We start from the raw sequence: 72,089 nt of genomic DNA on the forward strand, positions 1-72,089 counted from the left end.
TGACAATATACAGCCTTGAAGTACTCCTTTTCCTATTTGGAACCAGTCTGTTGTTCCATGTCCAGTTCTAACTGTTGCTTCCTGACCTGCATACAGATTTCTCAAGAGGCAGGTCAGGTGGTCTGGTATTCCCATCTCTTTCAGAATTTTCCACAGTTTATTGTGATCCACACAGTCAAAGGCTCTGGCATAGTCAATACAATTCCATTTCTGAGTATATATACAAAATAATTGAAAGCACAGTCTCAGTGAGATATTTGTACACCCATGTTCATATCAGCATTATTCACAATAGTGAAAAATGTGGAAGCAACACAAATATCCACTGATAGGTGAACAGATAAGCATATATGGTATATACATATGAGGGAATATTAATAAGCCTTAAAAGGCTTATTACATTTAATACCACTGAGCTATGTCCTTAAAAATGGTTAAGATGAGAAATTTTATGTTTGTGTATTTTGACATAGTAAAAAAGTAGACAAATACACAATCACTTAGGTTTTTTTTTTTTTTTTTTTTAGTATTTCTCTTCCAAAACAGGACCTGAGTTTTCTCTACTCACCACCCACTAACACATTAGGGGAAGTTCTTCTGTCTACTTTTCAATTCACCTGCTTTTTTTTTTTTTTCATACATGACATTTCACATGTTTCAATGCCATTCTCCCAAATCATCCCACCCTCTCCCTCTCCCACAGAGTCCATAAGCCTGTTCTATACATCAGTGTCTCTTTTGCTGTCTCGTATACAGGGTTATCATGACCATCTTTCTAAATTCCATATATATGCGTTAGTATACTGTATTGGTGTTTTTCCTTCTGGCTTACTTCACTCTGTATAATAGGCTCCAGTTTCATCCACCTCATTAGAACTGATTCAAATGTATTCTTTTTAATGGCTGAGTAATACTCCATTGTGTATATGTACCACAGCTTTCTTATCCATTCATCTGCTGATGGACATCTAGGTTGCTTCCATGTCCTGGCTATTATAAACAGTGCTGCGATGAACATTGGGGTACACGTGTCTCTTTCCCTTCTGGTTTCCTCAGTGTGTATGCCCAGCAGTGGGATTGCTGGATCATAAGGCAGTTCTATTTCCAGTTTTTTAAGGAATCTCCACACTGTTCTCCATATTTAAAAGTACTACAATTAAAAAGAAACCAAAAAATTGAACGAAGCTCTATGCAGTCTCATTTTATAGCTGTTTGTAATTAAACATAGGACTTATATTCTTTTCCACACTTTGAGACATTGTCTCACTTCCTCTTTCTTTCTTTCATACAAACACATGCACAACACTCTCTCACACACACACACATCCTATATACTACAAAGAAAGTCTGGATGGAAAAAAAAATGAATATATGAGTAGTGACAATTTATTCTCTTGGTAGATGTGGAGTGGGCATAAGCCAATTCACTTTAAATGGCCAAATTAGAAGCTGCTATGTGAATAGGGTCCATTTCAGGGTAAGATACGGTTATCTTATAAGATACAGTTATACCTATGAAAGGTTGTTGTTGAATCACGCGAATACACCGGGATTCTTGGCCCCCGGAGGAGAAGAATTCAATCCGGGGCCAGAGACGAGGCTTGATCGCTCAGAGCTTTTGTGTAGTAAAGTTTTATTAAAGTATAAAGGAGATAGAGAAAGCTTCTGACATAGGCATCAGAAGGGGGTAGAAAGAGTACCCGCCTGCTAGTCTTCAGCTGGATGTTATATAGTCACTAGCAGTCTGTTAATGAAAGAAAGGAATGTCTTAAAATTCAGAATGGCACCAGGCCCCTCACCCATAAGATGCATTTTGGGATAGTCTTGGCGCCAAATGGTTTATCCTGGGCCATAAAATGATTAACTTGAATCTTGAAGAAGGACAGATCACCATACAAATAGTTTCATTTACATAGATTAGGGGAACAATATCCATACTGGTTTGTCAAGTAGGTTCTGGGCCAAGAGGCAGAACCAACTTGGAGACAGAGTTTGGGGTAAAGGCATAGTACATTAGCATAGCTTAAGACAAACATTTCCATAAGAAAAAGGCATTGGTTATCTCTAGACTCGAGAATAGCTAACTTCAGGCGAAGCCGGGTATCATTATGGCAACACAATATTTTAAGAGAAACCTCCCTTTAAATTTGTATAGAGAAGGAAAAAATATTGCTAGTTTGTTTCCTCCTGCCGCTTAAGAAAGATAAAAATGTCTGACACTTGCCGGCTATTTCCTCTATTTGGAGACCCCTGGCCTTCCTGCCTGTTACCCTCTCACCTAACTGTATCTAACTTATAAGATACAGTTATACCTAACTGTATCTAACTTATAAGATACAGTTATACCTAACTGTATCTAACTTATAAGATACAGTTATACCTAACTGTATCTAACTTATAAGATACAGTTATACCTAACTGTATCTAACTTATAAGATACAGTTATATTTTAGGCAGGCTGAAGATAATACAGTCCATTTTCCTTATAAGGTATTGTGAGTTTTCCTGTATGGTTGTGGAATCTCTGATAATATACTTCATAATGGGAAATTCACACGCAGAAATTTGGAGCTCTCCTTAAGTGTTGGTATTTTTACCTCTGCAAAAACACATGACAGCTGATGAAAGGGACTTGATTCAAATGAGGCTTATTAATAAAGGAGTAAGCAACCATGCTGCTGCTGCTGCTAAATCGCTTCAGTCGTGTCCGACTCTGTGCGATCACACAGACAACAGCCCACTAGGCTCCCCCGCCTCTGGGATTCTCCAGGCAAGAACACTGGAGTGGGTTGCCATTTCCTTCTCCAATGCGTGAAAGTAAAAGATGAAAGTGAAGTCGCTAAGTCATGGCCAATGCTTAGCGACCCCATGGACTGCAGCCTACCAGGCTCCCCCATCCATGGGATTTTCCAGGCAAGAGTACTGGAGTGGGTTGCCATTGCTTTCTCTGTAGTTTCATTAATAAAATCAAGATGTACAAATAATTACTTTGCTTGACTTTGATCACAGTTGAGCATTAGTCTCATTCTGACTCCTGCATTTTAAGAATATTGAAAAACTCAAGTTTTGTTAGAGGACAGTGATTTGGAAAATGAAACATCTAGAATCTAAATTTGGCTTCCCTGGTGCCTCAGATGGTAAAGAATTCACCTGCAATGCAGGAGACCTGGGTTCAATCCCTGGGTTAGGAAGATCCCCTGGAGGAGGGCATGGCAACCCACTCTGGTATTCCTGCCTGGAGAATCCCCATGGGCAGAGGAGCCTGGCAGGCTCCAGTCCATGGGGTCACAAAGAGTGGGATTCGACTGAGCAACTAAGTATACACAGAATCCAAACTAGGAATGAGGAAGTATTATTAGTATGGTAACTATTTAGCTAGGATACATAGGAAAGTCACTATGTATCCTATAAAAATATAGTTTTATACATCTGAGGTACTACCATAAGTGAGAGAAAGAACAGTCTCTTGTGTAGCTTTAGAAAATAAAATTAGGTCAAAAGGGGTAGAGTTGCAATATGTGAGGTTTTATCCCATTTTAAAGAAAAGTTTTGCAACAATTATTGCTGTCCAACCACATGATGTGACCCTTTTGAAGTACTGTTCACCTTGTCACTGGGAGAATTCAAGTAAATGTTCATCTGTGAGGAATCAAAGGGAATTCTGCATTGATAGAAGTTGGAAAGTGAGACCATGGATCTATTTCTATTCCCAAGATTAAAAATTCAGGAAATCAGACAATTTGAAAACTTAAAATTATCCCTTTGAAAAACTCTCAGTCTTAGAAATATATCTGGATGAGCCAATCTACTCATTCACTTAATATTAAAGAATAAAGAAGGTGATTTAAAGGACATTCAAAGTTGTGATGATCATTAGAATGAGTCCATGCCATTTCATGAAGGAACTAAATCTAATCTTTAAGTAAGGGAAACAGGGCAGGCCTGTTATTATGTTTTTCATGATGTTGAGTGCTAAAGTTAATGCAAAAGTAATAATGACCTGGCTAGCTATCACATTAAAAGTAAGAACAAAAAAGAAAAGAATAGACAAATTGGACCTCATTAAAATAAAATACAATTCTTGTGCTCCTAAGAACTTCCAGAGAGTGAAAGGATAATTTAAAGAATTGGAGAAAATATTGTCAAATCATATCTGATTAAGGTCCAGTATCCAGAATATATAAAGAACTGTTATATCTCAACAACAAAAATTTTATTAAATTTAAAATGGGTTAAGGACTAAAATTGATATTGGTACATAGAAAATATTCAGAGGCTCAAAAAGCACATGAAAAGATGTCAACATCATGAATTATTATGCAGCGAAAATCAGAACTATAAAACAGATAAACTATATATAAACTATAAAACAGATAACACTTCATACCAACTAGGATGGCTAGAATAAAAGAAAAGGAAAATAATGAGCCCTGGTGAAGAAAGGTAGAAACTGGACCCCTTTTACATTGCTCACAGGAAAACAAAATGGTTCAGTGGTGGCAGAAATTTGTTGGTTCCTTGGAAAGTTAAAGATAGAATTACCACATGACCCCACAAGTCTACTTCTAGGTATATGCTCAAAAGAATTGAAAACAGACATTCAAAAAATTACATACATATGCATAGTTAGCCCCAATGTCCACCAGTGGAGGAATAGACAGGATAAATTACACACATATAATGGAATATTATTCAGCCATAAAAATGAAGGAAGTACTGATACGTGCTACTAAATAGATGAGACCGCCACCATTATATAACGTGAAATATCCATTATAGATAAATTCACAGAGATGGAACAAAGATTATTACTTGCCAGATGCTGGATAAAGAGGGAACTATATACAGAGTTTTACTCTGGAGTGAAGGAAATGTGTTGGAGTTAAATAGCGATTATGATTACATGACGCTGTAACCTTTAATAGAACATTGTACCAAATGCTACTTAGTTGTTCATTTTTAAACAGTTTTATGTTATGTGAATTTCACAAGAATAAATTATTTTAAAATTATTGTACTCTGGAGGGGATGTCCAACCTTTAAGTAACTAAAAGATTCAAGCATGGAGAGCCTCCTCACATTTGTATTGAGTTCAAAGATGCGGCACCTTGAGAAACTGGATGAAACCGGATGGATCTTGGAGAATGGCTGTATTCTGTGACAGACATAATCAAGTGGTAGGCCCATTTGTAGCTGCAGTGCTCAATGTGGTATTTTAATCAAATCAATTAATAAGGTCTCAGGTACAAAATGTACAGCCACTGATTTGCCAAATGTGTTCTTTTTCTATTCAAATTAGGGAACAAGATCAGAAACAGTTTGCATTCATGTGGGACAGACAACAATATTTATTTACAATTATGCCTCAGGACTATGTTAAGCCTCCTGCCTTCTGTCATAATACAGCCCTAAGAGATCTGGACCACCTGGACATCTCAGCATCACACTGCTCCATTACACCAGTGACATCATGCTGAGCTGGCAAGATAAGGAAGAAGTGACTTGTGCTCTCTAGGCCTTGGTTAGATGCCCATTCCAGAGAAGGGAGGATAAATCTTACCAAGATTCAGAGAGACTGGACACATAACTGCAATTTGGGGGGATCTAGTATCAGAAGAGTGCCATCATGTTCCTTTCCAGGTAAAAAACAAATTGTTGCACCTTGCATCTTCCACCATAGAGAAGGAAACACAGTACCTTGATAGACCCCCTTGGGTCCACAGGTAACCACATCACACCTAGGAATAGCTACTGGGAAGCATGAAAGGCTGTAAGGTTCCCTGGAGTAGAAAAAGACAGTGGAGCAGGTCCGAGCCAGAGTGCCATCAGAACCACCACTTGGGGCATGCAATCTTGCATTAGAGGAGCCATTGGTGGGAAAGGATGCACTGTGGTAGCGCTGGTGGGAGAGTCCCAGTGCAGGTGCCTGGCATTCTGGGGCCATGTGATCGATCATGGAGAATTACCAGTCCTTTAAGAAACAAACATGTTTTGACATAATACTGAGTCCTGTTAGAGTTGGAGCATTTGAATGTGGGACACAAAGTGACAATGGCTTTGGAATTTCCCATTAGGAGCCAGGTTCTGTCACCAGGTCCAGAGGTTAGAGAGAAAGGCTTAGCGGCTCCTGTCTACAATATAATAGATATGTACATCTGGAGATGAACCTGAGCAGGATCAGAGAGCAGAAGTTATATCTATGATACAAAGACCAGACCCTGAACCACCTGTGGGCTTGCACCAGTGCTCTCCTTCAGTTTGTACCTATTGCCCCGTGTAGGTTTTCTCCAGCTGAAGAAGGAGGGAAGCCAGCCTAGGTTTATGACTAGTTCAGCTTGGTTTGTGGGTGCCAACAAGATGTGGGCAGCAACTGCAGACCCACATTCCTCATGGCCCTGAAAGATGGTTGAGAGTGATAATTTTCCAAATGAGCTAAAATTATGAGCAGTTGCCTATTGTGCTGCAAGAGGTTATAAATGGGCCCAGCAGTGTAGGCTCTCACTTACCTAGACAGCTCTCTTGCTATCTCTGAATGTCTAAATCGTCAGTAACAGAGACCAGCATGGAATACATGGTATGGCACTGTCCCTTGAGGAGACCAATTGGCTACTTGGTGGCAAGTTAATTATACCAAATCCTTTTTATCTGAAAAGACCATCTGTTCAACCTCATATGGACAATAAATATATTCTAGGTATGGGTTCTCTTTTGTGCCCACACAGCCAAGCCAGCACCACTGTCTACGGACTTACAACAACCTGATCCACAGATGTGACTTCACTTACATCATCAGATCAGGGACTGACACGAAGCAAAGGAAGTGTAGGATGAGAAGGTACTGAAGTGGCCACTGCCTATGAGAGTCATGGGCTGTATCATACATCACACCATCAACAGGCTTCTAGCCTCATTGAACACTGTACCCCTGTGCTATGCTCAGTGGGGTCTGACTCTTTGTGGTCCCACGGACGGTAGCTTGTCAGGCTTCTCTGTCCATGGAATTTTCCAGGCAAGAATACTAGAATGAGGTGCCATTCCCTACTCCAAAGGATCTTCCCAACCAGGGACTGAAAGCATGTCTCTTGTGTCAGAGCATTGACAGGCGAACTCTTTACTACTAGTACCACCTGGGAAGCCCCACAGAGGATCATGTACTGTGTTGTGCTGTTCTTAGTAGCTCAGTCCTATCTGACTCTTTGTAACCCCATGGACTGTAGCCAGCCAGGCTTCTCTGTCCATGGGGATTCTCCAGGCAAGAATACTTGAGTGGGTTGCCATGCCCTCCTCCAGGGGATATTCCCAACCCAGGAATTGAACCCAGGTCTCCCACATTGCAGGTGGATTCTTTACCATTTGAGCCACAAGGGAAGTCCAAGAACACTATCCCTTCTCCAGAGGAACTTCCTGACCAGGAATCAAATCATGGTCCGTGCATTGCAGGTGGATTCTTTACCAGCAGAGTGACTAGGGAAGCCTCTATAGAACACCATAGTTAATCTCTAAAAGCACAGTTGAAATGCCAACTCAGAGAAAACACCTGGAAAGGAATAAGTGCCACTCTTCCTAACACAGTGCATTTATTTAAACAAGGATCTCTCTATAAGTTGCTCTGTCCCCAATAGGAAGTATGTGTGTGTTCAGAAACCAAGGGGTTGGAGACCTGAGTGACCCTGTATACCATCGTTCCCAATGTTTCACTGGGGAATCTTATAGTTTTGTCCTCATGCTTCGAGGTTCTTCAGGGTTGAAGGTCCTTGTCCCTAAAGGGCTACAGTCTTGCTAAGGGACACTGCTAGGAATCCTACCAAAGTAAAAAGTTAGCCTGGACATATTGGACTCCTTGTTCCTAGGGGGAAAAAACTGGCAAAGAGGGAGTCACTATATTAGCAGGGGTAATTGACCTTCATCTATAGGATGAGCTAAGTCTCTTTTTCTGTGATATAGGGGCGAGGAGAAATACCTGTGAATCCAGAAGAAGTACCCATGGGCTTGGGCACCTCCCCATACTTGCTTGCTCTGCTGAGCTGTGCATGGTTATGTGCAGTCACTCAGAACTGAAAAGAGGACTGTCAGAACTTCCAACCCTTCAGGAAGGAAGGTTTGGATCCCACCCCTAGGTGGGCCACCCATGCCCTTTGAGAGGGTAGCTGAGGGCGAGGGGACTTAGAATGGATCATGGAGGATCAGTTAAGAGTCGGAGATCCTCTGGAGCAATGGGGTCTCTAGTTCATCCCATTAACCATCCTCTTCTGAGTTTCCCCTCAGAAACGAAGGCCACAGAAGGTGTGGAGGAACTGTTCCCAAGTCTGAAGAGAGAAGCAGCTCTTTCCAAGAGCTCGGGGAGGAAGGATGTTTCTCACTGGCCTTTTCTCATAGAGCATAAATGACAAAGGCCTCATCTGCTGAACTCCAGAATCATCACTGAGTTATCCTGAGATCACACTCCCTTGGGCCACTTCCAGCCAGTGAGCAGCGCAGCAGGGACATACTAAGAACTTCTGTATATTGATGTAGAATTTGTAAACAAATCAATAGCACCAGAGATTAGAGAAATCATCAGACATTTATCAGAAAAGGGAAGCAACTAGCAAACATGAAAAAGTCTCAGGTAGCAAAAAATCAGGACACTCAAGTAGAGACAGCAGTTTGCTATTTTACACTGACCAGATTGATAGATAATAATGAGGTTCATGAGCAGGAGGAGGAGAGAGAGAAGCTGTAATGATGTGACAAACCTGAAAGCCGTTGAGTTGGTAAGGAAATGGGACTCATATATGTGCTTCTGTAAACTGATCTAGTTATTTGGAAGAGCAGTAGGGCAAAATTTTGTAAAAAATTAAGATATCTAATTCCTAACACCAAGTGCATCAGCCATGCTTCAGTTGAATATAGCAAAAAACAAAAATAGAGGTCGGAAGCATGAAGCAATTCAAGACAGGAGGGTAGGTGCATGACATGTTGTCAGAAAGGCTGAGGGAACAAGCCCCATGCAGGGACTTTGAGAAGAACTTCCATGGCAGCCCCTCTCTCTGGCCCACCTGAGATGCTGCTGACCCTGCCACAAAGAGAACACTGGGGCATCAGGATGGAGTACCACCATATCGCCATTATCTCAGGGTCAGAAGATGTCACCCCTGTTGTCAGCTCCAAGGCTACAGCACAACAACAGTTCACAGGCCAAAGTGTGCCCTGTACCTGGGATCTGGACTGCACTGCTGGAAAAAAGTAAAGAAATAAAAAGCCTCTGTGCCTGCTTGTCAGCAGAACAGCTCAGCCTTCACCTCACTTTTTCCTTCCAAGTTTTCCTGTGAGAATCTGACTGGAAATCTAAATAAGTCTGCTAGGACAGATTGAAGGGATTTCCTAACTTTCTGGGTTTTGTGATTTGGTCAGGCAAAGAAGGAGACATGTAAAATGGAAGCTGAGCACCAATCTGCTAGATCCACCACATCTAGCAATTTCCCTTCTAAACACACACACAGAACGCTCTTTCTCCAATTATCTGGCTAATTCTTTATTGTTAACCACCCCTGGCCCCCTGGTATCAATTGCCAGTTGTCCTCCAGACATTGATATGACCAAACTGCATGGACACATTTCCAAACACACCCCAGGCAGAAAATACACCCATTACACATGAACCATTTCCTTGAGATGTTTTCAGCGTATTTGCCTATGGCTATTCACAGGAGCCATGGCAACTATCGTAGAAAAAAATACCAGCCTATATGATCAACAATAGCAGAACAAAATGGAGAGACACCCTCATCTGTGTAACTTGCATCAGTTAAAATGCATGAGTCACCTCCATGGTATTAAGAAGAACAATACTCAAGCAGATCATCTTTGATGGGGACAAACAAATCAAAACGAGTTGTAAAAGGGCTGCTACTATTGGGTCCAAAAGTATAGATGGAGCTTCAGGATGTGTAGACAAAATCTGCCTCTTGAGTGAGTATGAGTCCTGTCTTCTGGGAATACAAAGGGCTCCCACTACTTAGTTCATTCTTTTGCATGTCTGTTGACATCAAATGATAAGAGATTACAAGGTGGCAGAGGCCATGATGACATCAGTCCACACAGAGGATGCTAATATTTGCATAGCAGACTGTGGTGATTTGATAAGGCTGTTTGAGGCCAAAGGTGACAAGCCCAGGGACTGTGGCTGCCTGGAGTTTTAACCCAGCCTCCACAGGGGCTGAAAGGATCAATACTACATGCAACTTTAACCCACTTGATGAGTTAGCCTTCAGGAAGATCTGTATTAATAAGGATCAACAAACAATGTTCACATTGGCCTCACTGTTTATTCTGCCAAATCAGACTTTTCCTTAAAGGAGTTAGATTTTTGAGAATCATGTCATCAATACACTCAAATTAAATATAATGAAATGAAATGTACCCAGAAGATGTAGCCTACAAGAGCAAACACCATGTCAAATCCATTTTGGCATTTCCATCTACTCCCTGAGTGCTAACCCCAGCACTTGGTACACCTAAATGCTTGTTAACTTAAGGGCTTCTGTTTTCATTGACATAGGTCCCAAGCTGACTGCCATTTAATCCCTTGATGGCAACCCTAGCCTTCATTATGCGATGAGGAAAAGGACAGAGAATTAAAAGTCTCTGATTACAGAGTATTCCCATAGAATGATTTTGTCCTAAAAAGACTGTCTAGGACCATCTGGTGAGCAAATACAAACTATCAGGCTGTCCTCAACTCTATGAAATTCTCTCCACATCCTGAAAACCACTCCAGCCTTAGCAATCACTAGAAACTAAATCAGTTAGAGAGGAGGACACAAAGGAAGATTTACTTTTATAGTATGCTCAAAATCTTGGTTACACATTCTGCCAAGCCTGTTTCAGAACAACAAAAAGATGTTTTTAAAAGTAAAAAAGGAAGAAGATGAAAAAGAGAAGAGAGGGGAGAGGATAGCGAGGAAGGGGAGGAGGAAGATGGGGGGAATAAATAGTATGGGGATGGGAAGAGTGCATCTGCAACACCAAGATCAACAACAGTTCCTTTTACAACTCTTCAAGGAAATCAGACATTCCCATGTGGACCTAATGTCTCTCGCCCTTTCAGCCAATCCCAAGATCTCAGAAATCTTTGGGGGAGCAAGTCCCCTTCTCTCTTTCTTGGAAGAAGGAATACCTCTTCCCTCTCCAGGATGTTTCGGAGTGGGTTTGCTTCCTATCACACCCTCTGCCTCACTTGTTCCCTCTGATCTTTTCTGATCCTTAAAGTGATGGAGAGATGACAGGTGAGGCAGTGCACGTGTTGGCAGTCACACGCAGTTATCTCGTCCATCACGGCTTGATCCCTCCTTTTTTCCCCAAGCTCTATTTTAGCACCTCCTGCTCATGAATCAAATGTTTTCTGCCTCTGAACCACATCATGCACCTGGCTGAAGCACTGCTTAGATTTCCTCTCTGGGGTATAGTTTGTGTGAAGCCCACTGAGTTGAAAGTCCTCCTGCATTTGCTCTTTCCGACACCTGGGAGGCAGAGCTGCCGCAGAGCGTTTTGTATTCTAGCCGCTAAACGTTGCAAAGTCAGATGGAGACAGAAAGTTCAAGGTCTAGCCACATTAAGCTTTGGTATCACAGGGCTGCACACTCTGACTATCGTGTGTGAGGCAGGAACGCCTGCTTCAGAAACCTTTTACATTTGAGACATAAGAACACCAAAATCCTCTAAGTCTTCCATTGTATTCATTTACCAGCCCCAAATCATAAATGCTGTCACAAAAACCACTTGCTCTGAGGCACTGTCCAAATGAAAGGGCAGAGTTTTCTTATGTTTTCTGGGAGCCTGAGCATGGATTCATCTCACTTACTGGCACAGAAAAGTGAGAGAGGTAGGGCCTGGGTTAGCATGTCCAGTTCATTGTTTTCCGAAGAGGCTACAGGGAATGATAACACCATGGGAATTTAGCTACGATACGGTAAAACATTTATCTTGGAATCCAAAACACAGAAACTCAAATAACAGGGTACTTCTCAAAGCCTCATAAAATGGTAGTTATGGGAGAGACAGTCTGCTAGAAAGAACCAAGGCTTTAGAATAACATGGACTGGAAAAGTGGAGATCGACACAGACTTGGCTACCTTCCAGCTGGAGGAACTTGGGGAATTCTCCTGCCCTCTCTGAGCTTAAGTTTCCATCTCAGCAATATGTGGTTGACACCATCTGACTTACCAGATTTTTGTGAAATTTATTAAATATCTGCTACATGTGTTTGAAAGTGAAGTGGAAGTGTTATTCTCTCAGTTGTGTCTGAGTCTTTGTGACCCCATCAACTGTAGCCAGCCAGCCTCCTCTGTCCATGGAATTCTCCAGGCAATAATACTGGAGTGGGTTGCCATGCCCTTCTCCAGGGGATCTTCCTAACCCAGGTATTGAACCTAGGCCTTCTGCATTGCAGGCAGATTCTTTACCATCTGAGCCACCAGGGAAGCCCTGTGTCTAGTTATAACTAAAGCACCATACATTTCTTAATGATATGCCTTACAAAAATCAAAGACAAGGATTTCTTCTGATGATGTAGTATTTGGTATCCTGAAGCACTCAGTTCAGTTCAGTCACTCAGTCATGTGCAACTCTTTGTGACCCCATAACTGCAGCACGCCAGGCCTCCCTGTCCATCATCAACTCCTAGAGTTTACCCAAACTCATGTCCATCGAGTTGGTGATGCCATCCAACCATCTCATCCTCTGTCGTCCCCTTCTCCTCCTGCCCTCTATCTTTCCTAGCATCAGGGTCTTTTCATATGAGTCAGCTCTCCGCATCAGGTGGCCAAAGTACTGGAGTTTTAGCTTCAGCATCAGTCCTTCCAATGAACACCCAGGACTGATCTCCTATAGGGTGGACTGGTTGGATCCCCTTGCAGTCCAAGGGACTCTAGAGTCTTCTCCAACACCACAGTTCAAAAACATCCATTCTTCTGTGCTCAGCTTTCTTTATAGTCCAACTCTCACATCCATACATGACTACTGGAAAAACCATAGCCTTGACTAGATGGACCTTTGTTGACAAAGTAATGCCTCTGCTTTTTAATATGCTGTCCTGAAGCACTGCTGCTGCTGCTGCTGCTAAGTCGCTTCAGTCGTGTCCGACTCTGTGTGACCTCATAGATGGCTGCCCACCAGGCTCCTCTGTCCCTGGGATTCTCCAGCCAAGAATACTGGAGTGGGTTGCCATTTCCTTCTCCAATGCATGGAAGTAAAAAGTGAAAGTGAAGTCGCTCAGTCATGCCTGACTCTTAGCGACCCCATGGACTGCTGCCCACCAGGCTCCTCTCTTCATGGGATTTTCCAGGCAAGAGTACTGGAGTGGGTTGTCATTGCCTTCTCTACTAGCAGAACTCAAAGCCTTCTTGAAAACCGTATCTTGGAAAATCTAGGTAGACCAGATGGGCTCCTGCTTATTTTATTTGTTCAGTTAACATATATTTAACTGCTCACCAGGCTCCCCTCACCTTGCTGAGAACAAGTAAAGTTGACCGTTGAACAAGATGAATTTAGAACCACCTGGTCCACTTATGGCTTCTCTGCTGTCTCAGATGGTAAAGAATCCATCTGCAATGCAGAAGACCCAGGTCTGATCCCTGGAGGAGGGAATGACAACCCAGTCCAATATTCTTGCCTGGAGAAAACCATCAACAGAGGAGCCTGGCAGATTACAGTCCGTGGGGTCATAAAGAGTTAGACATGGACTAAAGCAATTTAAGATGCACGCACAGGTCCACTCATAAGTCACATTTTCAATAAACACATGCAGTTCCACATATCTGCCATTGGTTGAATCTCCAGATGCAGAATGGTAGGTATGGAGGGCCAACAATGGGACTTGAACATCCATGAATTTTGATATCTGAGGAATCCTGGAGCCACTTACCTGCAGATACCTAGGGATGGCTGTAGGGGATGATACAGTCCTTCCAGTTTATAGGTTAATGCAAGATATGGGGAAATATATGGCAAGATTTTTGGACAAACTTGAAAATCTCACCTGAAGGTTATATTTTAGTCATAGTTATAATCCTGAGCATTGCTTATAGGAATTTATGAGTGTGATAATTTTTAAACCAAATACATAGATTTTTGAGATGATGTCAATACTTGAAAGAGAATTTGTTAGGATAATTAAAATTTACTGAAAAATTCTAGGAGTGTAAAGAAAAATGAAACAGATTTTCTTTTCTATAATGATTGGATAAATATAAGAACTTACCCGCTATGTGCCAAACTCTGAGATACAGCTCAGTTCTAGGCAATTAAAACACTTAAGGACTGAAGAGGAAAATTTGGAAACTCATTATTTTTTATTAGCAAAACGAAAGGGATATTTTATGACATCCTGAGGAGACTGCCCTAGCCTTAGGGGAAGCTTAAAGCTGCACAGGAAGCTTTAAAGCTCTGCCCCAGTCTCCAGGTAGTCAGAGGAACTTTTCGAGTCTTACCCTTAAGGTAAATATTTCAAAAGACTCAGCCCTCCTTACTTGATTCTCACAATCTCCCATTAGTGAGAGGCCATTTTCTCTGAGACTCTTCTGAACCATGCATTTTAAACTGCTAAATCTGCTCTGAAATTTTGACTCAGAAATCCATGCTTTCTATTCAGTAACTCTTTCCCAGGGGCCACTACTCCCAGATCAGCTGAAGTTTCTACAATTATTGATCCATCTCAGGAAAGGTTGGTTTCAGAGCCACCTATCTGCCAATGCAAGTTCATGCAGAATCTTTATTAACTGCCCATGGGAGCGCCACTGAACCCTTTCGAGTTGTAAATTTCATGCTTACAAGGATCTCTTCCTTTTCCCTAATTTCACATGCCAGCTCACCACCCTCCTCTTTCTTAGACCCAAGGCTGACAGCTTTGACTCTGTCCAGAGCTAAAGCTGAACAGCATGAAATATATTCAATTCTTGTCTCAGTTTTCCTAACGTATTAAGTCTGTCACCCTCTCTGAGTGTGTCCAGTCAGTATAACTTAGGTCTCCCTTTCTAATTGTTTGGGCAATGTGTCCTCTAGTTTCTTTTATCTTTGGGTTGTTGAAGGAATGGAAAGTTTCAACCCTTATTATTATAAGGCTGAGATCTTGAGCAGCCTTACAAAAACAGACAATGAAATTTGTGAGAACAGTCCAGAGTTGAACAATTTATATGAGACTAAAAATAGAGAATTTCATAGTATTTCTTTATCTGAGTGGAGAAATCACTATTAATAAATTTTATTTGTATGGGTTATTCATAGTCTTAGTTAGACATTAGAAACATAAATAGAAATAATACTGTGGATTATACAACTGGTCTTGAAACCAGTTGAATCAGCTTCAGAGTAAATGTAAACCCATTGGCTAGCTGAATAACCTTAGTATGAACCTTCTGCTCTTCATTTGTAAAATTGGGATAATTCCTTTCAACCCCATTTCAGTGTTGTGAGAATCAAATGAAAACACATTAAAAAGTGAATTGAAATGTGAGAATCATAACCAAATGGCGATTTAATACTACTAGATTCTGAAAATTTGTCATGATAAAAAGGGACTATATATTACCAGAAAAACACAATTTTCCTTTAGGAAAATCAGAGAGACTTGCAAGTTGTGGATGAGCAATAAAGATGCATTGAGTTGAAATCTGTGTCAGTGGTAAATAAATTCTAAAACATTTAATAACTGTGCCATAAAAGTTCTTTAACCATTCACAGTATCTCTATTTTTTACCTACAAAATTACAATAATATGAGTATGTATTATATAAAATGGTTGTAAGAATTAAGTGAACTAACACAGGGTTGACACAGTACTTGGCACAATAGTGCAAAATAATGGTTTTATACATATTAATTCAGTCCCAGGGAAGGGACCATATAACTTCTTTTAAAATAGTACACTGAAGCAGTCCTAAGATGGTGGAGGAATAGGATGGGGAGAACACTTTCTCCCCCACAAATTCATCGAAAGAACATTTGAACGGTGAGCAAATTCCATAAAACAACTTCTGAACACTGGCAGAGGCCATCAGGCACCCAAAAAAACAGCCCATTGTCTTCAAAAGGAGGTAGGACAAAATACAAAAGATAAAAAGCGAGACAAAAGAGTTAGGGATAGAGATCAGTCCCGGGAAGGGAGTCATAAAAGAGGAGAAGTTTCCAAACACTGGAAACCCTCTCACTGGCGGGTCTGTGGGGAGTTTTGGAATCTCAGAGGGCAACATAACTGGAAGGAAAATAAATAAATAAACCCCACAGATTATATGCCTAATGGCAACTCCCAGCAGAAAAGTACCCCCAGACACTCATATCCGCCACCAGCAAGTGGGGGCTGAATGGGGAAGAGTGGGTTGCATTGCTTAGGGTAAGGATCAGGCCTGAATGCCCTGAGGGCAATCTGAGGGAGCTAATGTGAGATAGCAACCTAAACTGTGGGATAGCCAGAGAGAGAGAAAGGAACAAAAAGAGAGAGAACTATCCCACAAAAGCCTAACCTAAGGCACTGCCGGCTTGCTCACAGAACAAAGGACTGAGTGAACACCAGAAGAGAGCAGGCTGTGGACTGGCCCATTCCCTGCCAGAGACAGGGGGCAGGTGGGCGCCAGCCAGAGCCGGAAAGGGGCAAACTCGGCCCCAGAGATGGCATCCCCTACCAAACTGCAAACAGGCTTCCAGTTTCTAACCAAGACATCCTGGGATTCTGGACAGTTGACATCTGCTGGGAGGGTCGCAGCCAGAGATCAGCTCCCCAGAAGAGACACACACGGCATACTGGAGATGGGCACTCCCAGGGCCACCCAGGAATCCAAGCGGCTGGGACCCCGGAGGTGATAAGATGCAATCACCGCCTGTGGAGAGTGAGCTCGCAAGCACATGGTCACCTGAGCTTCTCAGACTGGGGAAGGGTACAAAACGCAGGCCCAACTGAGTCTGCGCCTTTGTGGAGTCTCCAAGAACCTGAACCTGAGTGGCTTAGACCTGGGAAGTGCAGGCAACCCAGGGCCCACTCCCTGCAGAGCAACCTGGAGCCTGAGCAGTGTAGACTGGGAAAGCACACACTCCGTGAGCAGGGGCAAACCCAGTGTGGCTGGGACACTGCGAGCACTCCCCATGTACACCAGCGATATTTGTTTGCAGTGGTCCTCCCTCCCTACAGCACAACTGAACAAGTGAGCCTAAATAAGACACCACCTTCACCCCTTTGTGTTAGGGCAGAAATTAGACATTGAAGAGACCTGCAAACAGAAGAAGCCAAATAAACAGAGGGAACAGCTTTGGAAATGACAGGTACAACAGATTAAAATCCCTGTAGTTAACACCGATTATGTTGAAAAGGGCCTATAGATCTTGAGAAGTATAAGCTGGAACAAGGAACTATCTGAAACTGGACTGACCCCACACTGCCCACAACAGATCCAGATAAATTACTAGATATAGTTTTACTATTATCATTTTTCTTTTTAATTTTTAAAGTCCTATATTACTCCTTTTTCATTTTTATAGCCTACTATTACCTTACCTCCCCCCCCAAAAAAAAAGACCTTATTTTTAAAACAAACTTCATATATATTTCTTATACTTCTTGTGATTTTGTTTGTTTGTTTGTTTTAATATTGTATTTTTGAAAGTCTAACCTCTACTCTAGATTTTTAATCTTTGCTTTATGATATTTGTTATCAAGTTTGTACATTTAAGAATCCAATCTTCAGTACCCATTTTTACTTAGGAGTGTGATTACTGGCTTGATTACTCTCTCCCCCTTTCAACTCTCCTTTTTCTCCCCCAGGTCACCTCTATCTCCTCCCTCCCCCTTCTCTTCTCTACCCAATTCTGTGAATCTCTGTGTGTGTTCTGGGCTGTGGAGAACACTTAACAAACAGAGTACTGCCTAGATCTATCTCTTTCCTTTTGATTCCCCTTTTTCTCCTCCTGCTCATCTCTAAACCCTTCCTCTCTCTTCTCTTCTCTATGTAACTCTGTGAACTTCTCTGAGGGTTCCAGACTGTGGAAAGCACATAGGAAATTGATTACTGGCTAGATTGTTCTCTCCCCTTTTGATTCCCCCTCTTCTCCTCCTGGTCACCTCTATCTCTCTCCTCCCTCTTCTCTTCTCCATGTAATTCTGTGAACCTCTATGTGTGTCCCTTACTGTGGAGAATCTTTTCACCATTAACCTAGAAGTTTTATCATCAGTGCTGTATGGATGGAGAAGTCTTGAGGCTATTGTAAGAATAAGACTGAAAACCAGAGGCAGGAGGCTTAAGCCCCAAACCTGAGAACACCAGAGAACTCCTGACTCCGGGGAACATTAATCAATAAGAGATCATCCAAAAGTCTCCATACCTACACTGAAACCAAGCACCACCCAAGAGCCAACAAATTCCAGAGCAAGATATACCATGCAAATTCTCCAGCAATGCAGGAACATTAGCCTTGAGCTTCAATATACAGGCTGCCCAAAATCACACCAAACCCATAGACATCTCAAAACTCACTACTGGACACTTCATTGCACTCCAAAGAGAAGAAATCCAGCTCCACCCACTAGAATGCTGACACAAGCTGTCCTAACCAGGAAACCTTGACAAGCCACTCGTCCAACCCCACCCACAGCGAGGAACCTCCACAATAAAGAGGAACCACAAACTGCCAGAATACAGAAAGGGCACCCCAAACACAGCAATATAAACAAGTTGAAAAGGCAGAGAAATACTTAGCAGGTAAAGGAAGATGAAAAATGCCCCAAACCAAACCAAAGAGGAAGAGATAGGGAGTCTACCTGAAAAAGAATTCAGAATAATGATAGTAAAAATGATCCAAAATCTTGAAAACAAAACGGAGTTACAGATAAATAGCCTGGATTGAGAAGATACAAGAAATGTTTAACAAAGACCTAGAAGAAATAAAAAAAAGAGTCAACATATAATGAATAATGAAATAAATGAGATCAAAAACACTCTGGAGGGAACCAACAGTAGAATAACAGAGGCAGAAGATAGGATAAGTAAGGTAGAAGATAGAATGGTAGAAATAAATGAAGCAGAGAGGAAAAAAGAAAAAAGAATTAAAAGAAATGAGGACAACCTCAGGGACTTCTGGGACAATGTGAAACACCCCAACATTTGAATCATAGGAGTCCCAGAAGAAGAAGACAAAAAGAAAGGCCATGAGAAAATACTCGAAGAGATAATAGTTGAAAACTTCCCTAAAATGGGGAAGGAAATAGTCACACAAATCCAAGAAACCCAGAGAGTCCCAAACAGGATAAACCCAAGGCAAAATTCCCCAAGACACATATTAATCAAATTAACAAAGATCAAACACCAAGAACAAATATTAAAAGCAACAAGGAAAAAACAACAAATAACACAAAAGGGGATTCCCATAAGGATAACAGCTGATCTTTCAATAGAAACTCTTCAGGCCAGGAGGGAATGGCAGGACATACTTAAAGTGATTAAAGAGAAAAACCTACAACCCAGATTACTGTAGCTAGCAAGGAGCTCATTCAAATATGAAGGATAAATCAAAAGCTTTACAGACAAGCAAAAGCTGAGAGAATTCAGGTCCACCAAACCATCTTTTCAACAAATGCTAAAGGATCTTTTCTAGACAGGAAACACAGAAAGGGTGTATAAACTTGAACCCAAAACAACAAAGTAAATTGCAATGGGACCATACTTATCAATAATTACCTTAAATGTAAATGGGTGAATGCTCCAACCAAAAGATAAAGACTGGCTGAATGGATACAAAAACAAGACCCCTATATATGCTGTCTATAAGAGGCCCACCTCAAAACAAGGGACACATACAAACTGAAAGTGAAGAGCTGGGAAAAAATATTTCATGCAAATGGAAACCAAAAAAAAAAAAAAGCAGGAGTAGCAATACTCATATCAGAAAAAATAGAATTTAAAATAAAGGCTGTGAAAAGAGACAAAGAAGGACTCTACACAATGATCAAAGGATCAATCCAAGAAGAAAATATAGCAATTATAAATATATATGCACCCAACATAGGAGCACTGCAACATGTAAGACAAATGCTAACAAGTATGAAAGGGGAAATTAACAATAACACAATAATAGTGGGAGATTTGGATAGATCAACTAAACAGAAAATTAACAAGGTAACACAAACTTTAAAAGACACAATGGACCAGTTAGACCTAATTGATATCTATAGAATATTTCACCCCAAAACAATGAATTCCACTTTTTTCTCAAGTGCACACGGAACCTTCTCCAGGATAGAGCACATCCTGGGCCATAAATCTAGCCTTGATAAATTCAAAAAAATTAAAATCATTCCAATCATCTTTTCTGACTACGATGCAGTAAGATTAGATGTCAATTACAAAAAAAAAAAAAAAAAAAACTATTAAAAATTCCAGCACATGGAGGCTAAACAACATGCTTCTGAATAACCAACAAATCATAGAAGAAATCAAAAAATAAATCAAAATATGCATAGAAATGAATGAAAATGAAAACACAACAACCCAAAACCTGTGGGACACTGTAAAAGAAGTGCTAAGGGGAATGTTCATAGCAATACAGGCTTTCCTCAAGAAACAAGAAAAAAGTCAAATAAATAACCTAACTATACACCTAAAGCAACTAGAAAAGGAAGAAATGAAGAACTCCAGGGTTAGTAGAAGGAAAGAAATCCTAAAAATTGGGGCAAAAATAAATGCAAAAGAAACAAAAGAGACGATAGCAAAAATCAACAAAGCTAAAAGTTAGTTCTTTGAGAAGATAAGTAAAATTGACAAACCATTAGCCAGATTCATCAAGAAACAAAGGGAGAAGAATCAAATCAACAAAATTAAAAATGAAAATGGAGAAATCACAATAGACAACACAGAAATACAAAGTTTCATAAGAGACTACTATCAGCAACTATATGCCAATAAAATGGACAATTTGAAAGAAATGGACAAATTCTTAGAAAAGTATAACTTTCTCAAACTGAACCAGGAAGAAATAGAAAGTCTTAACAGACCTATCACAAGCACAGAAATTGAAACTGTAATCAGAAATCTTCCAGCAAACAAAAGCCCATGACCAGACAGATTCACAGCTGAATTCTACCAAAAATTTAGAGAAGAGCTAACACTGATCTTACTCAAACTCTTCCAGAAAATTGCAGAGGAAGGTAAACTTCCAAACTCATTCTATGAGGCCACCATCACCCTAATACCAAAGTCTGATGAAGATGCCACAAAAAAAGAAAACTATAGGCCAATATCACTGATGAACATAGATGCAAAAATCCTTAAGAAAATTCTAGCAAACAGAATCCAACAACATGTTAAAAAGATCATACATCATGACCAAGTGGGCTTTATCCCAGGAATTTAAGGATCTTTAATATCTTCAAATCTATCATTGTAATACACCACATTAACAAATTGAAAGATAAAAACCATATGATTATCTCAAAAGATGCAGAGAAAACCTTTGACAAAATTCAACATCCATTTATGATAAAAGCCCTCCAGAAAGCAGGAATAGAAGGAACATACCTCAACATAATAAAAGCTATATATGACAAACCCACAGCAAACATTATCCTCAATGATGAAACATTGAAAGCATTTTCCCTAAAGTCAGGAGCAAGACAAGGGTGCCCACTCTCACCACCACTATTCAACATAGTTTGGGAAATTTTGGCCACAGCAATCAGAGTATAAAAAGACATAAAAGGAATTCAGATTGGAAAAGAAGAAGTAAAAGTCTCACTATTTCCAGATGACATGATCCTCTACATAAAAAACCCTAAAGACTCTACCATAAAATTACTAGAGCTGATCAATGACTATAGTAAAGTTGCAGGATATAAAATTACACACAGAAATCCCTTGCATTCCTATACACTAACAATGAGAAAACAGAAAGAGAAATTAAGGAAACAACTCCATTCACCATTGCAACGAAAAGAATAAAATACTTAGGAATATATCTACCTAAAGAAACAAAAGACTTATATATAGAAAACTATAAAACACCAATAAAAGAAATCAAAGAGTACACAAATAGATGTAAAAATATACCATGTTCATGGATTGGAACAATCAATATAGTGAAAATGGATATACTACCCAAAGCAATCTATAGAGTTAATGCAATTCCTATCAAGCTACCAATGGTATTTTTCACAGAACTAGAAATAATTTCACAATTTGTATGGAAATACAAAAAAACCTTGAATAGCCAAAGCAATCTTGAGAAAGAAGAATGGAACTGGAGGAATCAACCTGCCTGACTTCAGGCTATACTACAAAGCTACAGTTATCAAGACAGTATGGTACTGGCACAAAGACAGACATATAGAACAATGGAACAAGATAGAAAGCCCAGAGATAATGGACACCTTATCTTTGACAAAGGAGGCAAGAATATAGAATGGAGAAAAGACAATCTCTTTAACAAGTGGTGCTGGGAAAACTGGTCAACCGCTTGTAAAAGAATGAAACTAGAACACTTTCTAACACCATACACAAAAATAAACTCAAAATAGATTAAAATCTAGATGTAAGACCAGAAACTATAGATCTCCTAGAGGAAAACATAGGCAAAACACTCTCCGACATAAATCACAGCAGGATCCTCTATGACCCACCTCCCAGTTTAATGGAAATAAAAGCAAAAATAAACAAATGGGACCTAATTAAACTTAAAGGCTTTTGCACAATAAAGGAAACTATAAGCAAAGTGAAAAAACAGCCTTCAGAATGGGAAAAATTAATAGCAAATGAAGCACCTGACAAAGAATTAATATCAAAAATATACAAGCAACTCCTACAGCTCAATTCCAGAAAAATAAATGACCCTATCAAAAAAATGGAACTAAAGGAACTAAACAGACATTTCTCCAAAGAAGACATACAGATGGCTAACAAACACATGAAAAGATGCTCAACATCACTTATTATCAGAGAAATGCAAATCAAAACCACAATGAGATACCAGCTCATGCCAGTCAGAATGGCTGCTATCCAAAAGTCTACAAGCAATAAATGCTGGAGAGGGTGTGGAGAAAAGGGAACCCTCTTACACTGTTGGTGGGAATGCAAACTAGTACAGCCACTATGGAGAAGAGTGTGGAGATTCCTTAAAAAACTGGAAATAGAACTGCAATATAACCCAGCAATCCCACTGCTGGGCATACACACCAAGGAAACCAGAACTGAAAGAGACATGTGTACCCCAATGTTCATCGCAGCACTGTTTATAATAGCCAGGACATGGAAGCAACCTAGATGTCCATCAGCAGATGAATGGATAAGAAAGCTGTGGTACATATACACAATGGAATATTACTCAGCCATTAAAAAGAATACATTTGAATCAGTTTTAATGAGGTGGATGAAACTGGAGCCTATTATACAGAGTGAAGTAAGCCAGAAAGAAAAACACCAATACAGTATACTAACGCATATATATGGAATTTAGAAAGATGGTGACGATGATCCTATATGTGAGACAGCAAAAGAGACACAGATGTATAAAACAGTCTTTTGGACTCTGTGGGAGAAGGAGAGGGTTGGATGATCTGAGAGAATAACATTGAAACATGTATATTATCATATGTGAAATGAATCGCCAGTCCAGGTTCAATGCATGAGACAGGGTGCTCAGGACTGGTGCACTGGGATGACCCAGAGGGATGGGATGGGGAGGGCGGTGGGAGGGGGTGTCAGGATGGAGAACACATGTAAACCCATGGCTGATTCATGTCAATGTATGGCAAAAAAAAAACCCCAAAACTACAATATTGTAAATAATTAGCCTCCAATTAAAATACATAAATTTTAAAAAATTAAAAAATACTACACTGAAAGGAAAACATATTAATCTCTCAAAAGTGGTTAAGTTGCTTATCGGTTTAAGACATAGTTAGGACTATTAGCTCCATAATTGTTGGGATTTAATCTATTCTGCTCACATTTTTTGTTCACCACAGGCACTCACCTGATAATGACTGCGTAAGTACAGTCCGTTTTTGTTTGCTTGTTTTAGGCACTAATAATATAAAATTTAATAAAAATTGATTCTTAACCTTGGGTAGTTATGGAGGGTTTTGACAAAAATGCAGGCCAGGTGTGAACTGGTCATTTAATTTTTAAACTATTTTCTTAATATCCACTTTTAAAAACTGAGATATAAATATCATACTGCAGTGGGCTCAATAAAGTCACATCCTCTCAAACCTCACAATGCGACCTTATTTGGGAATAGGGCATCAGATCAGATCAGATCAGTCGCTCAGTCATGTCCGACTCTTTGCGTCCCCATGAATCACAGCATGCCAGGCCTCCCTGTCCATCACCAACTCCCGGAGTTCACCCAGACTCACATCCATCGAGTCAGTGATGCCATCCAGCCATCTCATCCTCTGTCGTCCCCTTCTCCTCTTGCCCCCAATCCCTCCCAGAGATCAAATTGCCAACATTCGCTGGATCATGAAAAAAGCAAGAGAGTTCCAGAAAAACATCTATTTCTGCTTTATTGACTATGCCAAAGCCTTTGACTGTGTAGATCACAATAAACTGTGGAAAATTCTGAAAGAGATGGGAATACCAGACCACCTGATCTGCCTCTTGAGAAATTCGTATGCAGGTCAGGAAGCAACAGTTAGAACTGGACATGGAACAACAGACTGGTTCCAAATAGGAAAAGCAGTTCATCAAGGCTGTATATTGTCACCCTGTTTATTTAACCTATATGCAGAGTACATCATGAGAAACGCTGCACTGGAAGAAAACAAACTGGAATCAAGATTGCTGGGAGAAATATCAATAACCTCAAATATGCAGATGACACCACCCTTATGGCAGAAAGTGAAGAGGAACTCAAAAGCCTCTTGATGAAAGTGAAAGTGGAGAGTGAAAAAGTTGGCTTAAAGCTCAACATTCAGAAAATGAAGATCATGGCATCCGGTCCCACCACTTCATGGGAAATAGATGGGGAAACAGTGGAAACAGTGTCAGACTTTATTTTTCTGGGCTCCAAAATCACTGCAGATGGTAACTGCAGCCATGAAATTAAAAGACGCTTACTCCTTGGAAGGAAAGTTATGACCAACCTAGATAGCATATTCAAAAGCAGAGACATTACTTTGCCAACAAAGGTTCGTCTAGTCAAGGCTATGGCTTTTCCTGTGGTCATGTATGGATGTGAGAGTTGGACTGTGAAGAAGGCTGAGCGCTGAAGAATTGATGCTTTTGAACTGTGGTGTTGGAGAAGACTCTTGAGAGTCCCTTGGACTGCAAGGAGATCCAACCAGTCCATTCTGAAGGAGATCAGCCCTGGGATTTCTTTGGAAGGAATGATGCTAAATCTGAAACTCCAGTACTTTGGCCACCTCATGCGAAGAGTTGACTCATTGGGAATAGGGCATATGCATATGCAAAAAAATATCTCAAGATAAAGCAATTCTGGACTGAGACTGGGCTCTAAATTCAGTGACCAATGTCTTTATAATATTGGGTTGGCTAAAAAGTTTGTTTGGGTTCTTCTGTAACATCTTATGCAAAAACCCAAACAAACTTTCTGGCCAACTCAACAGAAAGGAGAACCGCTTCCCTGGTGACTCAGATGGTAAAGAATCTGCCTGCAAGGCAGGAGGTATGGTTTCAATCCCTGAGTCAGGAAGATCTCCTGGAGGAGGAAGTGGCAACCTACTAGAGTATTCTTGCCTGGAAAATTTCATGGACAGAGGAGCCTGGCAGGCTACAGTCTATGGCATCACAAAAAAATGGACCCAACTGAAGCAACTCAGCAAGCAAGCAGGCATACAAAGGAGAGGGAGATCTGACAGACAAGGACCACAGGGAAGAAGGTGGCAGATCAGAGTGATGCTGCCACAACTACAGAACGTGAGGAAACACCAGAAGCTGCAAGAGACAAACGAGGAGTCCCCCCTCGAGCCTTCAGAAGCTGGGTGGCACTACAAGTACTTTGATTTTGGACTTTCTGCCTCCATAGCTGTGAGAGAATAAATTTCTGTTGTTTTAAATTGAGATTGGTTATAACATCCCTAGGGAAAAAATATACCAAACCCTCTACCCTTTTAAAGTGTACAATTTAGAATATTTTGGTATAGTCACAAATTTGTGCAAAACTGACAAAACATTTCCATCACCCCCAAAAGAAACCTTGTTTCCAGTAAGGTTTGAAGAAACATCAAATATTCCACTGTGGCTGGAACATTTTATATTATCACCAACATTATATAGGCCTTCAATTTCACTACATTCTTACCAACACTTGCGGTTTTTTTCATTTATTGACTATAGCCATCCTACATAGTATGAAGTAGTGTCTTATTATGGTTTTGATTTGAATTTCCCTATGACCAATGATGTTCTTTTCTTGTGCTTATTGATTATTAGTCAGTCTTCATTAGAGAAAAATATCTAGTAAAATTATGTTCATTTTAAAATTGGATTATTTACTTTCTTATTGTTGAATTGTAAGTGTTCTTTTCATATTCTGAATACTGGACCTAAATCAGTTATATGATTTGGAAATATTTTATCGTACTTTCTGGTCTTTTCCCTTCCTTGATAGTATTTTTGAGCCCCCAAAATATTTTACTGTCAATGAAATCCAATTTTTAAAATTTTATTCTTTGGTTACTTACACTTTTATTGTCATATTCAAGAAACTATAGCCTAATCCAGTGTCACAGGCTTACACTTACTTCCGATCATATACATATGGGTTTATTTCTGGATTCTCAATTCTATTTGATTTATTTATCATCCACAAAGAAGCAAATTGATCTTTAAATTGCAAATCTAATCACCTTACTCACACATTTAAAGTGATTTAGTATAATTTCAAATTTTCTTAGGACAAAGTTACCTGTCATGGCCTCTGTCTTGTTCTCCAACCTTGCTTGGCACAATTTGCTTCCTTTCAAATAACATTTTTGTTTTGTTCTTGTTAAGTTGTTATGTTAACTCTTATGTCTGACTCTTTTGTGACCCCATGGACTGTAGCCTGTCAGGATCTTCTTTTCACAGGATTTTCCAGGCAAGAATACTGGAGTGGGTTGCCATTTCCTTCTCCAGGGGATCTTCCCAACCCAGGGATTATACCTGCATCTCTTACACTGGCAGGTGGATTCTTCACCAAAGAACTACCAGGTATCCCTAAAAAAACATAACTCTTCAGTTAAACCTAGAATATGCCCATCTTGTTCCTGCATCAGGAACCATACTTAGTCATCAAAGGCCCTTTTCTTCTATTCTTTATTGCATTGTCTGAATATTATTTCTTTGAAGGATAATATTTGATTACTCATACTTATTTATTTTCTCTTAGAGTCTTATAATTTTCCATCATATATTACATCTGTAATTTATTTGTTGTATGTTTGTATATCTTACTAATATACTACGAAATAGATCTACTGTACTTTGTTCACCACTATAAACCAGTTTTCAGACATGCCTAGTGCATCAGAGATATGAAGCAAATATTAGTTAAATGAATAAATGAATGGATCAATTGCCGTACACCCAGACCTAGACAAATATGCCTTTTCACAGAATGTCTAGTATCGGTGAGATTGGATACCCAAACGTATTAAATAGAATTTGTTTAAACATGAAACTGACAGAAACAATATCAACTAAAAAGTAGTATAATTTCTTATTTTTACCTGGCATTATACAAGTCATGAATCCTCCAAAATAAAAATGACATTGATAAACTTAGACTTTACATCTGAATGAGATGTTTTTCCTTGAAAGAGCCGTCATTTTTTTTACGTTGTGTTTCTAGTGATGTTGTAATTGTTTAACTGGTAATCCCTAGTTTTGTTAATACCAAAGAACTTATACAAAACAAAGAAGAGTCTCCTTACTTGATCTTCATACTGGATTTCAGTCCAAAAATAGAAACCCTGCCATCTCAGATAAGGGTGCATTCACATCCACCGGGAATGCATCTTTCCTTTGCCATCTCCTCCTAACCTGATTCTTTATTCACAGATAATAACAGATAAGTAGACATTATTAAGCATTTGAGAAGAGGAAAAATACATTTGAAAGAGAACACCAACAACAAAAGAATGCCCAAGAATGCCCAAGGGAAATAGACATACCAGTATACAGAAGCAAAGCTTACAAAATATATTTATGAAACAATATTGGACTATTTTAAATAGAGCAATCTGACAATAAAAATCTATATGTCCCTATTTATATGCTAATATGTATAATTATATAATGTGTCATTTATTAACTATAACATATCTTTGATAAAGTTGCTGAAATTTTTAAAAAGGAGACAATATGAATTACAAAATGGACACAGATAAAAAAAAAATCAAGCTGGTTATCTTCAAATATACTTGAAACACCCAGAATATAGATAAACAGAGGACACAGGCATGGAAGAAAAGTGAAAAGTAAGAACACTGAGAAGGCCCAGGTTTTCAGCTTACTTCTAGTAAGAAGATGAGAATGAGAAAGAGAAACAATGGAAGTGAGGAAATAATCAGAGGAACAATGGACTTACAGGAAAACAGGATCAGATTTGAAATGTCTACCCATGTGATCTGAAGTAGAATTAATGAGAAAAAAAAAAGAAACCCGGCCATGCATTCACGATTTTTTTATAACTATAAGGACAAAGAGAACATTAAAAAGTGTTAAAAAGTAAAACAAGTTACTTATTCCATATGATTGGACTTCCTATTGGGAATACTACATCTCTAGAAAAGTGGTATGTCTTCACAATTTTGATGAAAAACATTTTCCAGAGACTTGGAGATCCAGTCAAATCATTAATAGACATGAGGTATTAGGAACAAATGTAAAAGAAGTCTGTTCACATGGGTAAAAGACAGATTGGTAACTGAACCTGATCTAGAAACTAAAGTGCTCATCAGTTACTGACCTTTGGTAGGTTCTTCTTTAAGCAGCAACTTTTAACTGCTCTAGGTTACATTTTCTCCTCTAAAGAGCCACTCATTTTATTAAGTTTCATAGTGAATTGTGCTTGAAGTTTTATACTGATATTAGTCATCATGTTTTAAAATTACACTTATAATTAAAAAAAAATCCAATTATAGATTCAAGAGAGAATATAATGTTATAAACCTTGATGTAAAAATAGCAAAATGACTAAGATAAATGGAAAAAGATTAGTACGAATGTTAGTAAAGGAACAGTAAGTGCCCAAATTCCACATATTTCATTAAAGAAAGAACAACAGATTCTGTCTACAATAGATGCATCAAGGAATAATAATTTAAACTTATTATTGTAACTAATGATGTCAATGAAATACTTGCTCAAGCATTTGTGCATATGTCTTAAAATTAGGCAGCAAAGTTGAGGAGAGTACGGTTTAATGATGTAGATATAAGGCACCTCTAATTATCATATTATTTCAAAATTTCTATCTATTGCTTATATATCACAGATCAGTGAGTTCGCTGTTTAAGGAGAAAAGATAACCATACAAAAATAAAACAATGAGCTCTTAACACTAATTGTCTCTAGGGAGTGAGACTAAGCTTGGGTAGGGGAAGGAAGCTTTTAATTAAAAAAAAAAAAATTCTTTGCTGCATGGATTATTTTTTTATCCAAAGGCATATATTAGCTCTATACTTAATAAACTACCAGGTTAATAAAATAATTTTAAAATGTATATACCCTGACCTAATATCTTAATTTATTCACCAAAATTGGACCTAAAGAATTGACTGGTTCTAATAAATCTATCCTCAAAGGATAAAAGCCCAGCATTAGAAAATATTAAAAATATTTTCAGTACTAGGACCTTTCCCAGTAGTGGCCGCTTATAGTCTTGAGGGCAATGTAGGGTTAATTTACAAAACGTTGGACCACACTAATATCACAGACGTGACACCTAAATAGAGTTCACTCTTCCAACCAGCTCTACAAATACCTGCATGAAGAGTACTGGTTTCCGTAATTCAATGTCTTCCATTTTCAACCTTGTCACAAATACCCCTTCTACTCTCCTCAAGAAAACTCAAGCAACCAGGGGTTCATTAGTAGAGGATTTTGGTGTTTATTGTTCCTGAAGCCATGCCTCCTCTTTCCACATTCCATAAAGTCACTGCACTCTGTATTCCCTTTGCTATATCATTTTATGTATCAAATAGAAGGTTACAATAGATAAGCCAATCACAAGAAAAGGATAATCTGTGTAAAAGCTGAGGAGTATTTAGCCTCATAGAAGTCCACCCCTCATCCCCATACAGAGGAAACAGTAGAGGTTACAACAATGTGAATTGATATTTTTGTTTGTTTGTTTCCTCTGGGTTTCAAAACATTCTACTTGAACAGTAGACTTAATAACATTACGTCACTGGAGCATGTGTGTATCCAGTGCTTACCCTTTTATACTAATGAAGAGTCTTCACAAGTTTCTGGAGAATATAGGTTGTGTACCATCAGTGCCTAAGAGCAGTGCACACTGAGTCTGTGTAGTTCCAAAGGGAGTTCTCAGACTAAACATGTTACAAGACATCAGCCTTACCAAAGGAAGACTTTCTAGGGCTCACCACTTATCAGATGGGTAAGCACTGAACTGCTCACCATCAGGTGCAGTGACAGCCACACATAGGGACTTCAGTGTCCTATGAAAGAGTAACTCATTTCATTACTGCTAAATAAACCACCGGAAACATAAGTTCATCGCATGTATCTGTCACCAAATTTGTTTTTCATTCTATTCACTAAGAACACCTTCATTCTGGCACCAAAGATGGACAGTTTACAACCCTTGGGTACACTTTACTTAAGTGTGTAATAGAATTAATCATCTTTTGGAAGGCAACTATTATTAACCACACATATATATCACATTTTGGATTTTTAAATGTGACATATATATAAATGAAGATTTTATAGACGTCAAGGAATGGGCCCATTAGGCAAGTCTTCAACATCAGAACCAAGTTTATTCAACTTTTTATGCCTGTGCACATGGGTAGCTTAAAATCTATTGCAGAAAAACCACTGGGTTTAGTAAATGGCATTATGAATCTGATTCTGCTCTTTCTAAATAAGGATTGATCCTTTTCATCCTTCATGCCTCAGTTATTCCTACTCCATCAGATGCTCAGGACTTGAAATAACCCTGAGCACTTGCTATCAGGAAATCCAACTGCCTAGCTAATATAGCCTAACTACATAATAATTCTACTCATTTTATAACCCTAAATACCATCAAGATGAGATTCCAAATCTGTATTTTAGATATTGAGATGATGAGACACTGAAAGCAAAGACATGTGGAAAAGGATCACACAGAACACAAAAACTTGGCCAAGAGGTCTGAAAATGTTTTGATACCAGCCTGAGATGAGAAAGGGAGATAATGAATTGAGGAATGTTACAACTGTAGGGCAGTGATTCACAGCATCTAGCAGGCTTCTCTTCTATCACTTTCAATTTAAATGACATTAACCCCCAGATCCAGTTTGGAATCTAGTGACATTGAGATTTAGAATATCACATTTGGATTTAAATTATTCTGGTCTCAAGGCATGTTCCATAATTCCCATAAACATTTTTTTTTTTCTAAAGCCACTAGAGCCTGAGGTTGTTCGAAAAAATCAGATAAGGGATCACACACTATCAGAACAAGGAACAAGGACACAATGGTCACAACCGCAGGCTCTGCAACACTTGAGACTCTGCTTTGAGAATAATGTCAAACAGTATAGGCCTAAGGATAGAGTGAATACCTTTCATTCTAAGGAGAACTCCCAACTTACTACTCAGTACCAACAGCATCCTACTTTTCAGGCTGCTCCCAAAAGTGAGAATGCATATCAGGTTTGTTTGCTTGCATGAGATACCTATGAAGTCTGTCCTTCAATGCCTCACAACTAATGGGGCTTATACCAGAATAAAACCAAATCAGTTTATCTTTGTGCATGCTTCTGAAGTGTCAGAATCTGATCTGTAGATATTCCTGAAACATTATAGGAAAGGAGACCACAACAAAACACAATAATCATGCATGTTTAAGATATGTAGTTTCCTTCTGTTTTCTCTAAAATGACCCACACTGAGAAAATTGTTTAACATGCACAAGGTAAGCCCCATTTTATAAGCCACTAATGGAGAAGCTGCAGCAACTAATTAGCTCCAACCAGTTCAAGTCAAACTGTTATTAACAAAATCTGAAAGTTAAATAGAAGTTCATTATTCCCCCAGTCATTGGCTCCCCCTCCCTGGGGTGTGTTTAACTTGCAGCAATGGTTTTGCCTTTCCTTGATTAAATCTCATTATAAGAAAGGAACACGCACTTGTGCCCAAGTCTGAAGGAACCCATAGGTGTGCCAAGCCATCCATTAGGCTGGAGACGGTCAGATATTAGCAGAGCAGACACTTCTCTTCCAATTCAGCCTGGAGCATGGTGAGAAATATAGTTTCAAGCCTTCTGCTTTTCCTTATAAGTTCCTTTTACACTTCATTGAAAAATGGACTATCTGCATTTTTCAATTCAAGGAAAGCATTGTTGCAGAGATTTGTGTTAGTTTCTACTCTTCCATGAGCCCTCCAAGGGAACACAGGATACATTGCATGCCCAACATACAGTGTTAGACAGTTGGCAGTATGTAAAAAGGAATCAGGACAGTGTTTATAGTCAGTTTTTCAGAAAAGGCAAAGGCTGAGGCAATCCTATAGCTTAATAACCAAGGATGAACCCTGTATGCAAGAACAGCCTTGCTGAAGTTAACCCATATCTTGTCATGAGCCCTCCTCTTGCTTATAAAACTGTTTCTCACACCCAGCAGTAAAAGATATTTATAGAGAGAGCTTCTGTATAGGTCCACAGGCATTTTTATCCTCTCCCTACTGTCAGCTGGAAGGATACATATAATAAAACTTTATATACATGTGACATTTGCTTAATATCTGCCAATTAACTGAAATAGCATGTATAACCTGTCGTTTATTACATTTTTCTGGATCACTTCTGATTTAGGTATTCAACTTTGTAAATGAAGTGTAATGCTATACTTTGCAAAACAAACAAAAATCTTACAGCTTCTAGAGTTGGAGTCTAAAGAATAGAATTTAAATTTTGGCTCTTTATCACAATCCCTTGGGTAAGTCACATATGACTGGCATGAGCACCCCCATCTGCAATTCTAACTATGCATCTCAAACTATGGAGAAAACACAGGTAAGCAGGTGTCTTTGCTGCAGAATATTTCAGAATTTTAAATCATATGTTAAAATAAGATTTAAAATATAACCTTCGTAGGGATTATTCAAAAAGGGAATAGAATATAAAGCACATTCCAAAGTTCTGTTTTTAAAACCACAAACTTGTTTTTCGTAGTATACAGAAATTCCATGGACAGTTTGGAAAGTATTTGGATAATCCAGGGTTTCTCAATCTTGGCATGACTGACATTTTCAATCAGATGATTCTTCATTGTACATGATATTGTGCACATTGTAGAAAGTATAGTGGCAACTCTGGCCTCTTCTCACTAAATGCTAACAGCAACCCTCCCACTCCTGATCATAACAATAAAAATATGTCTCCAAATGTCCCCCAGGGGCAAAACTGCCACTGGTATAGAACCATGGGATGAATCAATTTTCAGTTGCCGTTCTAGCCAGCATGTGACAGTTCCCTCTTTAGAAAAAAAAAAAAAAAATGTCCCAGAGAGGCAGTATATGGTACTCATTTGCAATGCAGGGTCTAAAGGTAAATTCTGAGGGTTCAAAGCCAAGGTCTATCCCATGTGTCTAGTACCACAGAACTTAATACATGGGAGTTGTGCTTTTTGAATCTCCAAAATGGTACTAATAATGATAGCATTTACCTCATGCAGTTGTTATAAAGCTTTGATAAAATTATGTTTGAAAATCATTTAATACAATTCCTAGAAAAAGTAAAGGGTGTGATGCATATCAGCTCAAATACTCTCTGGAATTCATTCTCTATTAACCTTAATTCATTTAGTTGTTAATTATTTTTAAAGGTCACTTGCATTTTTAGAAGCAGGTTACCTCCCAAATAATTTCCTTTTCCTACCAACTCTCTGTTTTATTTCCTTAAAGGACTCCATTCATCAAATAACTCTATGTTTTAATCTTCCCTGTTGCCCTTCTATGCTGGCTTCCTAAAGATAGGGTTCTGATTTTCTTGGAGCCACGGAAAATACCTTCATCTCAAGTTGTTGATTCCAGAAATTTTGCTCTGACATTTTCAAAGAAACTTTTAGACAATTTTCCATGAAAATTGAAATTCCATGAAAATATAATGACACAAAATAATATGATTTAAATTCAATTTTCCTTGAAAACAAGAAAATGATTTTTCTTGGGTTTTTTTTTTTTTTTTTTTTGCTCATTTTGGTTTGTCAGTAACTAACAGAACTAATTTACATCCTACATTTTTCCTGTCTCAGAAATTCTGCAAGACGATGACTTTAAATGAAGCCATCTCTGTGTATCTAAGCAACAAAACAATGATTGATTTCTGATAAGGCTACTTTTGGTCAATTATTATCCATGCCAGGGATACTCAGGGTTCTTTAAGTATATGTCCTGACACCACTATGTGATTTGGCTAATAATTATTCCTAAAGTCTTTGGGGCGCTCCTTGTTTGATGAAAAGATCAATATTTCTATGGCTGATAGAACTCACTCTGTGCACATAGCTTGGTGTTCCACATTTCATTGTCCATTTGCATACAGCTAAAAACTGTTCCTCTAGCCATCACTATCACTGATCAGTTGGGGAACAGACATATCAAATAACTTCAATTCTCCTAGAGGAAAAATAAATGTAAATCAGTTAGCATGTTTTTCTGGAAGTCTACAGTTTATTACCTAAGTGATGATCCCTTTACATTTTCACTTTATGTGCATATACATAAAACTGTTTCAAATGACACAATGACAAAACTGTGTGTTCCCACACTGGAATCTTTAACTGCTCTTTGGCTGTGATTCAGAGATTTTTGTTTGTTTGTTTGTTTGTATTTGAGATAAGCATTGAGAAACCCCCAAATTTAGGACTAAGGTATTCATAAAACTACATTCAACTGGCAAAATCCATCGTGCTTAACAGAGATTACCCCTCTTACAACAAAATCAGAGATGACTAACTCTCTCCATTAATTCTGACAGTTCATCATGAGGGCTTTTCCTACTGATAAGCTCTTGTCTTCATAATTTCCACCTGCCATGAACCTATTTTAGATTTTTATAAGAAAGCAGACTGTAATTTTGTTTTGGTTTGGAAACCACTGTCAAGCTAAATGATTGTTAATATGGTGTTTATTTTTTCATTCATACTTTCATTTGATTATTCATTCAAGAAATCCATTGAATGCTTTTTATCTGATTAATAAAGATGTAGTCCCTAAATACCTGAATGTTGACTTTGAATCATATATTCAAATGCAAGATCAATCCTTACATCAGTGGGGTTGGTCTGCCCTTATCCAATCCATTTTCCACACAGTAGCCACAGTGACTTTCTAAAAAAACTTTTAAACATGTAAGCAGAATAGATCCACCTCATCTTGTTATACTGTCCCCTTAAATCAATTTCCTCCCTTCATGCAGATTCCATTTGCTAAACCGCAAGATCTCTTTGATATTCCTTTAGGCTTTTATACTTGATAGTTTCTCATTCTGAAATGCCACTCCTCTGTGCTTTTTTTTTTTTTTTTAATAAACTTGACCCCTTCCCTTTCAGATAGCCCTATGTAGACCACTCCGTATAAGAAGGATATCCACTGGTAATATCTAACAAAATTCCATGAGTAAATCCTAATAGTACTTATCACAATGGCCAATAAATTAACTGATTTATCAATATATCATCATGTCTCCAAGCCAGCTCCCTTATGTGCTCATGCATATGCACACAAACAATAAAATTTAACTCTTCGGGGTGGGGAACATATTCAGCCTTCAAAAGATAAAGCAGACTTCTATTTAACAACTCCAAAGATTGCACATGAGACAATAATTGTCTCCCCTGTTCTCCTGAGCATTTTCCCCTACACAGCAAGTTACTTGCCCAGTCTCTTCTCTCTCTCTTCCCACATTTTTTTTTTTTTTTTCTCCTACAGGCTCTATTTTCCCTATTCCTCTCAAAACAAAGAAAAGACAAAGCCAAAGAAAAACACTTGCATTTTTGTAAGCAAAATGATTCAATGCAATTCTCTACAGTATCCACCTCACACTTAAAGCTTCCTTTTTTTTTTTTTTTTAATTCTAAATGACTTAGTTTAAACTTTGAAATGATAGGTTATGACTTAACAGAATGCAACACCTTTCCCCAGTCTCTGCTTGTGGGAGGGAGAGGATCACACTTGTAGTTGTGTGACGTATTTCTTTCTATTCTAGTGGGAGTGACATATTTCTATTACAGGATTAGTCCTGTATTTCTAGTCATTTTTACTGATTGAATATACAACCTGTACTGGATTGGGGCAGTTTTAAAATTATTGCCTTGAGGAAAAAATAAGTATTATTGTTTTCATTGCAACTGTGATAGCATTACATGAAAGTGAAAGTGAAGTCGCTCAATCGTGTCCGACTCTTTGCCACCCCACGGACTGTAGCCTACCATGCTCCTCCGTCCATGGGATTTTCCAGGCAAGAATACTGGAGTAGGTTGCCATTTCTTTCTCCAGGGGATCTTCCAGACCCAGGGATCGAACCCGGGGCTCCCGCATTGTAGGCAGACACTTTACCGTCTGAGCTGCCAGGGAAGCTCCCATGTCATTCTGACCACCCAATTCTGACCACAAAGTGTTTTAGAGTATCATCTTATTTAATTATCACAACTCCTTTAAAAATGAGAGACGGATTGTTGTTCCTCCTTACATATGAATTAGGGAGATCGAGTTCCCCTCCAGGTCTTAAATTCACAGCCCACACGAAAAGGGCACTGAAATGAAGTCTGTACAAAGGAGAAGATTGGAGGGTAAGGATAAGTTGGAACGGCCACCTTGTATGCAGACAGCACCTCTCACATACATTCTTACCCCTTCCTCCTGCTTGGGATCACTGGTGATAACTACTGACTTCCCCTTCTGTAAAACCCATGGTGTAGAACTTGACACCCACCATCATCATCACTACCATCCCTCCATGCCAGAAGGCAGTGGACCTAGAGCCACACTTACATGTCCCGATGATGACCTGATTCTTGGTCCACTTAAAAGGATAAATCCTTTCAAAGTGTTAGGTCTTCCTGTAAGTGAGAATCAGGAAAATGTTGGCTATGGCTACCAGGGAGGAAAAAGGGAGGGGTGGATAAATTGGGAGATTGGGAGTGACGTATACACACTATTTTACATAAAAGTGATAATAAGGACCTACTGTATAGCCTGGGGAACTCTACTCAATACTCTGTAATGACCTATATAGGAAAATCTAAAAAAGAATGGATATATATATATGACTGATTCCCTTTACTTGCATCTGAAACTAACACAAGATTGTAAATCAACTATAAACCAAGACAATTTTTTTTTTTTAAAGACAGAAAGTGGGAAGGGAGGACTTCCCATTGTCAAGTCTGAGGCGTCCTTGGTGGGGTCAGCTTCTATCCCTCTCCCACATCCAGCAAGAGCACAGGCTGTTTGGTCATTTGAGTTCACTGAGTAAGCAGCTAACACTGCTGGATTCAGTTGGTCTCTGCCTCACCCCACTTGCTTAAGGAGTTAATAAGTCATTCATTTAACATGGTCACTAGTCAGTGATTATCTGTCTTTGCTCTCATGGCTGTAGAGAGTTCTTAAGTTTCTGACTAATCAGAAATCATCTGATTGATTAAAAGTTAAGATGGTCCCAGAGCCAAGAGTCAGGGAGAATCTTTGCTCCAAATAATCTGAAATGTCTCCAGGCAGTGAGGCATCACGGCCCTCTGATGAGTGGACGTTGTTAACAAGTCCACTTTTTGCTTTCCCACGTCTCTCTGTACAGCCCAACTTGTTTCTAATCAGAGAGTATTGATCTTCTCACACTTATTTGTTTATTAAATTGACATTTATAACAAACATTCAGAAACCAAAAATAATATCTACCATCTTGATATATTAACTTAATTGAATGTCAAATTCAACGATTCCATTTTCAGCAGTAAATAAAAGAGCTCAAAATGACTCTTGGTGAAAATGTTCTCCCTTTTAATCTTTCCTTTCTCCTGAACATTGTCTATACCACTTGCTTCTGACCACTTTCTTGTGAAATTGCAAACTCAAGCTAGTGTAGTTTCCAATGCACGTAAAGCACAAAGAAGTCACTGATAACATACAACATAAAACAAATTTATATTAGTGTATGTGGAACCAAGGTACGCAAATGATTACTTGAAAACATCTGCCTATGAACAATTTAAAGTTCTAGAGAAATATCATAGGTGCTCAGTCACTCAGTTGTGTCCAACTCTTTGAGATCCTTTGGATTGTAGCCCAGTCCACCAGATTCCTCTATCTATGGGTTTTTTCCAGGCAAGAATATTGGCATGGTTTGCCATTTCCTCCTGTAGGGGATCTTCATGAGCCAGGGATGGAACCCAAGTCTCCTGTCTCTCCTGTATTGCAGGCAAATTTTTGACCCACTGAGCCATTGAGGCATCCCTGTCTCTTAGACTGCTATAATCTAAATCAATAATCTTCTAATTAGATCTCTCTGGATTAATATAATTTGAATCAACAGAGTGTATAGATATGTCATTTCTTATATACTTCCATGCTAAGTCCATGAAATTAATTCATTAAGAAATATTCAAATCAAATGTTGATCTTTTTCTCCAAAATTCTGCAATAAAATACCAATGATTTTTTTCTATTTGTTAGTTACTTTATAAATTTATATTTAAATTTATGTATATATATATGTATATATAACATATAATCTTAGAAAATGCATACATTTCCAGAAACATTTCTGTTCAAAGATAAGCCAGAAAAAATAGAAATTATACTTTCTTTTTAGAATAAGATTGTGGTGTCTTATATATAATTTTAAATACATACAAACTGTGATTGATAACGGAGAAGGCAACAGCATCTCTTGCCAGTATTCTTGCCTGGAAAATCCCATGGATGGAGGAGCCTGGTAGGCTACAGTCCATGGGGTCTCCAAGAGTTGGACGCAAATGAGAGACTTCACTTTCACTTTTCACTTTCATGCATTGGAGAAGGAAATGGCAACCCACTCCAGGATTCTTGCCTGGAGAATCCTAGGGATGGAGGAGCCTGGTGGGCTGCCGTCTATGGGATCGCACAGAGTTGGTCGCAACTGATGCAACTTAGCAGCAGCAGCAGCAGCAGCAGCAGCAGCAGTATGATTGATAAAATGGAGTTGTAAGATAGTACCTTGAAGAGTAAGTAGCATATATCTTAATTGCTTACTGTTTTTTTCCTTCTAGCACTGAAATTTGCTAGTTCTTTTTTATTGAGATATAACTGACACATTGTATTAGTTTCAGGTATTCACAAGAATGATTTGATATATGCATATATAATGAAATGATTGCTAAAATAAATTAAAGTAACAGTCATCATCACATATAGCTTCAACTATTAAGATCTATTCTATTAGTAACTTTTAAATATACCATAGAATGTCATTAGCTGTAGTCACCATGCTGTACATCCCATCCTCAGAATTTATTTATTCTTTTACCATTTGAGCCACTAGGGAAGCTGTAACTGGAAGTTTGTATTTTTTATCGACCTTCATCCATTTCCCAAATAATGTTTTCTACTACTTAATGACAGCTATATATATTAATACAATTTCCTATAGCTCAGTGTTTTCCTGACACCCTTCCTGTTAATCAAGCAACTGTATACTTGCTGTCCTATTAACCTTGTGATGTTCATGCATGCGTGCTAAGTAACTTCAGTTATATCCAACTCTTTGCAACACTATGGACCATAGCCTGCCAGGTTCCTTTGTCCATGGGGTTCTCTAGGCAAGAATCCTGGAGTGGTTTGCCATGCCCTCTTCCATAGGATCTTCCCTACCCAGGGACTAAACCCACATCTCTTACATCTCTGGCATTGGCAGGTGGGCTCTTTACCACTAGCGCCACCTAGGAAGCCCAACCTTGTGATAGGTAATAATACAAACTGATAATATTTCAGTGACTTATTAATTATGCCTTATTAACTATAGTCCTGCTTACAAGAGAAGATAGCAAAGACACACCCCCATGTCTAGCGTAGAGACACAAAGAGACCACCGAAGCCAACAGATTTCTGGACTCCCTTCTGGGCAGCTCAGCTACATTGGTTGATAATCCTTGAATAATAAATTGATTTTAAACAACATAAACACCAAATCCATTCATTTGGCTCCACTCCCCTACAGCAAATACTGACCGTCTCATTAATAAATAAAAACCACAGCTGCTAATGCCTTGGAACAAGACGGCTAATTTACATATCCTGGACTCTGGCAAGGGTTCTCCAGCACGTTTCCCCAAATCCGTGGAGGGTTATGTTTTCTCCCAGGCAGCAAAAGGGCAGAAAGACATCTACAGCTCAAACACGAATATTAATAAAGCTGTAAAGTAGCAGATAATTGAGCCATATCAATTATTTATCTAATTATGAGGTTATTAGTCATCTAGAATTACTCGGCGAGCCAACTCCAGAGACTGTGAGATACTAGCATACAAAGTGTAGTCCAAAATCATCAGGCCTTCAAAACTCCATCTGACAATGCTTCAACATTAATTAACTTTAATATCTGAAGGATGAGCAGAAAAAAATGCAGATATGGGAAAACATTCTATGTGGAAAAACTGGATCTTTGAAGACTGGTGGTAAGAGAAAGCTTAGTGTTTTTGATAACATGATTCCTTCTCTTTTGGGGGAACCACATCCTTGCTACATGGTGTGAAATGGTTCCCTGGAGATTGGCATCATTTCTTGGAGCAATTTTCAAGTCCAATAACTTAATACTGAAGTAGGATTAACTGCAAGTCTCAATAGTTGTCCTAATATTTTCATGCAGGTAGTGACTTTTTTATTATTTCTTTACTTACTTGGCTGCTTTAGGATCTTGGCTGCTGCACTCAGGCTTTTCATTGTATCATGTAGGAATTTTATTGTGGCACCGGGACTCTCTAGTTGAGGCATGAAGGCTTAGTTGCTCTGCAGCATATGGGCTCTTAGTTCCTCAACCAGGGATCGAACTCACATCCCCTGTATTGCCAGGTGTACTCTTAACCACTGGACCACGAGGGAAGTCTCAATAGTGATATTTTTATTCACTTTGGTAGACAAAATAATAGCCCCATCCAAAGATGTCCACACTCTAAGCCCTAGAAACTGTGAATATGTCTTCCTACATGGCAAAAGGGAGTTTGCAGAAGCGATTAAGATAAGGATTGTGCAATGGGAAGGTTATTTTGTATTATTCAGTTGCACATAGTATAAACATGAGTATCCTTATGAGAGAAGCAGAAGAGTCATAGTCAGAGAAGGAAATGTGATGACAAAAGTAAAGGCCGGTGAAAGAGAGAGAAAAATAGAGAGAGAGACTTGAAAATGTTATATTACTCTCCTTGAAGACAGGGGGAAGGGCTAAAAGCCAAGGAATACCGGAGATCTCTTCAAGCTAGAAAAGGCAAGCAATTCCTATCTAGCACCTCCAGAAGGAACACAGCCTTGCTGACCCATGTTAGATTTCAGACCTCCACAATGAAACAGTAAGGTAATATACCAAGTGGTCATTGTTATAGCAGCGATAGGAACAGATACATTTCCCAATCTCTCACTAGAATGAATTCATCAGGACCACAACATTGCACATATCTATTGCATTATGAATAACAAACTAATTAAATAGCACAACAGTTGTAATATTCCCTGTATACATTTAAGAGAAAGTCATTTAAAAAAAAACTCAACAAATAAAGAGTTTTGAAACTCCTGTCATGAAAACATGAAGAAGTAATCTAAATGTATAAGAGAAAAACTGGGTTATCCAGCTGTCCTCTCAGATTCATGGGGATGTAAAATAAAGCCTAGAATAAAATTATGAGTATGGAAGAGCTTCATTAGAGGAAGGATAAGAAATTCCTGTGGGATATATTATAGCTTAAAACAGATAGAAGTTTATGATAAACACTGTAAAACCTAAAATATCTGAATGAGAAGTCTAGCTGAGGAGAGTGGATGGAGTCCCCTGGGGAGCCATACTTATATCTCCTAAGTCATAATGGCTGGAGCTGGCAGCAACAAAGGAATCTGAGAATTATCAGTTGGAGTATAGTCTTGAGTGGGCTTCCCCCGTGGCTCAGTGGCAAAGAATCTGCCTGCAACGCTGGAGATGCTGGAGACACGGTTCTATCCCTGGGTTGGTAAGATCCCCTGGGGAAGGGCATGGGAACCTACTCCAGTGTTCTTGCCTGGAGAATCCCATGGACAGGGGAGCCTGGTGGGCTACAGTTCATAGGGTGGCATACAATTGGACACAACTGAAGCAATTGAGCACATAGTCTTGAGCCTTGGGTCCTGAAGATGCAAGTGACTGAAGACTTAGCCCTAGCTTACCATTGGCCCTAATAACATCCTAGGTGTAGTGGAAATATTATGGTAATTGTTCAGAGTACTCAGAAAAGTTAAAGAGTTGAGTTCTTTCTAATTCCAAAATCCAGCAAAATCTTTTGTCTCCATTTTTGGGATAGTCCAATATCTTTCAAAAATTTTTGAAAGGTACCTGGAGGTGGGGAAAGCTTTGTTTCCTTGGTCAGCTCTAATACTACGGCTTCTCTGAATGGCCATGTCAATGCTAGCTATAGTTTCTATTCCCTAGAACACCACTAATACAACCCACACTTTCTAATCAATGACTTCTAAAGATTTAGGCATAGCTTCCCTGGTGGCTCAGATGGTAAAGAATCTGTCTGCAGTGCAGGAGACCTGGGTTCAATCTCTAGGTTGGGAAGATCCTCTGGAGAAGGAAATGGCAACCCACTCCAGAATTCTTGCCTGGAGAATCCCACAGACAGAGGAACCTGACAGACTACAGTCCATGGGGGTCACAAAGAGTCAGACATGACTGAGTGACTAAGCACAAAGAGTTTTACAGCACATTAAATATCGGTGAACAACTTAAAATTAAATGTTAGGTATAATTATATTGAATTTCCTAGACTACCCAGACAGACCGAGGTATTCTTCCTCTTCCCAAACCCCTTCTTTTTGCCATGGTCCTTGCCTTTTTTTGATCCTCCAGGAAGCAACTCTAATTCCTGTTACTCTAGGATACAGAGCTAGTCAGCTTTTTTGTCAATCACTCCCACCAAGAGGAACTGTACTGCCTGGCACAATACCCACTACTGTGTTTTTCAAACAAAAGAGCAATGTGCTCCTATGAGTCCTGGCTTCTCCCCAGACCACAGGTGCAAACTGTATGTAGCTTCTAAAAGACCGACTTAGTTTCCCTGATACACAAGGAAACAAGCTCTCTGGCCCAGCAGTGATGCACTGGTCAGGCAGCTTACAGCTGAAGCTTATTTCCTCTGCTCAATGAGCACCTGACCTCACATTTACAAAGAAAGCCTATACTGTAGCTGCTTAAGCATCTGTCCCTTCTTTGGGGCTTAAGCGATTTGATAGTAACTCACACAACTTCCGGAGAAGGCACTGGCACCCCACTCCAATACTCTTGCCTGGCAAATCCCATGGATGGAGGAGCCTAGTAGGCTGCAGTCCATGGGGTCGCTAAGGGTCAGACATGACTGAGCGACTTCACTTTCACTTTTGACTTTCATGCATTGGAGAAGGAAATGGCAACCCACTCCAGTGTTCTTGCCTGGAGAATCCCAGGGACGGGGGAGCCTGGTGGCTGCCATCTATGGGGTTGCACAGAGTCGGACACGACTGACGCGACTTAGCAGCAGCAGCACACAACTTCTGACAGAACCCATAAATCTCAATATTGGACAAACAATCCTTGCTGAGAAAAATTTCTAGGTATATGAAAACATCCCACAGTTTAAAAGTAGTCACCGATTTGAAGAAAGAGTTCAAATGCCACCCTCTGCAAAGAATTAAAATAGAAGCAAAGCTACTTTATCAAAGAAATTTTAATTGGTATCTAATTCCCATTTTTAAAGGAGATGTAACATCTGTTACACTAAAGGAATCACTCATGAAAATCTAACAACTACATGGATACATTTCTCCTCAGTGTCAGTAAATCCTAGAAGTAATGAGGGGAAATTTGTTTGTACCCAATAATTGCACTGTTTCTTTAGCCAAATTTTCATTTGTACTTAGTGGGAACCAAAACAAAAATTGAACATGGGAAAGTTTTAAAGTATTTCATTTATGTCGCTTCTTAAAAAAAAGAAACATTAAAAAATATTCAAATAAACTGAGTAAAAGAACTCATGATAAATAAAAATTGTGCATACAAAAACACATGGTGATGAGCATAGAAATTAGCAAACCGAAGTGGAATAACTCAGCAATTGTCAATGATATATAAAGAAATAAAAGACTATAATATGCCACATTCAGAGAGATATTGTTAAATACTCTTTTGTAGGAGCCCAGAAATAGGAAACTTGTAGAGTGCTCTTGGTGATTTCAAAGTACAGGAGTGGGAACTTCAGGTAATTTTTTTTTTTTTTTTTGTCAGCATAATGATATGTGGTTTGGAAATAGGAGTGATACAGAGGACATAATCTATTTTTTTAAATTTATGAATCTCATGAAATATTTTTGAGGAATTTTTAAAAAATATTTATTTTTAATTGCTTTACAATATTGTATTGGTTTTTGCTATATATCAACATGAATCATCCATGGATACACATATTTCTTTTAAATTCTATATTTCTCATCTCTTAGGAATAAGAGATGATAGCTAATGTTTCATTCATTTCATTGATCTAAAAACATCATTGAAAACCTGTACTCTGCCAGGCTACTTACTAAATCATGGGGATAAGTAATGACCAAAACAGGCCCAATCCTGGAATTCAAGGTCTAGGGATAGAGATCATCAAGAAAGTGGATGGACAGAGTGAACAGAGTTTAGTGATCCAAGGAGATCAAGGAGGGAATGTTAGGGGAGCTCCAGGGAGACTGAAGTACTGGCCAGAGAAGTATATAGTCAAACTAATATCTGATCTGCTTTTTACTCATAAATAATATGTTGTTGTTTTTAGTTGCTAAGTCAACTCTGACTTTTTGTTATCCCATGGACTGTAGCCCACAGAGGCTGTCCATGTGATTTCCCAGACAAAAATACTGCAGTGGGTTGCCATTTCCTTCTCCAGGAGATCTTCCTGACCCAGGGATTGAAATTGAGTCGTCTGCACTGCAGACAGATACTTTACCACTGAGCCACCTGGGAAGCCTCTAAGTAATCTGTTTAGATACAACTTAATAATATCTTTTTCTCTCATTCTAGTTCACTATTAATGGTCTTTTAGTTCTAATACCTGATTAAAACCAATAGATTAGGTAGAATAGAAAAAGTCTGCCTACCATTTAGAGAGAAGTGAATCTGAGAACTGAAAACAACCGATAAGCCAATAGAGGAAGTCGATGCAGATCCCCCAAAGCACCCCCATCTTGGAATTATTTAAAGAGAAAAAAAAAATAATCTTACACATCTCAATATTTTCCGAAGCCAGCAATAAGAGTTCATCATATCTGCCATGGACATTGAATAAAAGGCTAAATACTGCTGTTACTTCTTATTAAAGTGAAAGTGAAGTCGCTCAGTCATGTCCGACTCTTTGCGACCCCATGCACTGTAGGCTCTCAGGTTCCTCCGTCCATGGGATTTCCAGGCAAGAGAGCTGGAGTGGATTGCCATTTCCTTCTCCAATACACTTCTTATTAAGTGTATAGCAAAGGATAATCTTGGTGGTAAGGATACATTTCCTAAAAGGTGTTTGACAAAAGGAGTTGTCTTCCTTCAGCCCCTGAGTTGTATCCTTGGGCTGATATGCATATCTGTTGTGAGCTTCTGAAGGTGTGCTTTGCCTGGATTCTTTGGGGTTACTCATCTTGGAAACCACCCAGAACTTCTCTATCACAATTTCCTCAACAAGATGTCACTCCCTCCTCACAGACTTCAGAAGGAAAGAAGAATATAGCACAGGCTATGTTCCCTTTACATGCCCGCTGTTTGTTTATCTCAATACAATCACGAATTTCCATGGATATGTTGATTTTATTGAGGAACTTGCGTGACAAAAGTATTTGCCAAGGTATTAAAGGATATTTCAAAATAAGTACTGCAAGCTGCATATGCCTGTCTTCCAGTCCAATGGGGACAGAACATCAGTGCAAGAAAAAGGCACATTTCACTTGAGTGAAACATACTTCAGTTTCTGGTTCACTTCCCTGTCCAGAAACCCATTACCTTCCTGGAGAGTGTCTCCTGTTCATATCTGAACATTGCCAATCCCTCCCCTCCTTTCAGAGAAACCCCAGTTGTTAATCTGTGTATCAGCATACAGATTTGAGAAAATCTGAGTACTGATTTGCTTCAGTACATTTTCCAAAGCATAAGTAATTCCTACTACAATAGTACCACAGGAAAAGGAGGGCAGAGGAGGCTGGCTAGAGAACAAGCTAGGATGAACTTGACATTCAGTGCCAGTCTGGACCCTGTGATGTCTCATTAGTGTGAGGGGCAAAGATGACTGCTCACTCTTCTTGATCATCCAAATGGTAATTATTAATTCAAATACAAACACCACTTCCAAAGGCAAACCTTGTATTTCCTGAGACAGAAGAGTCAAAAGCCACCGAGAAGATAAACAGTTTCTTAACTGCCCTCTAGTGTGTTCAGCTGCTCATACCCTCCGCACACGTAGTACTTGACATGTGTGTGTCACCTGGCCAGAGTTCTCCAATGTTTCATGCTGCTCACACATGGCCCATCTGTGCCCCTCCTACGTGTGAGACGTGGCCTGTTACAGAAGCATCCTCATTCCCTTTTCTACTCTTCTCTAACAGTAAATACCCAGTAGAAGTTTTACATGTAAAGATCTTACTTTTGGGGATCAATTTGACTTTTGAGACAATTCAAAATTTTGACCCTGGCTTTCTCAAAGGTACTCCGATGCCTTTGCACTTGCATCTGAAGTGCACTTGGTTTAATCTAAGAAGTAACATATATGAGCTTTCTTATTCTTCTTCCTAGAAAGATAATTATATGCATACTACCCATTCCAAGATATCCTTGCAATTATTGAGGAAAGACAAGGCTTTATGGAAGGAAGACGTTTTCAGAATCTTGGGATGGGCCAAGGACCATGACATCCTTATGAGCTGAATATATGCTCTCCGCTCTACAGGTTAAATGATAAACCTTTTGTTGGTTAAAAAGCACTGCTAATCCGAACTTCAGAATCATAAATTACTGAGCAAGGGCCCTGTAAACACCATTAACTAATGATACACAACAAAGCTTTCTTGGGAAATGACAGTTATCCCAAGAAGAGAGTACGTTGGAAACCCCTCCTTAGCATGTGTAATTCTATTTGTCCATGCAGCAAAGACTTCAGATATTTCCAGCCACGAAGGAGAGATGTGTTCCCTTCACTAAATTCTTTTCAGAGATGGTCCGAGCAAGTTACAAAGAGATCAGTATTTTTCAAATTGACATTCTCTTCAACTAGATTTGGCTTAATATTATACTCTAATAAGGTTAGATGCACTTTAGTTTTACTGGAAAGCTCTTGGTTATAATCCTAATCATCATTATAGAATTCAAGTTTTGTTAAGCCATTAGCAATGCCTTATCAGAATAATTTGACACTTACATTTTATCTTTAAAAGGAAAATGACTCTAAGATAATCATATGAACCTTATAGGAGTAAAGGCCCCCAAATATAAGGTCCAGAATTGAAGAAGAGGATTATGTGAGAGCCATGTGAGAGGTTGATTTGGGATTTGGCAGAGGACCCATTCAGCTATAACCTGAAGATAAAGAGATACAGAGGAAAATCAAAAGCTAACTGGTAAGGGAGAAGTATGTAAATAGGGCTGTGAGTTGGAGACAGCCTTATTAATTTTCAGGGGAAACTTGTATACAATATCGTGAACAAAGAACACTTACATTACAGATTCTGTAGAGATCCACTGAGGAATAGAAAAGAAAAAAGGAAGAAAACAAAACAAAATATAACCAAAGCCAAATCCAGTGCCATTAAAAGAGTGCATGTATGTAAGCCCATCCACGCTTAAACTCACACAGGCCTTAAAGCTTGATGCTGTCTAGAGCATATACAATACCCATCACTAGAAATCTGTTTATGGTTTTCCTTTTCTAATACAACATCTTTTGCAAAGAACATGACTCCTGCATTATTTATATTCAGAAGACTTGTATAATAAGGTACAGGTACATTTCCATTACATTGCATGCATTTCTATAAAGGTACTCAATACCAAAACTGACTTGGAGACTAATGAATCTTGTGCGAGGAGGGTGGCTTGGTGACTAAGTTAGGCTGCATGCCATTTTTACATATCACTACATTATTTTTATTGCTAAAACTGCTATTTCCTACTATTCATTTTAAAGAATAAGCATCCATGCCCTTATGTAAGATTTTCCATCTTCTTAATGATTCTCAGGATTATTCAGCTAAAAGACACTTTGAAGACTATCAGAAAAGCAAGTTATTGAACTAAATTCATTTCCTTAAAATGACCCTAATGCTTGTCCTAAAAAACCTTTTGTTTGATGGACCCTGTGTGTGTGTGTTTGTGTGTTCACTCTTGGACTCTTGGTTTTGTATATTCTTTGGGTTTGCTGTTGTTTAGTCCCGTATCATACAGAGTATTTTCACTGCCCTAAAAAATCCCGTGTTCTGCTATTCCTCACTCCCCCTTAACTGCTGGCAAATATTGACTTTTTCAAGGTCTCCACAGTTCTGCATTTTGAAGACTGTCATATAGTTAAAATCATAGTATACAAACATTTCATATTGGCTTTGTTTACTAGTAAGATTCATTTATGTTTTCTCCATGCATTTTCATTGCTTGATCTTTGTTTCAAAGTTGAATAATATCCCATTGTCTGTATTTACCACCGTTTATATATCCATTCACTTACTAAAGGGTGTCTTGACTGCTTCCACATTTTGGCAATTATGGATAAACATTCCTATGCAGATTTATGTGGACACATATTTTCAGTTCTTTGGGGTTAATACCAAGGAATGTGATGGCTGTAGCTTAAGGCAAGGGTATGCTTACATATATATATATATATATATGTGTGTGTGTGTGTGTGTGTGTGTGTGTGTGTATAAAGGGAGAAGGCAATGGCAACCCACTCCAGTACTCTTGCCTGGAAAATTGCATAAACGGAGGAGCCTGTTAAGCTGCAGTCCATGGGGTCGCTAGGAGTTGGACACGACTGAGCAACATCACTTTCAGTTTTCACTTTGATGCATTGGAGAAAGAAATGGCAACCCACTCCAGTATTCTTGCCTGGAGAATCCCAGGGATTCCACCAGGGGGAGCCTGGTGGGCTGCCATCTATGGGTTGCACAGAGTCGGACGTGACTGAAGCGACTTAGCAGCAGTATGTGTGTGTGTGTGTGTGTGTATATATATATATATAAAACTTCCAAACTAACTGCCCTCCAATGTGGCTACACCACTTTTTATTCCTATCAGCTCCACGTCTTTGACAGCATTTGGTGCTGTCAGAGTTTCAGATTTTTGGCCATTCTCACAGGTATGGGGTGGTATCTCACTGTCATTTTAATTTGCATTCCCCTGATGTCATATAATATGGAGCATCTTTTCCTGTGTTTATTCACCACCTGTACATTTCATTGGTCAGGTACCTGTTAATACTTTTGGCTGAATTTTTAATTGGGTTGTTTGTTTTATTATTGGTGAATTTTGAAGGGTTTTTTTGTACACTTTGAATAACAGTCCTTTATTATATGTATCTCTTGCACATATTTTCTCTCAAGGTGTGGCTTGTCTTCCAATTATCATGACATTATCTTTCATACAATGGAAAATTTAATTGTAATGAAATTCTGGTTATCTGTGATTTCTTTCACAAATCAGGCCTTTGATGTCATAGCTAAATAGCAACGTATCTGGGGTCATGTAGGTTTTCTCCTGTGTTATCTTGTAGGAGTATATATTTTTGTGTTTTATGTTTAGGTCTGTGATCTACTTTAAGTTGATTTTTGTGAAGGGCGTGAAGTCTGTTTCCAGATTCATTTTTTTGCATGGGGATTTCCAGTTACTCTAGCACCGCCTTTTGAAGAGATCATTGTATATAGTCTTTACTTCCTTTAGCAAAGACTGGTTTGCCATATTTAAGTGGATCCATTTCTGAGATCATTACTCTGTCCTATTGATCTATTTGTTTGTCCTTTCTCTGGTACCAGTCTGTCTTTATTATAACTTTATAGTAAGTCTTAAATTCGGACAGTGTGAGGCCTCCAATGTTCATCTCCGTTAATACTGTGTTGAAATATCTGAATCATTTTCTTGTCCATATAAGCTTTAGAATCTGTTGATATCTCCAAACTCATTTGCTGGAGTATGTATCCATTTTGTCTGACTTCTTTCACTCACCATAATTCACCCACATTTGTATATCAGTTGTTCATTCTGGTGTTTTTTTCTTTTTTTAATTGCGTTGTTGTTTCATTTCTTTTTAAAATTTTTATTGGAACAAAGCTGATTTAAAATATTATACATGAATGCAGGAAACTATTAGCAAAGACAGCCTTCAGAATGGGAGAAAATAATAGCAAATGAAGCAACAGACAAACAACTAATCTCAAAAATATACAAGCAACTCCTACAGCTCAACTCCAGAAAAATAAATGACCCAATCAAAAAATGGGCCAAAGATCTAAATAGACATTTCTCCAAAGAAGACATACAGATGGCTAACAAACACATGAAAAGATGCTCAACATCACTCATTATCAGAGAAATGCAAATCAAAACCACTATGAGGTACCATTTCACACCAGTCAGAATGGCTGCAATCCAAAAGTCTACAAATAATAAATGCTGGAGAGGGTGTGGAGAAAAGGGAACCCTCTTACACTGTTGGTGGGAATGCAAACTAGTACAGCCACTATGGAGAACAGTGTGGAGATTCCTTAAAAAACTGGAAATAGAACTGCCTTATGATCCAGCAATCCCACTGCTGGGCATACACACTGAGGAAACCAGAAGGGAAAGAGACACGTGTACCCCAATGTTCATCGCAGCACTGTTTATAATAGCCAGGACATGGAAGCAACCTAGATGTCCATCAGCAGATGAATGGATAAGAAAGCTGTGGTACATATACACAATGGAGTATTACTCAGCCATTAAAAAGAATACATTTGAATCAGTTCTAATGAGATGGATGAAACTGGAGCCTATTATACAGAGTGAAGTAAGCCAGAAGGAAAAACACCAATACAGTATACTAACGCATATATATGGAATTTAGAAAGATGGTAACGATAACCCTGTATACGAGACAGCAAAAAAATAAATAAATAAATAAAATAAAATATTATACATGAATGCATGTATATGGAATCTAGAAAAATGGTACTCATGAACCTACTTTTGTAGGACAGCAGTGGAGATGCAGACACAGAGAACAAACTTGTAGACACAATGAGGGAAGGAGAGGATGGGACAAATTGAGAGAACAGTATGGAAACATATACATTACCGTGTGTAAAATAGATGGCAAATGGGAATTTGCCATGTGACATGGGGAGTTCAACTCAGTGCTCCATGGAAACCTAGAGGTGTGGGATGGGGTGGGAGATAGGGGGTAGTTCAGAAGGGAAGGGACATGTGTATACCTGCGGCTTATTCATGTTGATGTATGGCAGAAACCAACACAATGCTGTACAGCGATTATCTTCCAATAAACCAACATTGCAATTCTGCACTAAACCCTACAATTGACTGTGATCTATTACCCTTTTTCTTGGCTGTTAATTTGATTTAATGACACTTTCTTTGAATGTTTATAATCAATACTCATATTATACCCGTGTTTATTGTTGTTATTTTTATGTCTTTGTCTTATTTTGGTATCAGAATAATTCAGGCCTCATATACTGAGTTGGGAATATTCTCACCTTTTCAATTTTCTAGATCACTTTGTGTATAACTGATTTAGTTTCTTCCTTAATTACTTGGTAGAATTCACAAGTGAAAACATCTGGGCCTGGAGTTCGCTTTGCAAAAGGTTTTAACTATCAGTTCAGTTCAGTTCAGTCCCTCAGTCGTGTTCAACTCTTTGCGACCCCATGAATTGCACTGCGCCAGGCCTCCCTGTCATCACCAACTCCCAGAGTTCACTCAGACTCGCGTCCATCGAGTCGATGATGCCATCCAGCCATCTCATCCTCTGTCGTCCCCTTCTCCTCCTGCCCCCAATCCCGAATTCAATTTATTTAATAGATAACAGGCCTATTTGAATTATCTTTTTCATCTTTTAGTGAGCTCTGATAGTTTATGTCTTTCAAGGGATTTGTTTATTCCATCTAAGTTGCCAAATTTATTGACATAAATTTGCTTGTAATATTTTACATTATCCTTTTAATATTTCTTAGAATATGTAGTGACATCAAATGTCATCCTGATATTAGTAATTTAAATTTATCTCTTTTTTCCTTATTAGCCTGTCTAAGGTTTTATAAAGTTTATTGATCTTCTGAAAATACCAGACTTTGATTTACTTGATTCTCTATTATCTTTCTTTTCAATTTTTCAGTGAATTCAATTCTGGTCTTTATTATTTCCTTTATTTTGCTTACTTTGGTTAAATTTGCTCTTATTTATTTAGAAGCTTAGGTCATTGATTTAAAACCATTCATATTTTCTAATATAGGCATTTAGTGCTAAAATGTTCCCACTAAATACTGCTATAATGATATCCCACAATGTTTATATAATGAGTTTTCATTTTTCATTCAGTTCAAAATATGTTCTAACTTCCCTTTTACCCCTTGGTCTGTGGGTTATTTAGAAATGTCTTATATCATTTTCAAATAAGTAGAATTTCCAAGAAAGTTTTCTGTTATTGATTTCTGATTTAAATTTATTGTGCTGTGAGAACAATGTTGTATGACTTGAATCCTTTTTTAATTTTATTGAGGCATTTTTTTGTGGGCAAGAATGTTATTTAATTTGAAAAATATACTTGCCCTTGAAAAAAGGATGTGAATTCTGTTGGTTAGAGTGTTCTGTAGATGTCAATGAGTTAGTTTGTTGATACTTACGTACCAGAGAAGCTCTTCTACTCTCTACACTCTTCAATGGGAATGCATTAAACATATACCTTGAGACATCACATAATAACTGATCCAATATTAGGGAGTCAGAGAAGCCTTCCTGACATGTGATGTCATCATCTGACCTGTAAAAATCAAACTTTGCAGTGGGGTACATATATTTGTGTTAGAAAAAACAGTACACACTCAGTAAAATACCAATTGTGCAGTGTACTTTAAACTTAAAATAAGAAAATGTTCAGAAAAATGTCAAGATTTTGAACTTGAAGAAACGAAGTTGAACAGATCATTAGTAAATTTCTGCTATTTTTAGGTGCAAAGGAAAAGAAATGCATTTTAAAGAATGGTTTGGTGGTACGTAAATAAATGCGGGAAACCCATTAGGAGACTTTGCATAGAGCTTGCTTTTAACATACAAAATCTGAGTTTTTATGGGAAGCCAGTCCTAGCCATCCCATCCCCTTCTCACTTTACAACCAAAGAATGAGAATACCTATCTGAATTCATCATCTTCACAGGCATTGATGAGACAACAATGCTATTAGAAAATTACCTATCTTTCTTTTGGCATTAAGTCTTTTCGAAATCTCTGTCTTCTTCCCAGGACTTATGGAGATAAAGACTTGGCCCAGTATCTGTCTCCTATCATCACGAGATAATATCATTCTCTTTCTTTGAGCCAGCTTCTCCCTCTATCTGACATCTCATTGTCAGTCTCACTCTCTTTCTCATTGCTTTTCCTCCTACATTGCTGACCCAGATAATTTATGCTAGCTGCCACAACATATCACTTTTGAAATCTCAGTAGCTGAACACAACACAGATTTATTTCTGGATCATGGGGTCCTGTAGGACAGGACATAGCAGGAAAACAAAAGAATGGAGGAAGCATCCTAGTTGTAACTGCCTTTGGCTGGCAGCAACTTCCACTCACGCACCATCCACCAGAACTAGGAAGCAGTTATCAGCCCTCAGATCAATGGCAAGGGAGGCTGAGAAATACGAATGCATACATGGACTATTGCTTTTCTCTCCTGAAGAAACTTGTGTGCCTGCTTTGGAGTCTCTCTCTGTTCCTCATAAACATATTTGCTTAGAGTATTTTGCAACTTCCAGTTGTTTTCTATATTTGCATATGCATTAACTCATTTAAATTCTCTTGACAATCCTGAGACATAGGCTTTGTTGAGTGTGAGTAGTCTGCCTAAAATCACAACACCACTCAAGAAGTGGTCCAAGGTTTTAACTGGGAGCTCCTATCTCTAAACTCTCTTAGTGACTTCTCAAACTTCAGCCTCTTCAGTTTGCATCAGAGTCACCTGGACGACTGTCAAAGTTCAGATTTCTGAGCTCCACCCCAAGTGTTTCTGATTCACTGGGTCTATGGTACCCAAGAATCTGCCTTTCTAACAAGCTCACATTGCTGATATTTCTGGTCTTTTTAAAATGTACCCTAAAATCTTCTCTCCTCTTTTTTCTTTGTTATTAAGAAATATCTCAGCAACTTACTAACTTCATAACCCATTAATGAATGTATATAGATATATACATTAGGATGCTTTTGATATTTCTCCTATAACATGTGCTCAACTGAGCCATAAGCAAATTGGAATTTGGCTAAAACTTAAAAGGATAGGATATAGGCTAATAGACTATCTTAGAATCCTCTGTTAAAAAAAAGGGGGGAAATCAGAAATTTACATATGAGGTGGTAAATAAATAAATATTTGCTAATTACAGTGCTTGCTGGTATTTTGAAAACTGACCTTAAAGGACAAGTAATAATGACAGTTAATACTGGTGGATGCTGGGGCTTCCCCAGTGGCTCAGTGTTGAAAAATCTGCCTGCAATGTAGGAGACACAAGTGACACAGGTTTGATCCCTGGGTCGAGACGTTCCCTTGGAGGAGGAAATGGCTCCCCACTGCAGTATTCTTGCTGCGAAAATCCCATGGACAGAGGAGCCTGGTGGGCTACAGTCCATGGGGCTGCAGAGAATCAGACATGACTGAGCACACACACAGTAGTGGATGCTAGGGCAGCAATCATAACCTCGCTCTGTCTAGCATCCACTGGAAGAAGCAGATACGGTCATTATCCTGACTTTAGAAGTGGGGAAATTGAGTCTGCAAAGGTGAATTTATTTGCTGACAGCTCCAGGCTGACTTTAGATGAAGACAACTAGGTGTCAGATCCCAGGAGCTTAAGTATCACATAGTGTGATGGCAAAACAGAAACAAAAAATCTATCTAAAAAGTTTAACCTTGGACCCCTACTAGCCGATACCAAAAAGCTGACAAAAACACTATAAGAAAACAAACACAGACCAATATCTCTTCAGAATTGAGATGCAAACATACTCAACAGAATACCAACAAACCAAATCCAGCAACATATAAAGAGGGTTACGCACTCTTTTTCTTGAGACCAGACTTTTGACGTAGGGTTGTATTCCACCAGGGCAGCCTCCACAAGTGAAGGACTATGGTGTTACCATAATAAAGTATTGAAAGGAAAAGAAGTCTTTCCAAATCAGGAATCACTCAAGGATGGGACATGCTGTCAGCAATGTTTGCAGACTCCTCATAGTCCTCTTTCCTGGCGAGATTTTCTTTCCGCAGGCCAACATGCAAAGCAGAAGCCAGCCTGTGGGTTTGACACCCATGGCCAGGCCTCTTCTTTTTCGAAGAAGACACTGCCAGCCTTTCCCCCCTAAGCCTCCCATCTGGCCCAACCCACAAGGAGCCCTGGTGTACATGTTCTCCATTTAGAGGGGAAGGAGAGCAGGAACAGTTTTTCCTTCCTTTCTGCCCATGCCTCTGGCAGGCACAACCACGGCCCATCTGTTCTCTTCTCAGATTCAGCCCACCCTTGATCTTTCTTTTTCTTCTAGACTTCACACTTTCCAGAAGAACAGAATGATTACCAGCTACTCCTCCTCAGCTCTCAGCTTCTCAGACAGTCTGAAATGTCCCCTCCCTCCACATTGCAAACCTCAGTTTCTAAAAGTAGAAACCCCCAGGGACAACAAAAGCACCAATTAATACTTATGTATAGATAACTCTTCTTAATATTGCTTCTGCTATACATGAAATAATCAATAATAATAACAATAATAAACGTACAAGCGACTGAATTTTTCAGTATCCAAACTAGCTTTTTCTAACATGTACAATGAAAACAATTAACAGAGATTTTTGTTGGATATTCTTCACTTATTGTCCCCAAAGCCACCTGTCATCTTTAAATTTCAAGAGTCACAATGTGGGATATTGTCTGACCAACCTGATTATTTTTGTACTATTTCCTAAGATGTTTCCCTAGGATCCTGTTTTAGCACTCTGCTCCTAAGGAAAATCTAGAAAGCTGAGGTAGAGATGCTTTCTTCATGAGAGGCGAGCTGACCTTGACTCAGTCCCACAGTGACAGCATGAAACTGAATAAATATCAAGGTTCCCTGCGAGTGCATAGATCTTCATGAGCCAGATAATCATGATGGTGTGATCACTCACCTACAGCCAGATATCCTGGAATGCAAAGTCAAGTTGGCCTTAGGAAGTATCACTACCAACAAAGCTAGTGGAAGTGATAGAATTCCAGTTGAGCTATTTCAAATCCTGAAAGATGATGCTGTGAAAGTGCTGCACTCGATATGTCAGCAAATTTGGAAAACTCAGCAGTGGCCACAGGACTGGAAATGTCAGTTTTCATTCCAATCCCAAAGAAAGGCAATGCCAAAGAATGCTCAAACTACCACACAATTGCACTCATCTCACACACTAGTAAAGTAATGCTCAAAATTCTCCAGGCCAGGCAATACGTGAACTGTGAATTTCCAGATGTTCAAGCTGGATTTAGAAAAGGCAGAGGAACCAGAGATCAAATTGCTAACATCCACTGGATCATCAAAAAAGCAAGAGAGTTCCAGAAAAACATCTACTTTTGCGTTATTGACTATGCCAAAGCCTATGACTGTGTGGAAAATTCTGAAAGAGATGGGCATACCAGACCACCTGACCTGCCTCTTGAGAAACCTGTATGCAGGTTGGAAAGCAACAGTTAGAACTGGACATGGGACAACAGACTTGTTCCAAATAGAAAAAGGAGTACATCAAGGCTGTATGTTGTCACCCTGCTTATTTAACTTATATGCAGAGTACATCATGAGAAATGCTGGGCTCAAAGAAGCACAAGCTGGAATCAAGATTGCCAGGAGAAATATCGATAACCTCAGATATGCAGATGACACCTCCTTTATGGCAGAAAGTGAAGAAGTACTAAAGAGCCTCTTGATGAAAGTGAAAGAGGAGAGTAAAAAAGTTGGCTTAAAGCTCAACATTCAGAAAACTAAGATCATGGCATCCGGTCCCATTACTTCATGGCAAATAGATGGGGAAATAGTGGAAACAGTGGCCAACTTTATTTTTTGGGGATGCTAAAGCTGAAACTCCAATACTTTGGCCACCTGATGCAAAGAGTTGACTCATTGGAAAAGACTCTGATTCTGGGAGGGATTGGGGGCAGGAGGAGAAGGGGACAGAGGATGAGATGGCTGGATGGCATCACGGACTCTATGGATGTGAGTTTGAGTGAACTCCGGGAGTTGGTGATGGACAGGGAGGCCTGGCATGGTGCAATTCATGGGGTCGCAAAGAGTCAGACTAAACTGAACTGAACTGAAAATCACGGCAGATGGTGATTGCAGCCATGAAATTAAAAGATGCTTACTCCTTGGAAGGAAAGTTATGAGCAACCTAGATAGCATATTAAAAAGCAGAGCATTACTTTGTCAACAAAGGTCCATCTAGTCAATGCTATGATTTTTCCAGTAGTCATGTATGGATGTGAGTGTTGGACTATAAAGAAAGCTGAAGGCTGAAGAATTGATGCTTTTGAACTGTGGTGCTGGAGAAGACTCTTGAGAGTCGCTTATACTGCATGGAGATCCAATCAGTCCATCCTAAAGGAAATCAGTCCTGGGTGTTCATTGGAAGGACTGATGTTGAAGCTGAAACTCCAATCTTTTGATCACCTCATGCAAAGAGCTGACTCATTTGAAAAGACCCTAATGTTGGGAAAGATTGAAGGCAGGAGGAGAAGGGGACGACAGAGGATGAGATGGTTGGATGGCATCACTGACTCAATGGACATGAGTTTGGGTAAACTCCAGGAGTTGGTGATGGACAGGGAGGCCTGGTGTGCTGCAGTCTATGGGGTCGCAAACAGTCAGACATGACTGAGCAACTGAACTGAAATGAACTGCACAGGTGTTAGTGTTTGGGTAGTTTGAGGAGCTGAAAGAGAGTAACCACACTCCCCAAAAGGGGTCCACAGTCTCCACACCACACTACAAGATGACGATTGTGTTCATTAGCTGTGTCTGTGGTAGCACTTAACGGACCAGTCCCCACTCACCCCATGAATACTTTGGGGCAACACTAAGTATTAAACACAGGATGTTAGTCAGCATGTGCTTGGAAACAGTGCTGCCCAGAAAGAAATATCAGGAAGCTTCAAAAAGCCTCCTGCTGCTGCTGCTAAGTCACGTCAGTCGTGTCCGACTCTGCAACCCCATAGACGGCAGACCACCAGGCTCCCCCATCCCTACTAGGCTAAAAGCCTCCTAAAACATCTCAGTTGGTTGTTTTCCCCAAACCACAAATGGAATTACACAACTGTGCATCAAACAGGTTAAGGCTTGGTCATCTGGGACAGGGTTGATTTCTACAAATGCATCAATCTTCCTCAAATCTTCCTGGAGGCTAATTGGCCAGAGTCCCTGCTGGTCCTCAGAGGAGGATTCTGTGAAGTCACCGTTTGAGCAAATGTCTTGCAGGACATTTACTGCAAGAAGTAAAGCCAAGTTTCCAGGGTAGTAGAGGAGTGGCTGGGGGCAAGTAGGAAAGAGAGTAGATTTTTTTTTTAACAAGAAATTCAATACCTCTCATTTCAAATTTGACATTCTTCTCTTTCTTCATTTAGGCAATTAGCACTGAGTGATCAGCACTTATTCCTAGTGCTATACTCCAGCCTCTATAGTACTTGTGTGTGTTAGTCACTCAGTCGTGTCTGACTCTTTGTGATGCTATGGAGTAGCCCACCAGGCTGCTCTGTCCATGGGATTCTCCAAGCAAGAATACTGGAGTGGGTTGCCATTTCCTTTTCTAGGGTATCTTCCTGACCCAGGGATCAAACCCATGTCTCTTTGCATCTCCTGTGCCTCCTGCACTGGCAGGCTGGTTCTTTACCACCAGTGCCCCTGTTATAATCACAGTTTTTCCAATGTACATCTTTTAATTTTATTTTTGCTTTCAATTTCATTTAGCTCAGCAGTCTTCAACCTTTTTGGCACCAGGGACCAATTTCTTGGAAGAAAACTTTTCCATGGACCAGGAAGTGGGGGATAGTTTTGGGATGATTCAAATACATTACATTTATTGTGTACTTATTTCTAATCTAGTGCTGCCAGTTGAGCTGCCACTGTACCAGTCCACAGCCAGAGGTTGGGGACCCCTGGTTTAGGTCCATCTTCTCCCCACAAGTACTAATAATAACCCATTTGCATAATTATTCATAGATTACAAACACTTCAGTGTGTACAATCTTAGGTATATTTTGCAACTATCTTGGTGGTGATTCAGTTCATGTTGTTCTCATCACATTGTATAGACACACAGAAATACACACACACACACACACACAGATATGTATGTACATAATGTCGTTCGATGTGTTTCCTAGTTCTGTTCAAGGCACTGTGAATGACTAAGAGCCCTTGAAGAGACTTTAATCTGCCCTGAAGAGCTCACATTCTAGGAGGGTGAAGGAATGTGAGCAGACAACCCTTTTCAGTTTGATAAGTGGTAGGAGTTTGTGGGGGAGGAAATAGTTAACACTTTCTAGGGCAACAGGAAAGAGACTTTGCTGAGAAGGCCACAGTCCTTCGAACATAGAATGTTCCGCTTAGAAGTATCCTAAAGAGCCAGAATAAAAGGGGCTGTCGTATTTGATCTGAATCTCCAAGGAAGAATCAGAGACCCTACCCTCTCCAGCTAGTACTGAAAATCTTCCACTGCCTTAGGAAAGAAAGGCTATGTCTATGCAGATTCTGATCTCAGGTCCTTTCTCTACCATTTGGTCATAGTGACCTTTCTCCTCCAGAATATTTTGACCAGAATATATTTAAAATATTATTGATTCTATCGGTAGCATTTCCAAAAGGTGAGAAAACCAAAACAAAATGTGAGTTTGAAGTATACAGAGACCACTGTAAGCACCCTAGTTTAAAAACCTTTTGAAAACACAAAATATTTAGGACACGTGGAAATAGAGCTCAGACTCTCTAGAGCAGGGATCAGCAAACTACTGCCCACAGGCCAAATTTTACCTGTAGCCTGCTTTTGAAAATAAAGTTTTATTGGAACACAGCCATGTTCATGGCTGACATATTGTCCATGGATGCTTTCCTGCTACATTTACAGAGTTGAGCAGTAGCGACAGAGACCATATGGCCTGCAGAGCCAACGCAATTTACTCTCTGGACCTTGTCAGAAAAAGTTTGCCAATCCCTGTTCTAAAGCATGGAAAAAAGATGAGGATATAAAACTCATTATGTTTTAGAGCAGGACTATTCAAAATGTGCTTTGTGCAAAGATGTCAGTTTGTGATTCAACAAACACAGAAATCAAGGATAAATGTTTAGAAACTTCTACAGCAGTTTGACAAAGTAATTTTGATGTCTTTTGAATCTACTAATTAATGAAATATTGGGCTTATATTTTACATTTTATTTGACTAGCTATCATTATTAGTTGTAAAGTCATCCCCTACAATTTGTTATTATTTTATTAGTGCATCAAGGAACAGATTATATATATATATATATATATACACATACACACACACACATATATATAAAAGTTCTTTGTGTTAGTTTAAATAGCCCTGACAGAGAGCACAGGTGGCCAAACCTACCCAACCAAGGGGGCAGAATTCACCAACACAAAAGACTCATGGTATGGTCTTTGCTTGCAAAATATGTGACCTGAACTATTTCAGTACTTCTGTCTTTTGGTAGCTTGGGAAGAATTTATCTCTGCACTCCATCATCAACTGTTCATCATAACATCCATAAACCTCATGGTTGCAATGGATGCACTCTTCTGCAGCCAAGTTGAAAGAAGAAACAAAGAAAAACACATGGATTCTATCCTAACATCAATCATGAATTTGAAGCCATAGAGTTCTTCGGTCTACTGTGTGCGTGTGTGTAACTTGACCTTACAAGAAGAATGGGGAAAATAGGGTCTATGCATTTTAGAGATAATTTTATAATTTTCAATCACTGCCCTTTATCAGTGTGTATTTAAATTATGTTGAAATTTGACTTTACAGGTGGTACTAGTAGTAAGGAATCTGCCTCCCAATGCAGGAGGTACAGGAGGTATGGGTTCCATCCCTGGTTCAGGAAGCTCCCCTGGAGGAGGGCATGGCAACCCACTCCAGTATTCTTGCCTGGAGAATCCCATGGACAGAGGAGCCTTGTGGGCTACAGTCCATGGGGTTGCAAAGAGCTCGACACAACTGAGCAACGGAGCACACACACACACATAGCAGTAGATATTAAACTGAAAAAAAAAATTACTCTTTTCTCCTAGTTTAAAAAGAAAAAAAATCCTTATAAGATGTAAGATATAAAATGTTGCTTCTGTGAGCCTGAAAATCACTTATCAGACACTCAAAATCCCTTCAAGACACGAATAAGCGTAAACTATTGTTTCCTGTTACCACGGATGATTTAAATGGTTTCGAACGTAGCACAGAATAACATCCGGTTGGACAATAACCCCCAAAGTGACAGCTGGCTGCAAGAGGGATTTGTCTTCCAGGACTCTTGATCCCTTTGTAATATGCACACCTCACAGCCTAATCTGCCAGACTCTCTAATATGTGGTTGCCTGGATTCATTTCTGCACACCAAAGCCTTCTATGGGGACGAGGCCCTCACTGGGTACCGCTGGTAAACAAATTAGAGAAACTCCATTATGTTGTATGAAAGGCCTAGCATTTTTCTCTTGCTGATTGTAATTAAGTTCATCTAAAGGTCAGCTGTGAAGGGCCCTCTGCTAGCACGGCTGCTGTAGATGGAGGAGCTTTGTCATATTTAATTCTGCAGCTTTGCTGTGGATGGTTCATAAGAGCTGGAACCCATCCAGCCTCAGAACTAGATTGCTTTGTGTCTGTGAACATTTACAGCACACTATGTTCTTCGGCTCCTATCACCCGCGGCAGAGGAGGAGAACGAAGGGGAGGAAGTGAGCTGTAGCTGCAAACACAGCTGCTTTGGAGGAACCAATTCCCAATTAATCCACTATTACAAATGGCTAGTGCCCCCTCCTCCCACACGATAAAGTCCCTTGTCAGTTTAATATAATTTATATTATTAAAATTGTTTTTGAGTGCCAAGTATAAGTTATCACTTGGCAGCAAGTGCTTTTAATTCAGATGCTTCTGCGGTGCCACGATTTCAAATGCCCCCTGGGGGTGCCAAAAATCACAGGAAGAAATCCTTCAGGTTTGATCCAGGAGCAGCTCTCTGTATTTCCTGATCAGATGTTTTTCAACAACTCATGCTTGGCTTTTCACAAAATGTCCCCCTAAAAGCTAGTATCTCTCCCCCTGTTGTCATACACTATTAAGAGACCTTACCAACTAGAGAGATGATTCTAGGACCATGTGGGTGGCCTCCTATAAATTTCCTAATTCTGTTTATTTGTACTAAAATATTTAATCCTGCTGTTTCCTCACTGTGATGTGAAGAAGTACTGCTACTCAGTCTGTAATTAGGTGACAATATAATCATCCTAAGTGGAAAACCTCTAGGATGAAAGGGGGAGCTTAGATAATGAGACTGTTTCAGGCAAAATCTATGGTTACTCTGTGGTCCTTTCTAAAGCCAACTGTTTAAGGAGAGGAAGGTATTTAGATATGCTGCCAAAGCCCTACTGAGCCCAGAGTTACTTCGTCTTCATTACTATCTCATCTTTCTTCTTAAACTCTAGTTCCTCCTTAAAAGGATAGAATCAGACTCTAAATATTAATTCTAACCAAGAAAAAGTCAACTATCTAGAGCGTAATATGCACAGTAACTCTTGGAAATTAGTATAAAGCTGTGGAAACTGACCTCACTCAGGAAAGGTTAAGAACATTTTAAAATAAGAGTGTATATCTATATACACATATCTATATCTATCTATCTATATTTCTTTTTCCCCTGAGAATTAAGGTCATTGGTGCAATGCCAGTGTTCTAGGTAGATTCACAATGGAGTGGTACATGCATCGTAGATAGAACTGAGTGTTCTCACCCTGCTAGTACATTGCTTCCTATTGTGCAAAACTGCATGTTAGAAAGGAGGCTGAATTTTGGGGTGACTTCCTGGATAAGTAGTACATCAGTTCTAATTCAAATTTTAGTCTTTTATGTTTATAAAGAACACTTTTTTCAAACATGAGTTCCAGGACTTTGAAATCTATAAAGTCTAACTCAAGAAGGGTATATTCTATTTGTCCAAATGGCCTCAGTTATTATTTTTCATGCTGACATCTTACACAACCATGGTACATTTTTCAAAACTATGAAATAAACTTTAGTGCATTACTATAAACTACAGATTTTAGTTAAATTCTCAATTATAATCTTTACTTATTTTTTATGTACCTTGGCTCTACATTAAGTGTTTGTTTCTAGAGATATCTTGAGCCCCTCAAGTTCTTTAAGCATTCCTCAAACCCATGGAGAAGCAGGCAGCAGTAGCAAAATGGTTAATTTCAATATCAAGAGAATCATTTTTTTTCCCCACTGAAGATGGTTGGCACTGAGTATGTATGTGAGTATGGGGTGGGAGTGGTATTTGTTTTCTCCCCTTTAACCAATTTCACAACTGAATGAGCCTCAAGCTTATCTCTTGCCTCAGCAACTCAGAGAGACATCCAGCACAGAGCTGTACCCAGCACTTATTGATAATCTACGTACTGAGTGTAATAGTGTAATATTCCCCTGTGTGTTCCTGGGGGAATATCCACACAGAGTCAGGAGGTAGCGGAGCAGAGCATCTATTTCCAGATACAGCCATGCTTGTCTTTGGTCAAATTGTGCTTTTCTTTCCTCCCAGTACTACCCATTTCATCTTCTAAATCACTATCTTGAGGCTTCCTTCACAAAAAGAGTGGAGGTTTTCAAGTGGCTAATGCAGGGTGTTGGAGACCAGAATTTGTGGGCTGGAATCCTAGTTCAGCTGTGCTATTCGGTGCACTGGCACTCTTTGGAAGAGAGTGACAACTGAAAGAACACAGAAGTCAAAGCTCCCCCCAAAGTCTGAGTTTTGATCCAGCTTTGAGTATGTCTTCACTGTGTGACTTGGGAAATGGCTTAAATTCTCTGTGCCTCAGTGTCCTCTGTTATACAGCAATGACAGTTCTGCCTGGTATAATGTGAGGCGTAGTCAGATGGCACCAGCTCATGTCTGGAGGTAGTAAAGGCTCCATGTGTACAACTTTCCATCCTCAACCAGGTTTATCATCACAAAAAGAGAAGGAAGACGCTGAACTGACATTCAACGTGGCAATGGACATCATTGACTCCGGTTTTCTTTGACATTGTCTCTTATTGAGAAATTCTGACATGCTAGACTTGTGTGGCTGTCAGTTGCAATTTCTAAACTTAGACTTTTACCAAAAGTTTCCAGTTCTAACTGAGACTGACATAAGAAAAGAATTGCTATCCAACAATGGAAGGTTTTCAATTTGGCTTCAAGCCCCAAGTGTGGTTTTCTTTATTCCTGAATGCAGGGGATTCCAGGGCTTTTGATCTTCAACTGAACTCTAGTTTTAACCTGCCTGTCATGATCTTGCATGACTTGAGCCAACCTTACATAGCAAACTTGACCTTAATTGCTTTTCAGCATAGATCCCTGTGTCTCTTATCTGCTTGGTTTCTCTTCTGAACCTCCTTACTGTAATAGATAATTTTCTTGTCTTTGGCAAGTTCTATCCTGCTGCCTCTCCGTCTCAATTCTCTTATCCTTCCTGAGGTCTTCTCTGTTTCATAACTCTCTTTGAATGCTCATGGGAGTTACTAAGTGCTGCTTTGTGTTCCAGTTATTTATTGGGTTTCTACCTTGGGTCCCTAAAGGAAATGTAAATATCTCATATGGAAAGATTCAGTCCAAACATCCTTTACTGCCTCATAGTCACACAGGTCATTCAGGGTATCTTTAATCAACACTTTGAAATTAATTGTTCTAGAGTCATTTCTTACAAAAATACAATTTTTGATAACTCTCTATATGCAAAATCATTTCAGTGGATCACCATGTCTTATGATATTGGGTAGTTAGAAAAGAGAACCTTCATCAATTCCAGGAGGGAATCAAATTTTAAAAGTAACTTTAGTGTCTCTAGTGGGAAAAGATAAAGAATATGAAAAACGTTTTGAAACTTCCTGGTTACAAAAAAAAAAACGAAACTGCTCACACATTGAAATTTAGGTCTCTGTTAGGTATAGAGGCAAAAACTAGAATATATGGGTATTAAAAAATTTGAATAACTTGGTTCTAATAAATTACAACTAAACATATATGTCTTATCAGATCAGATCAGATCAGTTGCTCAGTCGTGTCCGACTCTTTGCGGCCCCATGAATTGCAGCACGCCAGGCCTCCCTGTCCATCACCAACTCCCAGAGTTCACTCAGACTCACGTCCATCGAGTCAGTGATGCCATCCAGCCATCTCATCCTCTGTCGTCCCCTTCTCCTCTTGCCCCCAATCCCTCCCAGCATCAGAGTCTTTTCCAATGAGTCAACACTTTGTATGAGGTGGCCAAAGTACTGGAGTTTCAGCTTTAGCATCATTCCTTCCAAAGAATTTTCATTAATCAAAATAATATCCATTTTGCCAAAATAAAATAGAAGACTCTTATAATGGAATGGGTCCTGTAATATGTATCTAGTCTTAGCTGCTAAGTCACTTCAGTCGTGTCTGACTCTGTGCGACCCCATAGATGGCAGCCCACCAGGCTCTGCCATCCCTGGGATTCTCCAGGCAAGAACACTGGAGTGGGTTGCCATTTCCTTCTCCAATGCATTAAAGTGAAAAGTGAAAGGGAAGTAGCTCAGTCGTGTCTGACTCTTCGCAACCCCATGGACTGAAGCCTACCAGGCTCCTCTGTCCATGGGATTTTCCAGGCAAGAGTACTGGAGTGGGTTGCCATTGCCTTCTCCATCTAGTCTTTAGAGCTAGCTATTTTTTTAAAGAATGATGTCATAAAATTAGAAATAATACTGTAACAAATACTTATGTTTCCAACTCCCTAAATTGGTAGCTGTTTACACCCTGTCATTTAAAAAAAAAATATTGTCGTATCTTTTAAAAAAATCTATGGGACAGTTTACTATTCCCTCTCACAGCCAGTTTTATCCTCCATGCTCCTTCTTAGAGTTAACAGTTATCTTAGATTTAAAATGATCATTGTAGGTCTGTATTATACACATAATATGGCATATTTTTTGTATGTGCTTAAAATTTTTCAGTAAGTGCTATAGTGTCCCTACTCATTTATCCATCTAAGCCCGTTTTTACCTCTCAGCATCATAATCTCTCTCTCTCTCTATGTGTATGAACTTGGGTCTATGCTATTGACGTACTATGACTAGACCATGCTCTACATATCTGTTCACATTTAATGGGTACTTATGTTACTTCCACATTTGTTTATGACTTTTTGATACTCTAAATGATGCAAGAAGTGATGCACTTATCCAAGAATGGAAATTACTGAGACATGGAACAGGTACATTTTTAATGTTATTAGAGAGTGAAAAATTACTTTCCAAAGTGGTTGTACAATTTACCATCCCCAAAACATGTGAAAATACCAATTTCCATTTCTAGCATTTGACAAATGCTATTGACAAGCGCTATTGACAAAAATTTTATCGATTGAAAACTTGATGACTGAAAACCCATCACTGTTGCTTTAATTTACAATCCTTGTTATTAGGGATGTTGAAAGTCTTCCCATATGTGTGGTTGCTGTTTAGGTTTCTCTTTCTGTGAATTGCCTGTTCATGATTTTATATAGAGAGGGATATCTTTTAAAGTTGATTTTTATTACTGTACATATTATAAATTATATGCAATCCCCATTGTAATCCCAATCTGTGATGCATATCAATTAGGATGTAGGTTAAGGTGTTACAGTAAGGTAGCATTAAAATATAGTGGTTCAAACAAAATAGATAGTTAACTATCTGACTGGTATCACATCTTTGTAATATAACAAAACAAACTATTTCCTTCTTGTTTCTCTGTAGTCCTTAAAACCTCCATCTCATAGTTCAAATGACCCATCTGACTCCAACCATAGTAAAAGCATGTAGCTGGGAGCAAGGGAGAAATTGTAAGGGGACGACTTATCTCTTCCTTTTAAGGACATGACTTTGTCCTTTGCATGCCAGTAAACACAGTAAAATCCTAGTGTTGTAGAAGGGAAGGGATATTGGCTTTGGGCTAACAAACCACAGTGTTGGCATAATCCACCTACCTGGAAATCAAAATTTTCAAATGCACCCTTATTCTCAAAGTGGGGCAATCTCACATCTTCCCTAAGAAAAACAATGCAAAACCCCAGTTAACAACTGCATCTATTTACTAGGGCTTTAATTTTAGGGTTCCTAGGTAATATGGGAGGGTTTCTTTGGTGGCTCAGTGATAAAGACTGATAAAGACTGATAAATGCCTGCCAAGGCAGGAGATGTGGGTTCAATCCCTGGGTCAGGAAGATGCCCTGAAGAAGGAAATAGCAACTCATGCCAGTATTCTCACCTAGAGAATCCCCCAGACAGAGGAACCTGGTGGGCTACAGTCCATGAGATCACAAGAGAGCTGGACATGACTGAGCAACTAAACAATGGATATTAATAATATGTGAACTTCTCCATTAATCTAAAGATGACATCTCTTAACATTGCTTCAGTTTTGGATTTTAATCCTTGAATCCCCAAATGAATCAGAGACAGTTCTCAGGCAGAGAGAGTCTCCATTTGTAGAATTTATTCGTTTCTGACCTCCACTTGCAAATTCATTAAGTATAAATTGAATTTATTTTTCTCATAGAAGTTTCCTTAAATTGCCAAGGATAGGACAGTTAACAGCCATGTTCTGAGTTTTTCTGTACAGTTTAAATAATGTTGAAGCTTCCAAGGGTTGATGTTTTCTAAACCATTGCAGGCATGAAATTTGCATGTTCTTGCCAGCATAGCATAGATTACTGTGTTGGTCTTTTGAGATGGCAACTTAGCTGGACTACAATTCCCAGTAATCAATCAAATACAGATATAGGTATTGCTGGGGAGATCTTTTGTAGATATGACTGAAGTTCATAATCATTTGACTTTAAATCTGAGTTGGTCTGGTTCTATCAGTTGAAAAGACTTAAGAGCAGAACTGAGGCTTCCTTGAAGAAGAAATTCCTCCTATGGACTGTAGTTTTAGCCCCTGCCTAACAGCCTGTCCTTGATGGGTTGCTCTATGGATTGCAGATGTGACCAGCAAGCCCTCACAATCACATAAGCCATGAAGACAGTTACATAGATGATGATGAAGATAGAAAGATAGATGTTATAGATAATATATTGATAGATGATAGAAAAAATGGAGATAATAGATTGATGGATAGATGGATGACAGATATTGATACCTAGAGAGATCCTCCTGTATTTATTTCTCTGGTTAAAGGGTGGACTCTGACTACTATAAAGTTACTATAGCTTGAAGTCTGTGCCCTATTCACCTTTTGCCTCAGAATTAACCCAATGCCCTTCTAGTTTTGTGTGGCAGGATTCCAGTGCTATTAACCAAATTCTGTATTAGTTAAATATAAATTAAGTATCTACAACAGAGAAAACCTAAAATTGAAAGACTTCAATGAAACAGAAGATAACATACAGAATTTTGAGTAGAGCATCCAGGGCTGGCATAGCTCTTCAACGCTGACATTCTTTAGTTATGAAGCCATATGTTTCAAAAGGTAGCTCTTTATTCTTGTACCATATCAGAGTTAAATATTCAATTTTTTTTTACTGTTTGTACATTTGTTTTTAAAAATTCTAACATATATTTCATATCTTTAACACATTTTCTAAATTGACCAGTGTTCTTTCTCCAAGAATAATGCCTCAGAATGTTTTAACTTCTCTCATTCTAACTATCCTCTTCCCATCTTCCATGCATTATTGTTAAAATTTACATTCTGGTTTGCTTTACAATAAAATAATTCATGTAATTATCATCATAATGTGTGATTAATTGGTAAATAGATTTCCAACATAGTTTATCAGTTTACTTTATATATATTTATATTTTATTTATTAAATTTGAAGTTTTTTTTTTATTTCAGTCTCTCTTTAGTGTATCATCTTAATTTTTCTAGGCTTGACAATGTCTTTATACAGCCCTCAACCTCGAGTATTAACTTGGACAGGTATAGAAAGTTATCCCTTCAACCCTTTGGAGCTATAGCATCCTTATCTTCTAATAGATATTATTGGTGATGAGAAATTTGTTGTTATTCTGATCATTATTCTTTCATAAAAATGAAATTTTAACTCTAGGTCAGCAACCTAGAGGGATGGTACCCATTTAGTCACAGCATACTTAAAAGATACTAGGTTTAATTCCTATTTACACAAAGGGAGGCTTCCTTGATAGCTCAGGTGGTAAAGAACTGAAGTGAAGTGAAAGTTGCTCAGTCATGTCCAATTTCTTGTGACCCCATAGACTCTAAAGTCCATGGAATTCTCCAGGCCAGAATACTGGAGTGGGTAGCCTTTCCCTTCTCCAGGGGATCTTCCCAACCCAGGGATCTAACCCAGGTCTCCCACATAGCAGGCAGATTCTTTACCAACTGAGCTATGAGGGAAGTTTCACCTGCAATGTGGGAGACCCTGGTTCAATTCCTGGGCTGGGAAGATCCACTGGAGAAGGGATAAGCTACCCACTCCAGTATTCCTGGGCTTCCCTCATGGCTCAGCTGGTAAAAAATCCACCTACAATGTGGAAGGCCTGGGTTCGATCCCTGGGTTGGGAAGATCCCCTCGAGAAGGGAACAGTGGCTACCCACTCCAGTATTCTGGCCTGGAGAATTCCATGGACTGTATAGTCAATGGGGTTGCAAAGAGCTGGACACAACTGAGTGACTTTTACTCACACATAGGGAACTGGGTTCTTATTTTCTATCAGGTATGAGATGCATTTGACATCTATTTCTCAGTTGACACTGTAAGTTGGACCAGATCATTTACATGTAGTCCTGACTTCCCTTTGACTATGGGTTTTCTCTCTGTGCTCATGACTTTAAATATTGATATTTATGTATTAATTTAAAAGTGTAAAATGCTTTTTATATATTATGTCTATGTATTTTGAACAGAGGCTTAGATTTTGCATTGCTTACAATTCCATTTTGTGATTTTCAGTTTTTTTGAAAGGCAAAATTCCTGGGTCATTATTATTGAAATGTGCATCATTTCCTAGTTATAAATGTAATATGTTTTAGTTATAAAAATTAAAACATTACCAAATTACATTTTCTTAACATCTGTCTTAGAAATGAGGCACTTTTAATGACATGAAAACGTAGGGCTGAGACGCCAGCCATAATCTTTCAATCAAATGATGCAAAGACATTTAAAAAGCAATCATACATTAACAATTTTTCTCCAATTCTTTTAATCAATCTGGATGTTTTGCATTTGTTCTGATGGTCACTGATGCCTCATATTCCATTATTCAGGTAAATTTTGTAGCAATATTGACTGACAAGTTATACATTTTGATATGTTATTAATGTTTACAGAGCACCCATCCCAGAATGGGATGGTGAGAATTATGCTCAAACATTTAAATTTATGACAACAAGCAAAAGTAATCATTATTATTATTTTTATTGTAGAAATCTGTGTAAAGATTTCATCTAGAATGGCTATCACATAGAATATTTATAACCCTGGATTGCTGTCAATTTTTCTATCAAAAAAGGGAATTTAGGAAAGTTCAAAACTGCCATCACAGATAAAGAAGGAACCCTAAGAAAATATATTGATACTATACATGGCATGCTGCAGTTCATGGGGTCGCAAAGAGTTGGATAGAACTTAGTGACTGACCTATAACAAAATTCTCATCTTGCTTTTCTGGAAATACATTTGTATTCCCAAAATTCTTAAAAAACAGAGAGGAACATTTCTTTGTAAGTTGCTTCAAACCCGAGAACACACTGAGAGAGGCGGGCCCTCTTGGCAGAAAGAGAAAGAGGAGACATCATGTCCCAGTGGGCTGGGGCAAGTACAGTCCAGCTGCCACCTGGCTGTTCACAATGACCCTTGCTGACAGAAAAGGGAAACAAAGCATGGGCCCTTTTTCTTCTTTCTTTTGAAAAGAGCAACATTGATATCCAGACTGCTCCAACTGAACATCATGACATTTTAGTGGAAAAATGCATATGTGACTTGCAATATTTAGTGAGGTCAGAAACAAGCCAGGACACTTTTCAGGGGAAAAGTTAAGTTTCAGACAGAATTGAGGTCAGAGTCTGATTTAAGTTAGGGCTAAAGAAGGGAGTCAACTGTTCTAAATTCTCCAATCAACCTCCCTTGAGGTTCAAGCACTAGAAATAACTATTCTCTCTCTCTCTCCAGCCACATCAGTGTTGCTTTGTAACTCTTCAGCTTCCATAA

Source organism: Bos grunniens, chromosome 11 (genome assembly GCF_055505025.1).
Source record: "Bos grunniens cultivar Pamir isolate PY7600 chromosome 11, Bosgru_T2T1.0, whole genome shotgun sequence".
Lineage (NCBI taxonomy): Eukaryota > Metazoa > Chordata > Mammalia > Artiodactyla > Bovidae > Bos > Bos grunniens.